Raw genomic sequence first — 72,089 nt, forward strand, 5'->3', positions numbered from 1 at the left:
CACTCTGGATTTTGGGGTCCAAATAATATAATTTGACCCGTATCGGCTAATTTATGAAAACTAGTTTCATAAGCCGAACCGTGCGCGCAATAGGCGAAACGGTTAACCGTGAGAGTCCTACGCTTGTTTTCTAAGTCAATATGCCTTAAAGAGGTTGTGGCATCAGTAGGATACCTTCCGTGATGCCCGTAACGAGTTTTAGTTAATATATCGCCCCGTAGGGGTTTTTCGGTCATTTTAAAGACTTTTAAAGAGCTTTTCGAGTTCTACAGGAAATCTGAGTTTCCCGAACAGTTTATAAAGTTTAAAATACTTTATTTATCATTTAAAATCAGTAGCAACTGGAATCGGGTCAAAAGACCTTGTAGAACTCAAGTTTTGGCCGAAAAGGGCATATTCGGTATTTACCGAACCGTAGCCATAACCGCAGGTTATGAGCAAGCTAAAAATAATTAAAAATCTTTAAAAATCCCAAAATATTATTTTATAACAGTGGGTAAAAGTTTTGGTGACGAAATCTCAGTTTAGATAGGCGTTATGCTAATTGCGCCGTTTATTACAAAAGTTTACTTTAATTGCGCTATTTAGCATAACTACCATTCTAGACCTCGGATTGACGTGAAACTTTAAGGACATGCTTATAATTTAGTAAGCAAGGTTATGGTCCGTTCACATGTCCGAAATACTCGTTTTATTTTAAAAAGGGCGTTACGGTCAACTTTTAGGCGATTAACGGAAATGCGTAAAAGACTCGGACAAATCATGAACCGGTCACAGAGGGTTATACCATCATGTAACCTGGTCCTAAGAGAGTCCTAAGGCATATCTATACCTCACTAAAACGGGTCAGAACTGAAGTCAAAGCAAAAGTCAAACTTTTGCGACATTCGGCTCCGAACCGGTTCAATATGGCAAATGGTCGATTCAAACGAGCGTAAACAAGTTTATATACTTAATATCATGTTTTATGAGTGTCTAAACAGGTTGCATATCATTTATATCACAGATTATGCAAGAATCGCAAAAATAGCTTTCTGTTGACTTTTTAAGCATTCGTTTGACTCGACATTTGAGCTAGTTAGAGTGGTGATCAGAGGGAACCCTTTTAGGGGTTTATTACCCACATAATTACCAACTCATAACTACTTTTGATCCGTCATAAGACTGAGCCATTACAGATTTATTTTGAAGTCAAACCGTAGTTACGACGGTTTGGTTTTTAGCTATATAATTAAATAAAATTGAACCACAAAGGAATTAAACGACTTACAGAAGCTTAGGCTTGCTTAGAGAACAAAGAAGAACACTTGAGAGCTCTTAGAATGATCAGAGAAGGTGTGTTTGAGTTATGTTTAAGTTGTGAACAAAGAAGGCCTATTTATAGTGCAAGAATGCTCCTAAGATCATCACACATTGGCCTATAACTGATCATGGATGATGGGCAGGTGTCCCATGGTGCTATGGGTCGAGTAGGGGGCGCCCATGACTCTGGAAGACCCATCATTTATTGTTTTGCCGCTTATAACAGCCAACAGCCAATTTTCTGTCGCTGGGCGTTGCTTACGGACCGTATGGTTTAGGCCTTGCGGTCCGTAAGCCATAGGCGGATCGAAATCAATCATTCCCCTCCTTACGGTTCGTAAGGCATACCCTTTACGGTCCGTAAGGGGTTAAAATTGTATCTTTTTGAAATGATTACTAAATCTTGTAATTAATATCGAATCTTTGGTAATTAATAACCTGACCTTTCGGGTTTGAAGGGGTAACTTTGCGATATGGCCCTTGATTAATTACAGTTAAGGACCTCGCGTTATTTACCCGCATCGTTAAGCCCCCGGTTAATTTATTTATTATCCGGAAAACCTTAAATTATATTATTGACGCTTTTAACCCTTCTCCTACGAATTTGATCATAACTTTCTCGTTTTAAAACGGAACTTCGCGGAATTTATACAGTATATTCTAGTGAGCGTATAATACTGTTACAAAGCCTCGGGAGCGTTAAAGGGTCACTCAGAGGTATAATTAAACATGTTGACACAGTTAACCCCTGTAGCTTGTAATCTCTCACTTTCTTCCGCGTTTCGCTTCCGTACGATCCATGATTTATTCGTTTGAAGGTACAAGCACCACTTAGGGTTACTATACAGTATATTTACCCTTGTTTGACATTTATAACCCTCGAATTTATATACTTTCAAGGTTTGTCAATATTAGTCCTTTATTTAATATAAATGCCACGTGTAAACAAATGACACGTGTTAACACATCATTGGACACAAAAATTCGAGGTGTTACAGAGAAACTCACTTATTTTGATTGAAAACAAGCCCTATGTGATAGAATCACTTATTGATGAGGAACTTGATTTTCGATGCATGAGGGCACAGGAGCAAGTCCGTGAACAGGTCAGTACTTTCGTACAGCAGAGAGATGAACTTGACTCCCGGATAAATGTGATATATTATCACTTATTTGTTTGGACATGTGATTGTTGATCACTTATTGAGGTCGTATGCAATATGTACACGTATGTATAGTATCATGGAAGATCTAGACTTGCGTCCCCGTTTTTTTTCGGTAAAAGATACAACCATGATACCCAGATGATAAGCAGCATAAAGACCGAATATCTCAGAACCTCGGCAATCTCTCAAACGAAATTTCGGTACTAAAACCATATGCCAATGAATGGTTCCCACCTGGTCTTCAGTCGATTAAGGTTTATATCACCCTGCACACTTTAAAATGATTGTGAGCCTACCGATACATCTTATATAGAGCTGCTTATCGTTTTTCATTTTGCATTCAGTTCGAAGAGGTTTAGACAGACCACTGTCATATTCTATTTTTCTCGCCAGAAAACTCATTTTTGATTTTCTATTGTTTTTGTGTTTTCAAATTTTTCGATGTTTTGGATTTTTCAAATTTGGATTTACTCCCCCTAAAATCAACAAACTAAGATAAAATAAAAAACACAAAGATTATTTACAAAAATGATTTTCCGATGTCGGTTAACTCATGTTTTACCTCAATTCCGTTTACCAAAATTAAGTTTTAATCAGAAAAGATTTATCGAATTTTGGAAAAATCAGTTGGCACATCGGTAAGCGGTATGGACCATGACAACATTGACGAGTTTCATAGTGAAACAATCACGTGTAAGGTGATATTCGAGATCAACGTGTCAGGCCAAAGAGTGGTATACGAGATGATAATAATTCATAAATCAGCTTAAATATCGACAAGCATAGGAGAGATTAGAAATTCAAAACCGTATTCTGCAACTGCTTCATGCATTGCAAGGAATCTGAGCACTCTCCCAAACTCGATATCCACCCGGTGTGGATTTCAAGGTCGTTTTTTGTAGGTACTTCACTTAATCCGAGATAGCTCTACACAGCAACAAGATCAGAAACCTCCAGGTCCGGCTGGTCTTCCATATTGCACCAGCGAAGGTCTTTGTCTTTCTCTTTGAAAAGTAGTGTGCGATTGTTCAATCCACGCCAAGGCATCCGCACACCCGGTTGGTTTGTTCAACAAACACATTTTCTTCAATCACACCGCGAAGAAATGTACACTGCACGTTCATTTTGTCGATTGTGAACTTCAGACGTGCTGCACGTGCGTACATTTTGATTTGAATCTATCCTGGGGACCCGATCAAGGCCTTAACAATCACACTTTGAAATGATTTGCATTTTGTCGAAGCTATCAATTTCTTTCAACAGACAATTTTTGTCTTCTTTTTCTCTCCATCAAAGGCAACAATTTCTTCTGTCGCCTATTTTGTGCAAGGACATTCCACTATCAATAATCCTATGACTATCGATAGTTCCTCCTGGAACTTCCTGCACACTCACTCAGAGATTAGTTGGAGAGGGGGACCCAAGCCTTCATAGACTTGGGTTGCCCCTGAGAATCAAGAAATGTAATTTCAATTTCCTGATGATTTTTAAACACAGCACCTCCCCCTGAACTTTCACCCGTTTTAGGTTTCCAAGTTTGTTTTTGTTTACCAATTTGATTCTTATAAACAGATTTTGAGACTTCTGGTTTTAATGGTTGTGAAGAACTTGGTTCCCTGTTAACAAATTTGACTTCAGATTTTAAAACTTTTTCAACTGCTTTGACGTTTTGACGTCGTTGTTTTGTTTCTTGTTCTTTAACAGTTCTTTTGTCATGTTTTGGTGAAACAGGACGACGTTGTGAGTGACCTTGTTCAGAAGGGGTTCTTTCAACAAAGTTTGGTTTGGGCGAGTTTGTGCAGTCTTTAATGATATGCCCAAACTTCCCACATTTGAAACAAGTTCTCCTTTCAACAAACTTAGGAGAATCTGATCGACGACCTGACGTAGAAGTTGTAGACCCAGAGGTACCAGCTTCACACCCGTTTGTGTATTGGGTGTAATTGTTATCACTATTACGTTTCAAAATGTTGACTTTTTGTACAAAATTGGTATTTGATTTATTTTCAAAAGTCTCCACTTTATCAGTACCTTTGGTGGCCACAAACTTAACGTCTTTTGCTTTCTTCTTGTAACGAGCTCCTTTTGAATCAACCTTAGCCTTTGGCTTTGGAGCTCGTTGTTTTTGTTTACCCTTAAGAGCAATTGGTTGTTGCTTTGTCGGTGATTTCTGTTTTCCAAATTGTTTTCTGATTTCAGATTTTGGAATTGGGTCACATTGAGTTACAATGACTCCTGGAATTGTCTTTCCCAAAAACTGGTTTGTAGTATCTTCAAACACTTTGTCAATCAAAGATTCATTGACGTTTTTTATTGGAAAATCTTTGTCTGAATAAATTTTACTATCACCGACTAAAGTATACAACAAGTTATTGCTCTTAACAGCAGACACACATTCCTTGTCATCTTTGACATCCTTGACAGGATCTATCACTTGCTTGGCAACAGGTTGCACGGCAGGAGTAGGAGGATCACAAAGAATATGATTCTCAATTGGAATTTCTACTCCTTTGTTCTCATCAAGTGATTCATCCTGGTCACTTACATCTGATTCATCATCTGACGAATCATAGTCCTCAATGGTTGGAGGACTTTGATTAGAAGCACATGATGACTTTTCTTTGCTATCAGATGAGCCCTCCGATGAATTGTCCGTTTTGAAACCTAAACCAGTTGTAACATCCTCATAATCGAGAGGTACAGATGGTTCAAAACGAGGCATATCCTCTTCATCGGGCATTCTGGTATAGTTGTGTCTCAAAGGGGGTGGACACGCCTTATACCCAATGCCTTTTCTTTTCCCTTTTTGCTGTTGAACATCAATGATGTGATCAAGCACAAATCGGGAGTTAGAATAACTCTCCAATTTTTGCTTGATAGCATCATGCTCGCATTTGGCAATGGCTAGTTCCTTTTTGGTTTCCTCAACGATGTTAATGTAATCGTTAATACTAACTTGTTTATGATAAACAACTTTGTTCACTTCGGAAACACTTTTCTTTAAGGTTTCAATTACAGATTTAGATTCCTTTTCGTTTCTAACTAAAGCCATATTTGCCTCTTTGCACTTTGACAATTCAATAACCAAACTCTGATTGTGACTATGAACCGTTTCAGATTCACGTTTCAATTTAGCACATTCAAGTTTCATATCAGCACAATCACTACATATGCTAGGAGTTTCAGATTTTACCTGACTTGTAGAAACTGTGACATTAGCCATAAAGGCAGTCTGAGAAGAGAAAGATCCATCTTCGGTGAGAATCTTCTCCATTTCTTCTGATGTAGCATCAACTTTCTTGATTAAGTCAGATTTTTGACATTTCATCTCCTTGACATCATTCGACAAACTATCAGCTTCAGAATCAGTTCTTTCATTCAAATTCGATTCTTCATCCGAACTGCCACTGTATCCCGAACTATCATCTTTTCCTGAAGATTCCCCATCATTGACATTCTTGACAATCTCAGCGTAAAACGCAGTTCTTGTTTGATCACCGTTTCCCAACTGTATGGCCGGACCACAATCGACACTTGGATCGAATTGAGGTTGTGTTGTAGAAACTTGAGGTTGAGGTTGGGGTTTAGATTGCGAGAGATAAGCACTTTGATTGAACTGTGGAAACGGAGATGAGCTTGTATTTGATACAAACGCCGTTTGAAGCTTCGGTTGCTGAATGGAACTAGAACTAGCTGAAAGACCAAAACCCGGTAAATACATTTCTGTGTTTTGAGTAGGTGCAATCCTTTTAGTTTTCCGAATTTCCTCTTCGTTCTTGTGCTCCAACTTCTGAATGAATTGATAGATATTAACATTGACAGCATCTAGAACGCTCGTATGCTTTAAAAGCTCAATGAACGGGCTCCACTTTGGAGGTAGAGCATCAGCAAACCGTGCTACCATTTCCTGTTGAGATGCAAGAACACCAAAATAATGCATTTCACTCATCAACTGATAATAACGTGTAGTTATATCATTTAGGGTTTCATTCTCTAAGAAATGAAATGATTCGAATTTCTTCTTCAACAGATCATGACGTGTCTTTCTAGTAGCTGCATATCCTTCTCCTCTCGCTACCAAAAGATTCTGTATGTTTTGATTTTGATTCGACACCAAAGCCCATTGACTTGCACTTATGGATGGTTGAGGAATCATATTTCTTACCCACGCGGCTGCGGAAGTTTGATCTTGACCTGGTTGTGGGTCCATACTCCAATCCCACGGACTTGTGCAACTCATGATTGGTGTATAGAAGTGAAAAATCTGGTCACACACTTGAAACAGACAGTTAAATTAGTTTTGCAACACTTCTGTGAAAATTATGACAAATGACACCACGAAAAATATGTTTTTGGCGAAAAACCAAATTAGGCGAAAAATGGTTTTTCGTCACAAACACTTGTTATGATTTCTTTGGAGAATTTATATAATGAAACAGACAGATGGACCTAGTATTCCTAGTCTTTCGAGAGAACATGCTCAAGTATTAAATCCCACTAAACAAACTGGTGGGTATTTAGTGAAAGAACAAATTTTTTTTTTAATAATACAGAATGATTTGCCCACTTAACTGAAGTCCACTAAAATAACTTAATAGGTTTAAAACATGAAATCACGTGGACTTCTTTGCTAAATCCACTAAGAATGAAAGGTGAAAGCCCACCAAGAATTTGTTCCACAGCCCACAAAATGCAACAATTAATTGAATAAGCTCAATAAATTAAGCCAACCCACTAGGCAGATCAGTCGATTGATTTTTTTTTTTTTAAGACAAAAGGCCACTTTCTCACGTGATGATGAAACTTGAATTTAATTAATGATAACGTGACTAAAACTTCTGATGAACTGAACGACGAAACTGTTTTTTTTTTTTTTTATTAATTGGAACTTGACGAAACCTCTAGTGAATATATGATGGGCGACGAAACACAATAGTGAATAAGATCGAAACAGAATTCTTGAGTGGATAAGGTTTGGTCGACGAAACTGATTGAGTAGATAAGATTTGGTCGACGAAACTGAATTAAATTTTATGCTTGACTATGTGCGACAAAACCCTCTTTGTTGACCAAAAAAAAAAACAAATTAAAGTGGGTGGGATATTTTTAAAAGAAACCTTAGTCAAATACCCATACTCACCATGCTTTCAACCATATTTTCAAACCATCATTGTTTTAGTACAGTTTTCAAAGTATTATTATAATAATAATCACACTTCAACAGTGACCCAAAACAAAGATCAAAACTCAAATACTTTTGAAGAACAACATGAATATATGAAGAACACTATGAAGGTTTGTTGAAGATATGAAGTTTCCGGCGAAATTATGATGATTCCGATCACCGAACACTTTTTCGAAACACTATTTTGCTTAAAACTTTCAACAAAAACCAAATGCTAATATGTAAACACTCAAACAAACAAGGTTTTTGAACAAACTTTTAGCAAAACAACAAGATAAACACTTATTTTCGAACCTTTTTCAGAAAAATATATAAACTTTTTCAAGAACGAAATCTGAAAAATCACAAACAAACTTGATAAAAATCACAACAATGTTTGGTTTTAAACAAGGAAAAGAGCCACAACTCTGAAACCAATTGTAGGTCCCGTTTTTCTGGTGGATCGATAACGTAAACCTATCCTTGTTTATCACAAACACGGTAACGGGTGCGGAATCCCCGTGACGGTGCAAACCAAACAAAGTGTAAATGTAACAACTCTCACTAAAATTAATACTTAGTGTATTAATTATCTATTAAGGAAACCCTAATTGAGAAACCCAAATAATTCTGCATAAACCCTAAAATTTTCATAACAATCGGAATCAGGATCAGGGCCCCTAAAACTCAGGGGGGTAAACCCTAGCTGATAATTATCTTCAATTCTTGCTGTAGAAGTTAAATTTCGTTTAACTATGACTCATCTAGGCTATATTGGACACGAAGCAACCTAGGCTAGGAAGTAGACCCGTCGCGCCACGCGACGGGTACACATGTTTCTTTCGCGTGGCGCGAGGGAGGCAATTTCTGGGTATAAATAGTCGGGTCTGGGACTTGATTTTGGGCACTGAAACGACGATAAAACTCCAAATACACACGGAGATATCGCCTGTATACTATTAAAACACACACGGATCACGAAGTGCTGCCGCAATCAGGGTAATAACTCGATCGCTATTACGATTCAACGTCCGATCGATTGTAACTATCCAACGATTGTTCGAGTGCTGCTCAAATTGAGTTTATACTTTGTTATTCATCGTGATTTCGACTTGAATGTTTAAGTGCTGCTCAAATTAGAGCTATACTCTGTCATTTGTTGTGAATCCGCTGAATTGTTAAGTATTGCACTTGTAAATCATTGTGAGGGTTTAATCTCGTGAATTGTCGTAACTGCTGTCTTAGTTACTCACCCGTTGTGTGTGCATTGTTATTTCAGTTAAGTTAGTCAAGGCTAATCAGTAGGCTTATACACTGCTCGTAAAATCTGCAAAGTGAGTCCATTCTCTTTTCTCACAGTTTGTGAGTCATTCTCTTTTTATCAATTGTTTTACAATACTCCAAATTATTTTCAAAAGTTATAATTACAGGGACTAAGTCGTGGATATCTTGAATCACTGGTTAGTGGAGTATTGTGCACATTACTAATTTTCTCCCAGTTAGGTTCATTGACCTACTAGGGATAATCATCACTATTTAGGTTCATTGATCTAATAGTGGTATGACCATCGTCACCATTGTGACTTGTCACCATTGTGACAGAGCGCCAGATAAAAATAAGATATAAACCATCGTAATCGCTCTTATGCTGTAATTTTATAACTAAGGTTCATTTCATAAAAATGAATGAACTCACTCAGTATTTCCCGCTGATAAAACCTTTTTCAAACATGTTTCAGGTGATCTGTTGTGATCCAAGAAAAGTGTCGTGAAGCACTTCAAGCTTAGAAAAGTGGCTCAATGTAAATAAATAAAGAAACATGTTTTGAGAAATAAAGATTTCCCAGTGAAATCACCTTATTGTAAATTACCGGGATTTTATCCCTAATATTATGTAAACGGGCAGTTTTACATAATGAAAGATCCTGTTTTAAAAAGACTTCCGCCGTCGCCTAAATTAAATACCACGGGATTTCTGTCCCGCGGCTCCTGAAACGGGTCAAACCGGGTCTGGGGCCGTGACAGAAAAAGGTGGTATCAGAGCCACTGATTTAAGCTTACTATTGATTTTAGCCTATTAAAGTAATTGAGAAATACTTAGGAAATTCTAATTGCTATTATGTGTTTTATTATCTGACTAGTTGTTTACAGTGTGGACAGATCTTTAAATGCTAGCCCATATAGCAAATCCTTAAATAATTTGACCCCAAAGTTTTAGTGCCTTTATTATCTACAGTCTAGAAGCCTTATTCAGTAAATAAATAAATTTACAAATAAAACCTAGTGTGTTTTAAAATTTACATTGTTTTGATAGTTACCCAGTATAAAATAATAATTAAAAGTTTTTCTGCAAAATTTTGTTATGAATTTTAACTTAGTAATTGTATAACAGCATGAATGACTTATCTGACGCCCTTCAGAATTTAAATCTCTATCCAGTAAGAATAGAGGTTTCCAGAGATTTCAATAGGTATATACCAGACATAGAAGAACCTATAGAATTCAACACTTTACCTCTTGAGAAACCCAAGCCTAAGAAAATGGAAATTGGGGAAAGCTCTAGGCAAATTGAAAGGTTACCATCTCAGGAAGAGCTAGATTTTATATTAGCAAGCTATAATACTATTAAGCCTAATAATGAAAATGTTTTTATTCACTCTTTTGAAACACAACTACCAATGAACTTAGAACCAGCTATTCCAAACCCTTCAATCCACTCGCAACCTTTCGGAATAGACGAATGGTTGACTAATGAAATACAGTTACAAAACAATCCCTATAAGCTTTTTCCTCAGTTCAATCTAGAACCTTTACCAAATCCACCAATGAGTAACGAGAATACGGCTGAACTTCGCTTCGGTGAAGAACTAATGGATACTGGGAATAGGATCCAAGAGATTGGGGGACAGATCTCCTGGAACTACGATGAGAGGGAACGCCGTTACTAGAATATCATCTGACAAAGGATAGGGGATTTATGAAACTGTTGTTGTGTAATAGTAATAGTAAAATCAGTATTTGTAAGATATAATAAAACGGTTGTATATAGAAGCATGAAATTTTAGAAAATTTACAAATTTTGTTCGTATACGTGATTATGTGCAATTAAGTGTAATATTGGATTATTTCTTGTATACTAATTATTTATCTATAAATTAGTTATCAAATGGAAAACGCTAATAATGAACCAGTTAACGAGGTTAATCAATCTGAGCAACAATCAGGGGATCAATATATGACTAGACAGGAGATAGAAAATATCGTTGCTCAAGGGATAGCCAACACTATTCCAGCAATAGTTGCTCAAGGGATAGCCAACGCTATTCCAGCAATCGTTGCTGTTGTTAAAAATCCAATAGAACCGCAACAAATCGTTCCTAGCAAACGTGTTTCTGAAGATAACTTCAGTAATAGCGTAAACGGAGGCAATAATCATGTTAATCATGATAAGGAACCACGACAAGCTCCGCTCCCTAAGAAAATGAAAGCTGCAACGCCCAGTTGCACTTACAAAGAATTTCTTGCTTGTAAACCCACTGAGTTTGCAGGCAATGAAGGAGCGACTGCGGCACTGCGTTGGTTAGAGAAAACCGAGGCAGTAATTGCCATAAGTAAATGTGCTCAGGATGATCAGGTCATGTACGCGTCAAACCTTTTCAAAGAAGGGGCGCTAGAATGGTGGAATACGGTGTTACAAGCAAAAGGAAGAAGGATGGCGCATGCTATGAACTGGGAAGAATTTAAGAGCTTTGTAGAAAGAAAATTATGTCCCGAGTATGAAAAGGAACAAATGACAAATAATTTTTTAACCCACAGGATGGTGGATGTAGATTGTCGAGGGTATACTTCGACATTCTTCGAGTATGCTCGAATAGTACCAACCCTGGCTTCGCCAGAGCCGGTACTTATTTCTCGTTATATTTGGGGACTGATTTCCGAAATCCGTAATGTCGTCAAGGCTGCGAAACCTCGCACAATTGATGATGCAGTGGATTTAGCCAATACTCTGACTGACGAACTAGTACGGACAAGAGAAGAAAATAGAAGGAAGGAAGTAGCCCAAAAGATTACCCAAGGATTCCGTCCGGGTAACCATAACAATTTCAAGAAAAGAGTGAATGAGAAATCTTCCACTAGCCCATTTTGCAATTTTTGCAAAAGAAAGCATTTTGGAAAATGCAAAGGATATTGCAATTTTTGCAAAATTCCAGGGCATCAAGAAGAAGACTGCAGGAAGAAGAGATTTTCAGTCTGCTACAACTGTGGAGAAGCTGGACATCTTAGGCCAGATTGTCCAAAACTGAACAAACTATCTAACAATAAAACTAAACCTGCAGAAGAAGCAAAAAGGAATGTAAGAGCCTTCCAACTGACTGCTCAGGAAGCAGAGCTCATTCCAGATGTGATAGCCGGTACGTTCTTCGTTCACAACGTTTACACAAAAGTATTATTGGACTCTGGTGCAAACCCAAGGTTTTATAAATATTTCATTCTGCCAAACTCTTAACTTACCTTTAACCAGCATTAGGTAAATTTCTACAGTAGAAACGGCAGATGGGAATTCAGTTAAATAAGGTTCTGCAAAACATAGAAATAGAACTTTTAGGTCATAAGTTTTTTTTACAAACCTATTACCTATGAAATTAGCTGAATTTAATGTTGTGTTAGGAATGGATTGGTTAGTAACCAACCATGCTCGAATTCTCTGTGATAAGAAATTTATAGAAATTCAGGCACCCGCCGGAAAAGTAATTGTGATTACAGGAAACAAACCACGTAAAGTCACGAAGTTCATATCAGTAATGAAAGTTGCTAGTTATGAATAGTATAAATGATTTCAGTAAATCATTAATACCAAAGATAAAGAATCTAAGGGAATTTCTGTAGTTTCAGAATATTCAGATGTATTCCCAGAAGAATTACCGGGATTACCACTAGACAGGAAGGTAGAATTTAAGGATTCATCTAATTCCAGAAACTATACCAATAGCCGAGGCACCTTATCGGTTAGCACCCACGGAAATATTAAAACTGAAAAGTCAATTAGATGCATTATTAAGTAAAGATTTCATACAACCTAGTTATCCCCGTGGGAGGGGGCACCAGTGTTGTTTATTAAGAAAAAGGATGGTCCGATGTGAACGTGTATTGATTATAGAGAATTGAATAGGGTTACAATTAAGAATCGATACCCATTACCTAGGATTGATGATCTTTTCGATCAACTTCAAGGAGCTAGATATTTTTCTAAGATATACCTACGTTCCGGATATCATCAATTGAAAGTACAAGTGGAAGACATACCTAAAATTGCTAGGTATGGTCATTACAAGTTTACAGTTATGCTCTTCAGATTAACAAATGCATTTGCAACATTCATGGACAAAATGAATAGGAGCTGTAAACCATATTTGGATAAATTTGTAATTGTCTTCATCGACGATATACGTATTTATTCCAAAAGTCAGAAAGACCATTGTAAACACCTACATACACTCTTAACTTTGTTAAGAAAAGAGAAGCTTTTCGCCAAATTCTCAAAGTGTGAATTTTGACTGCCAGAAGTACAATTTCTAGGTCATATGGTGAATTATGAAGGTATTCACATAAGATCCTGATAAGATAACAGTAATTATCAAATGGAAGATTCCGTAATCCGCAATGGAAATTAGGAATTTTGTAGGTTTAGCCGAATACTATAGACGGTTTATCAAGGATTTTTCCAAGATAGCTATATCATTAACTAAGCTAACCTGTAAAACAGTTAAGTTTGAAAAGGTCCTAAACAAGAAGAAGCCTTTAGGATCTTAAAGCATAAATTAACAAATGCCCTAATCCTAGCCTTACCAGAAAGAACAGAAGATTTTAAAGTATATAGTGATACTCCAAAGCTAGGATTTAGATGTATGTTAATGCAACGCAAAAAGGTAATTGAGTATGCATCAAGGCAATTGAAAAAGCACGAAGAAAACTATACCACTCATGACTCAGAAATAGGAACCATAATTTTGCCCTTAAAGATTTGGAGACATTAGCTGTATGGAAGTAAGTTTACGAATCATAAGAATTTAAGATATATTTGAGCAAAAAGAATTAAACATGACGCAAAGAAGATGGATGAAAATTCTAAAGTAACTACAATTGTGATATTCAGTATCACGAAGGAAAGGCTGAAGACGGTTAGAGATCACCAGAAGAGTTATACAGATAATAGACAAAAGCCATTGGAGTTTCAAGTTGGAGACAAAATGCTATTGAAAGTATCTCCTTGGAAAGGAGTAGTACGATTCGGTAAGAAAGGAAAACTAAGTCCAAGATACGTAGGACCATTTCCAGTAATGCAACGAATAGGACCAGTTGCTTATCATTTACAACTACCAGAAGAATTAGCTGGAGTACATGATGTGTTTCATGTATCCAATCTCAAGAAATGTTTATCTGACGAATCGCTGGTAGTACCTCTTCAAGATGTGGAGGTAAATGAAAAGTTAAAATTTGTAGAGAAACCACTACAGATAGAAGATAGAAAAGTCAAATTTCTCAAACACAAGCGACTAGTGATAGTCAAAATCAAATAGGATTCAAAGAGAGGACCAGAATACACTTGGGAGCTGGAATTAGAAATGAAGCAGAAATATCCTCATTTATTCCAGTAAATCTCGAGGACGAGATTTTCTTAAGGTGGGGAGGATGTAACAACTCTCACTAAAATTAATACTTAGTGTATTAATTATCTATTAAGGAAACCCTAATTGAGAAACCCAAATAATTCTGCATAAACCCTAAAATTTTCATAACAATCGGAATCAGGATCAGGGCCCCTAAAACTCAGGGGGGGTAAACCCTAGCTGATAATTATCTTCAATTCTTGCTGTAGAAGTTAAATTTCGTTTAACTATGACTCATCTAGGCTATATTGGACACGAAGCAACCTAGGCTAGGAAGTAGACCCGTCGCGCCACGCGACGGGTACACATGTTTCTTTCGCGTGGCGCGAGGGAGGCAATTTCTGGGTATAAATAGTCGGGTCTGGGACTTGATTTTGGGCACTGAAACGACGATAAAACTCCAAATACACACGGAGATATCGCCTGTATACTATTAAAACACACACGGATCACGAAATGCTGCCGCAATCAGGGTAATAACTCGATCGCTATTACGATTCAACGTCCGATCGATTGTAACTATCCAACGATTGTTCGAGTGCTGCTCAAATTGAGTTTATACTTTGTTATTCATCGTGATTTCGACTTGAATGTTTAAGTGCTGCTCAAATTAGAGCTATACTCTGTCATTCGTTGTGAATCCGCTGAATTGTTAAGTATTGCACTTGTAAATCGTTGTGAGGGTTTAATCTCGCGAATTGTCGTAACTGCTGTCTTAGTTACTCACCCGTTGTGTGTGCATTGTTATTTCACTTAGGTTAATCAAGGCTAATCAGTAGGCTTATACACTGCTCGTAAAATCTGCAAAGTGAGTCCATTCTCTTTTCTCACAGTTTGTGAGTCATTCTCTTTTTATCAACTATTTTACAATACTCCAAATTATTTTCAAAAGTTATAATTACAGGGACTAAGTCGTGGATATCTTGAATCACTGGTTAGTGGGGTATTGTGCACATTACTAATTTTCTCCCAGTTAGGTTCATTGACCTACTAGGGATAATCATCACTATTTAGGTTCATTGATCTAATAGTGGTATGACCATCGTCACCATTGTGACTTGTCACCATTGTGACTTGTCACCATTGTGACAGAGCGCCAGATAAAAATAAGATATAAACCATCTTAATCGCTCTTATGTTGTAATTTTATAACTAAGGTTCATTTCATAAAAATGAATGAACTCACTCAGTATTTCCCGCTGATAAAACCTTTTTCAAACATGTTTCAGGTGATCTGTTGTGATCCAAGAAAAGTGCCGTGAAGCACTTCAAGCTTAGAAAAGTGGCTCAATGTAAATAAATAAAGAAACATGTTTTGAGAAATAAAAATTTCCCAGTGAAATCACCTTATTGTAATTTACCGGGATTTTATCCCTAATATTATGTAAACGGGCAGTTTTAAATAATGAAAGATCCTGTTTTAAAAAGACTTCCGCTGTCGCCTAAATTAAATACCACGGGATTTCTGTCCCGCGGCTCCTGAAACGGGTCAAACCGGGTCTGGGGCCGTGACAGTAAAACACACGCGTAACCAAAAGATTCGATATCTATTGATTAGGGATGAGTACAACCAGAAACATATACAAACAATGTTTAAAGACTCTCTCTCAAAGTCTCGGCTCTCGTCACTTGTCTAAGTTTCACACAGAAACTATAAGAGCTATTTATACTAAACTGACACATACTATGACGAAACACAAACATAACTCGGCGAAACAAACTTGGGCCAAACATTGGGCCTGAAGAAGCCCAACAGGCGACGATACTTCAAATTTGTGTTTCGTCATTTTTTTTCAAAGAATTCACAAAGTCAACATTTTCAACTACATGACATCATCATGACATCACAGTGATGATGTCATGGTGATGTGTCACCTAGTCTTGGTTCGCGGCGCTCCGTGCTTCGCGTGTCGAACTCTGGGGCGCACGACGGAGGAATGTCGTGACGTCGGGCTTGAGCCGAACCTAACCGAGTCGAAACCAAGTCGAACCGAGCCGAGTCGAACCGAGCCAAGTCGCGTCCACACAAAGTGTATCAACAAACTCCCCCTTGGACGCTACTCGTGATGGTTTGTCTTCTGTGATTGTTCGTCTTCCGTGTCTTTCATGTCGGAGGATCTTCAAAGTCTTCACGCGTCGTAAGAAGAAAGTGTATCAACAAACTTCCCATTTAATTTAGGAAGTGTGTTAACAAACTCCCCCTTAGAATGAACTCTCCTTTGAGCCATGCTCGTGAATCTTTTGATCTTCAATTCTTCAGATCCTTGTGGTGTTGATGAAGGGTCAGCGGCAACTCGCTCATCTTTATCCTTTGAGTGCCTTCACGTCGTGTCTTCATTCCGAAGCTTGTCATCGAACATGTTCTCCTCGCCTTTAGCATCTGCACATGCAAGAAATCTAAACGCATAATGAGAACAACCGCTTGGAATATAGTTAACATTTAAACAAATGACACATGTGTGACCATTTCTCAATCAAACACCGACCGACAACAGTTTGAAAGTTTAAAAAATGATCAATTTTAATCCTTTAACTTTCAAACCTTGTCAACTTCGACCGTTTATGAATATGTAATTGTTTTCCGGCTTACGATCAGGATTTTGGGTAGGATAGACTCGAGTTCCAATATCGGTCAATCAAAAATAAACTAGAAGCAAAATCTTTTTGGATTTTATAAAGTTTATATTAAAACACACCTAAAATCTTTTTGGAATTTATCATTTGTCAAATGTAAAGACGGAAAACAATAAATAAATATATACAAACAATCTTTTTGCGAGTTTCGAGGGTAAGAGAATCATATCAGTGTATGGTCATGCCAAAACGCTCTTTTTGTTCAATTAGTTAACATTTAAATATGCATCCTATAACAATTATCGGTATTGTTATCCACATAAGCTCAACTTATCATATGTAATCATGGCGAGGGGATACGTTAAGTTATGATTTATACTTACCGACCGGTGTTCATCCACACACGACACATTCCCGTATCAAGGTATGCACGAGAGTTCATCTTACCGGTGAGTATACTATTTATCATCCGTTTGACCATATATGATGTGAGAAACTCACTTATTTTGATTGAAAACAAGCCCTATGTGATAGAATCACTTATTGATGAGGAACTTGATTTTCGATGCATGAGGGCACAGGAGCAAGTCCGTGAACAGGTCAGTACTTTCGTACAGCAGAGAGATGAACTTGACTCCCGGATAAATGTGATATATTATCACTTATTTGTTTGGACATGTGATTGTTGATCACTTATTGAGGTCGTATGCAATATGTACACGTATGTATAGTATCATGGAAGATCTAGACTTGCGTCCCCGTTTTTTTTTTCGGTAAAAGATACAACCATGATACCCAGATGATAAGCAGCATAAAGACCGAATATCTCAGAACCTCGGCAATCTCTCAAACGAAATTTCGGTACTAAAACCATATGCCAATGAATGGTTCCCACCTGGTCTTCAGTCGATTAAGGTTTATATCACCCTGCACACTTTAAAATGATTGTGAGCCTACCGATACATCTTATATAGAGCTGCTTATCGTTTTTCATTTTGCATTCAGTTCGAAGAGGTTTAGACAGACCACTGATGTACTATCATATTCTATTTTTCTCGCCAGAAAACTCATTTTTGATTTTCTATTGTTTTTGTGTTTTCAAATTTTTCGATGTTTTTGGATTTTTCAAATTTGGATTTACTCCCCCTAAAATGAACAAACTAAGATAAAATAAAAAACACAAAGATTATTTACAAAAATGATTTTCCGATGTCGGTTAACTCATGTTTTACCTCAATTCCGTTTACCAAAATTAAGTTTTAATCAGAAAAGATTTATCGAATTTTGGAAAAATCAGTTGGCACGTCGGTAAGCGGTGTGGACCATGACAACATTGACGAGTTTCATAGTGAAACAATCACGTGTAAGGTGATATTCGAGATCAACGTGTCAGGCCAAAGAGTGCTATACGAGATGATAATAATTCATAAAGCAGCTTAAATATCGACAAGCATAGGAGAGATTAGAAATTCAAAACCGTATTCTGCAACTGCTTCATGCATTGCAAGGAATCTGAGCACTCTCCCAAACTCGATATCCACCCGGTGTGGATTTCAAGGTCGTTTTTTGTAGGTACTTCACTTAATCCGAGATAGCTCTACACAGCAACAAGATCAGAAACCTCCAGGTCCGGCTGGTCTTCCATATTGCACCAACGAAGGTCTTTGTCTTTCTCTTTGAAAAGTAGTGTGCGATTGTTCAATCCACGCCAAGGCATCCGCACACCCGGTTGGTTTGTTCAACAAACACATTTTCTTCAATCACACCGCGAAGAAATGTACACTGCACGTTCATTTTGTCGATTGTGAACTTCAGACGTGCTGCAGGTGCGTACATTTTGATTTGAATCTATCCTGGGGACCCGATCAAGGCCTTAACAATCACACTTTGAAATGATTTGCATTTTGTCGAAGCTATCAATTTCTTTCAACAGACAATTTTTGTCTTCTTTTTCTCTCCATCAAAGGCAACAATTTCTTCTGTCGCCTATTTTGTGCAAGGACATTCCACTATCAATAATCCTATGACTATCGATAGTTCCTCCTGGAACTTCCTGCACACTCACTCAGAGATTAGTTGGAGAGGGGGACCCAAGCCTTCATAGACTTGGGTTGCCCCTGAGAATGAAGAAATGTAATTTCAATTTCCTGACGATTTTTAAATACAGCACCTCCCCCTGAACTTTCACCCGTTTTAGGTTTCCTGATGATCAACCAAGTAGAAGCAGAAGCGAAAAGTCTCCATACTCGACAAAATAAAAAGTTTAACGCTCCGAGTCCCTAACCGCTCATTTTATAACGATTTGAGTCCCTGTGTTTTAGTGGTTTTAACCGCTTCAGTCCAAAATCAAAAGTACAAGTGTTAAAAATTGGACTCAAAACGTTATAAAATGAGTAGTTAGGGACTCAGTGCGTTAATTTCTTTTATTTTTTATTCAAATGGTTAAAATCACTAAAACATAGGCGCTAAAAATGTAATTTACTCTTATATCAATATGGTCAAAGTCATAGTACCCTAATCATGTTTATTTAGTTAAACATAAACATAAATATAAAATTAGAGATATTTACTTTTGATGACGATTATGAAACGATAGTGATTCCCATTTAGATGCTTTTGAGTGATGGAGATTGAGAGAGAATACTTGATTGGTGTTCTTAAGTTTTATTATTTTCACAACTAAAAATCATGATGATCATCCATTATTATTAGTTACCAGAAACTTTTTGTATTCTTCATATTGAAAACATCTAAAGGGAAATTATAATAGTCCCATAACTAATCAATATTCATAATTACTTCCACTAAGTAATTGTTAGGGGGGTTATTGGATTTTAATAATCCTAAGTTTCACCAGCTGGCCGGTAATAATCCCAACTTTAAAAATTCCCTCCAATAATCCCAACTTGTAAAAGTTTGGCCGCCATTGATCGTTTTCTAACATAGGTGCACTTAAATCAATTAAGGAGTCTCTAGGTGTAATTGAATCTATTGAGGAGACCAAATTCTTATATGTTTGAAAAGGATCAATGGCGGCCAAACTTTTACAAGTTGGGATTATTGGAGGGAATTTTTAAAGTTGTGATTATTATCGGCCAACTGGTGAAACTTAGGATTATTAAAATCCAATAACCCTTGTTAGGGACGAGTTATGTCATATTGAAAAAGTTAATTCAGACGATCCAAAAGCCACATTACGGATATTTCTAATAATTTTGTATTATTTATGAAGTAGGAGCGAAACGTCTATGATCAACCAAGTAGAAGCAGAAGCGAAAAGTCTCCATACTCGACAAAGTAAGAAGCGAAACGTATTTGTCCTTATAACTTGTGGCTCATGTAACTTGTAGTTTAGTTCCCTAAAAACTTGCTTGTTTGCCTCAAGCTAGCTGGCTCATATAAACATTCTACATGAGATAGTTTGATTGAATCGATTTCCATCATTAATTTTCAATGTATATTAGTAAGTGTGTGCTCTATTGTTCATTTACTTATATAATTTGAAATAATTTATATCGACTTGTTATTTGTGACTCCACAAGCTAGCTTGAGTTGAAGACGAACTTAGAATCTAACTTCGTCAACGATTACAAATCGATACACAATAAACCCTGAAATGGAACCGAACAAAACCAAACCAATCACTTCCCTCTTAAAAATTCAGTTACATGCCTGACCGGTCCACTAGAACCGTTTTGGCTAATTTCTCCACAACAAATACAAGATGCCCTCCCTCTAAAACTAAAAAACTAAAAATCTAAAGATCTTTCCATGTCTAACTATCCAGTTAAAGTCCTTATAACTAATAAAGAAGAAGCGAAAAGTCTATGTATTTATAACTTGTGAGTTGTGACTCATGTAGCTCTTAACTAGCTTGTAATTCAGTTTAGTAAAAATTTGCTTGTTTGACTCGAGCTAGTTGGCTCTTGTAAACATTGCAGATGAGTTTTGCTTGAATATCTTTTCATCATTGATTCTAGTTGTATATTGGTAATTTTTTACTTTATTATTCATTTGTTTAAAGATTGTATAATTTGAAATATTTATATTGAATTGTTTCAAAAACATCAATTTAAAAAACAAGTTGTTGGGTGCATCGCTCATAGCAAACGATCTTATATAACTCGGATGCTTACATAACTGTTGTAAACAATCTTATTAACAATGTTACATTGAAAGTTTTAGTAATCAATATCACCTTCAAGATGAATTGACATAACATACAACAAAACCAACCTAGCTTTTGAACAACTATCAAAGAACTAGATAGATAGAAACATTCTACAATTTCCATTTTCAAATGAATTTAAACTCAACTAGTTAAATAACGCTAACACAGACTTATTTAAGCACAAAAACCAAAATACAGAAGTATAGAAGAAACTACCAGGGTGGCAGTATGATGACTAAGTAGATGTAACAGAGAAAGGGAACGGGCATGGAGGTTTGTTTACTTCAACAACGCCTTCGAGCATCTGGATAACCTTCCTCATGGTTGGCCGCATCGAAGGGTTTTCTTGTACGCACCAAAGTCCAACCTTAACAAACGTCATTAGCCTCTTGTAGTCATCTAAGGCCTCCAAATCATTCTCAAGAAACACGTCTAGTTTACCTTCTTGATAGCAATCCCATGCCCAATCAGTTAAAACCGCCACCACATCTTTAGAATCACTCTCATTAATAACCACACTCTTTCTGCATGAAATCATCTCTAGTAGCAACACACCAAAGCTATAGACATCAACCATTACCGTAACCGGGGCATTCCTAAACCACTCAGGAGCAACATATCCTTTTGTTCCTCGTATTCCAGTACTCGTTCGACTTTGATCCATCATCAAAAGCTTTGCCAATCCAAAGTCAGAAATTTTAGCATTGTAGCTATCATCAAGAAGTATGTTTTGAGGCTTTATGTCACAGTGGATGACTTGGGTGCTACATTCTTCATGGAGGTATGCAAGTCCCTTTGCGATGCCTACAATAACATCACTCCTCAATTTCCAACTCGGTTTCATGTCTCCAAAAAGAAAGCCTGCCAACGTGCCATTGCTCATGTACTCATAAACCAATAGCCGATGATCACCATCATCACAATAACCAAGAAGTTGGACCAAGTTTTTGTGATGAGTCTTTGCAATAGCATTGACCTCGCTCTTGAATTCCTTATCACCATCTTCGAACACCCTATCTAACTTCTTCACTGCCACAGTTTTTACCCCTATTACGCCTTTATAAACCGTCCCAAAAGCCCCTTTTCCCAGTTCATCCTTGAACCCGCTGGTAGCTTCAACCAACTCTTGATATGTGAAACGGGGAAGATTGGTATCAACCAATTTACTACTTGGGTAATGATTTATTGTGGTCTTCTTGTGTATGAGAAAGAAACCCACACAAATCACACCACACAATAAGAAAATTACAAACACACATGTACTTAAGATCACAACTATCAAGCTTCTCTGATTGTTCTTTTCCTTTGAAGATACATAAGGGGTTTCATTAGGAAGGTCACCTATCCGATATTTCAGGAAGGCCTTCACAACTAGTGAAGGATCCTTCTTTCCATTAGAGAGTGGAAGCTTCTTCTTCCAGCATCTCTGGTCTCGGTAAATCGCAACAGCACATAAACAATCTTGTAAGCAGAAAGTTTTGCAAGTTTCTTCATTAGTTGGCTCCACACGCACATAATCAGATCCTGGCCAATCAATGTTGGTGAGTTCGATGAAATCAAACTGGTTTCCATCATAACCTTCATCGCAGGTTGGAGCGGAAACAGGCTTGCAATCACCAATTGGATCATTGGGATCAAGCAAAGAAAACCCCTTCGGGCACTCACAGTTTACGCGGTTACCATCAAGGCTGCAAACACTGTTAAACCCACAAGCTCCGGTACCATCGGTCCCATCGATCCAGTCACATATGTAGTCTGGCAGGGGCCGTAAAACTGTCCAGTCTGTATTGCCAGTAGGATTCTTGGGGTAATAATATTGAGTGAAAACCCCATTAGATTCTAGAGTTGCTCTTTGGTAATAAAGTCTAGAATCAATTGCATCTTTCCGATTAAGATCAACTATTTGGCCACTTCCTTTCAATACATACATGTATCCTGTCTCGTCATAGATCAACTGTTTACCAGCAATCGACCTATTGGAGTCACGGGTGCCACTTCTATAGTACGTGTTATATAAAACACCAGATCGTATATCGCGCTTCCTAAGAATAAGATTTCCATCTTGAAGCAAAGTCAACTGAAATCTTCCCAAAGTGAAGTTTGTTTCGCTTATCTTTGATATTAGCTCTCCAGATCTCTCCATAACCTGAGTAGGAAGTATTGTATCTGTTGGAAAGCGAAAGCTCTCCCACACCTTGCGGGAAATGCCATCAACAATCACAAAGTTACCAGTATCGTTCATAAAACCATATGCACGATCCGAAATATTGGACTCTGAAGTCCATACCACTTTGCCTTGAGGATCACTTAGTACGAGCCCACGCCCATCACGTAGCTCAACTTTTGATCCTCTAGGCACCATAGGACCACCTTCTGGATACCAAACGACGGTCTTATTAGGTATTTTGTCATACCATATGGATAACAGAAAGCTCTCTTTTTGCTGAATTTGTTGGAACCCAAAGGCAAAATCACCCAAAGGTGAGAGCCATGGCATGCCATTTTCTGTTGCTGTGAGCGATGTACCCACCGGTACAGAACCAGTTCCATTTATTTGTTGTGCTACAATCGAAAAGGGTAGAAAGATGGTTGAAAGAATGAGATATAGGACTCTAGCCATTGCTAAAATGATACACACTACTACGATACGTTAACCGTAGCAGCTATAAAGACAAAGATTTTAAGCAGTCAACAAAGTTTTTCTTGACATGCAAATAATTGAGGTTTCAATAATAAAGAAGTTGAACAAGTCTTGAGTTCGAATGTGGCTGTAAAGGATTGATCTTGACATTTCAATTCCATAAGAAGAAAGTAACATGGAACACAGGCCCACATTAGAATTTCCACATTGAAACTGTGGACCATTTCTGGACAACATATATATAAGACAAAATGTCCCCCTAATACAAAATGAGGTGTCTTAAGAATGCTTACGGTGACAAGGAAATAAGTTGAAGAAGTCTTTCTTTACTTGTCTAATTATCCTGTCAAAGTCCGTATTATTAACGAAGTAGGAGCGAAAAGTCTAGATCAACGAAGTAGAAACAGAAGCGAAAGTCTCTATACCTAGACTACACGCTATGGAATCATGATGATTGCCGTAAGGGACATGCAAAAATCTAATTAAACTACGTAGATAGCATAAGTAGGGTGTATCCACGGGGAATTTGTGGTCAGTGTAGAAGATTTTAACTAAAACTAAAATTACCTAGATTTGGGATTTAATTAATTGGTTTTAAAAATAAGAAACTGATTAAGGAAGTTGTGATCAACATGAGAAAAAACAACCCCCACCCGGAATCCTGATTGTTGGTTTTAACACAAAAACCCGTTTATAGATTCAAAACACCACATAGACTTGACCTTGGATTAATGAATTTGATCAATTATTAGAGATAGTTTTTAAGATTCACCATACAATCTAATAATCCGTTTGATTATATCAATTACCCACCAATTTACCAACCCGCTAACAACACAAAAGGAAGTTGTCAATACGCTTGATAAACGACAAATAATTCAAATATAAGAAACATTTCACAAATCCAACACAAGTAGTTAAGATTTAACGGTTAAAAAGAATCCACAAACAAAGTTCAATGCAAAACGACACAATCGTTCATCCGGGCGGGAGCGACAAGCGTTTTAGCCGCTCATGGTTTTCATCGTAGCTTCAACAGTCATTGGAGATAGATTAATCATGAGAAACGGCTTTAAAGACAAGAGAATAATGATGACTTCGTCCTCTGGTTCGTATATCAACGGCTGGGCCGCGCGTCGCCTGAGTATGCAAGGTTGATTTTTTACGTTTCTTATCTTGTATTAGCCCGTTAAACTTGTTTTTCACTTCGTTCTCTCTCGTTTACTTGTTTTAATACCTGTTAAGCACACGAACACCACTACACGATAAATATATAACACATACGAATTGATATATTTAATACACTAATAACCGACACTAACTAATATAAAATCCTATCATCAAATCACGCCCCATCCATGTGGCCACCTCGCGCGGCGTGAGGCAGCATGAAACACCGCCAGAGGCTCAATAAAAACCGGCGTGAGGAGGGGAGGCGTTTAGGGAAGCACGGCTGAAGGATGGGTTGGTGGGTGGGGCCCTTGCCCATCAACCAGTCACTTGATTTCGTTTTATTTTTCTTTTTTTTATTCAACTTTTTAGATTTTAATATTTTTTTAATAGGGCGTGAAAACTTGTGAAACGAAAAAATGGTGGAGTGAAAAAGATGAATGGAAGTAGTGTAGTGAAGTTGCAGATACTTTATGAAGTGGAATGACAAATGTGAAATGATAGTGGATAGCCTTAACGAAGTAGAAGCGAAAAGTCTTTGTCCTTATAACATGTGGCTCATGTTGATTATATCAATATACTACATGGGTTAAAGTCATAGTACCCTAATCATGTTTATTTAGTTAAACATAAACATGAATATAAAATTAGAGATATTTACTTTTGATGACGATGATGAAACGATAGTGATTCCCATTTAGATGCTTTTGAGTGATGGAGATTGAGAGAGAATACTTGATTGGTGTTCTTAAGTTTTATTATTTTCACAACTAAAGATCATGATGATCATCCATTATTATTAGTTACCAGAAACTCCTTGTATTCTTCGTATTAAAAGCATCTAAAGGGAAATCATAATAGTCCCTTAACTAATCAATATTCACAATTACTTCCATTAAGTAATTGTTAGGGACCAGTTATGTCATATCGACAAAGTTAATTCAGATGATCCAAAGGCCATGTTACGGATATTTCTAATAATTCCGTATTATTAATGAAGTAGGAGCGAATCGTCTATGATCAACGAAGTAGAAGCAGAAGCGAAAAGTCTCCATACTCAACAAAGTAGAAGCGAAAGGTCTTTGTCCTTATAACTTGTGGCTCATCTCGTAATTTAGTTCTGTAAAAACTTGCTTGTTTGACTCAAGCTAGCTGGCTCATATAAACATTCTACATGAGATAGTTTGATTGAATCAATTCCCATCATTAATTTTCAATGTATATTAGTATATGTGTGCTCTATTGTTCATTTATTTAAGACTTGTATAATTTGAAATTTATATCGACTTGTTATTTGTGAATCCACAGGCTAGCTTGAGTTGAAGACGAACTTAGAATCTAACTTCGTCAACGATTACAAATCGATACACAATAAACCCTGAAATGGAACCGAACCAAACCAAACCAATCATTTCCCTCTTAAAAATTCAGTTACATACCTGACCGGTCCACTAGAACCGTTTTGGAACCAGAACCAGTTTTCAGAGAATACACGGTTTTGTGCAACTCTAATGACTAATGCCTATGGCGGACCTAATAGTTTCATATTTAATTTCACAGTATTCACAAATTTAATTTATACTGAACCTTTTTTTCAAAGAATATAAATTCAATTTTGCATCATTACAGTTACCAGTTGTCACATTACAATTTCAAAAAGGGGTAGCGGCGCAGCTTGTTGCTCGCTTACCTGCGAGATTGATGTAACTCGGCCAGTTCTTATAATATAATTCTAAAAGGTTTGTTAAAAAAAAGAGAAAAAAACCATTTTAACACGTACTTAAAAGTATTTATAAAAGAGTTGAGTTATCTTACCAAGACTTTGGGTTCGTTTTATTATTGAATCTCATATAAAGTTGATTTGTTCTACACAAATTCCATATTTGTAAATGTAAAATATGTTTGCAATAATTATTATCACTCGTAACATATTCATGTGTGTTGTCAGTGATCTTGCAAATGATATCTGGTCAATTGACTTTGTCAATTTTGTGTATTTTCAATCCAGTGTGAACCTTTATATCTCGTAAGTTATATTTATGAAGACTTGTTAAAAAGAGTGTTTAATATCTAAATGACAATGATAACATTTAGTAATCAATATCACCTGCAGATGATATCACACGCAACATAGCCTTTGAACAACTAATTAACAAGGAATTAGATAGATAGAAGCACTCTACAACTATATTATTTGCCAAATGGATCTAAACGCAACCAGTTGAATGTCGCGAACGCATTATTTTTTAACCATAAATACCAAAATATAGAACAAACTACCAGGTCGGCAAATAGCATGGCATGGAAATTTGATGATTAATTATAGGTAACAGAGAAAGGGAATGGACATTGAGGTTCGTTTACTTCAACAACGCCTTCAAGCATCTGGATAACCTTCCTCATGGTTGGCCGCATTGAAGGATTTTCTTGTACGCACCAAAGCCCAACCTTAACAAACATCGTTAGCCTCTTGTAGTCATCCAAGGCCTCCAAATCATTCTCAAGAAACACTTCCAGTCTACCTTCTTGGTAGCAATCCCATGCCCAATCAGTTAAAACCACCACCACATCCTTAGAATCACTCTCGTTAATAACCACACTCTTTCTGCATGAAATCATCTCTAGTAGCAACACACCAAAGCTATAGACATCAACTTTTACTGTGATCGGGGTGCTCCTAAACCATTCAGGAGCAACATATCCTTTTGTTCCTCGTATTCCAGTACTCGTTCGACTTTGATCCATCATCAAAAGCTTTGCCAATCCAAAGTCAGAAATTTTAGCATTGTAGCAATCATCAAGAAGTATGTTTTGCGGCTTTATGTCACAGTGGATGACTTGGGTGCTACATTCTTCATGGAGGTATGCAAGTCCCTTTGCGATGCCTACAATAACATCACTCCTCAATTTCCAACTCGGTTTCATGTCTCCAAAAAGAAAGCCCGCCAACGTGCCATTGCTCATGTACTCATAAACCAATAGTCTATGATCACCATCATCACAATAACCAAGAAGTTGGACCAAATTTTTGTGATGAGTGTTTGATATAGCATTGACCTCGCTCTTGAATTCCTTTTCACCGTCTTCAAGCACCCTATCTAACTTCTTCACTGCCACAGTTTTTACCCCTACTACGCCTTTATAAACCGTCCCAAAAGCCCCCTTTCCCAGTTCATCCTTGAACTCGCTGGTAGCTTCGACCAACTCTTGATATGTGAATCGAGGAAGATTGGTATCAACCAATTTACTACTTGGGTAATGACTTATTGTGGTCTTCTTGTGTATCAGAAGAAACCCACACAAATCACACCACACAATAAGAAAATTACAAACACACATGTACTTAAGATCACAACTATCAAGCTTCTCTGATTGTTCTTTTCCTTTGAAGATACATAAGGGGTTTCATTAGGAAGGTCACCTATCCGATATTTCAGGAAGGCCTTCACAACTAGTGAAGGATCCTTCTTTCCATTAGAGAGTGGAAGCTTCTTCTTCCAGCATCTCTGGTCTCGGTAAATCGCAACAGCACATAAACAATCTTGTAAGCAGAAAGTTTTGCAAGTTTCTTCATTAGTTGGCTCCACACGCACATAATCAGATCCTGGCCAATCAATGTTGGTGAGTTCGATGAAATCAAACTGGTTTCCATCATAACCTTCATCGCAGGTTGGAGCGGAAACAGGCTTGCAATCACCAATTGGATCATTGGGATCAAGCAAAGAAAACCCCTTCGGGCACTCACAGTTTACGCGGTTACCATCAAGGCTGCAAACACTGTTAAACCCACAAGCTCCGGTACCATCGGTCCCATCGATCCAGTCACATATGTAGTCTGGCAGGGGCCGTAAAACTGTCCAGTCTGTATTGCCAGTAGGATTCTTGGGGTAATAATATTGAGTGAAAACCCCATTAGATTCTAGAGTTGCTCTTTGGTAATAAAGTCTAGAATTAATTGCATCTTTCCGATTAAGATCTACTATTTGGCCACTTCCTTTCAATACATACATGTATCCTGTCTCGTCATAGATCAACTGTTTACCAGCAATCGACCTATTGGAGTCACGGGTGCCACTTCTATAGTACGTGTTATATAAAACACCAGATCGTATATCGCGCTTCCTAAGAATAAGATTTCCATCTTGAAGCAAAGTCAACTGAAATCTTCCCAAAGTGAAGTTTGTTTCGCTTATCTTTGATATTAGCTCTCCAGATCTCTCCATAACCTGAGTAGGAAGTATTGTATCTGTTGGAAAGCGAAAGCTCTCCCACACCTTGCGGGAAATGCCATCAACAATCACAAAGTTACCAGTATCGTTCATAAAACCATATGCACGATCCGAAATATTGGACTCTGAAGTCCATACCTCTTTGCCTTGAGGATCACTTAGTACGAGCCCACGCCCATCACGTAGCTCAACTTTTGATCCTCTGGGCACCATAGGACCACCTTTTGGATACCAAACGACGGTCTTATTAGGTATTTTGTCATACCATATGGATAACATGTAGGTCCCTTTTCTCGGAGGATCGAGAACAAACCTAAACCTTGTTATACTAACCCACTAGCGAGTGCGGAATCCAAGCTAGTAGGCAAACCGGGATGAAGCAAGAACAAACACAAGAACACACAAAGTTCACCGATTAACACCACTGTATTAATACGTATGAAGGTTTACGATTACAAGCACAAGGTTTACAATCTGTTTGCAAACTCTCTAAAGTATGTGTGTGTGTGTTTTCCAGCAGAGTTTCTCTAACTCTCTATGTGTGCATCTGTCTAACACTAACACACTGCATGGGTATTTATACCCATACCAGCAGGTCTTGGTCGAAGGATCGATAGATGGTCCGAAGGATCATCTATCGATGACAGGGAGCTCGAACGATCAGCGTGGACATCGAAGGATCATCCTTCGATGTCTAATGGTTGAACCATGGTCGAACCATATCTTTCGAGCACCTCGAAGGATCAGTTGTATCCTTCGAGGCTATCCTTCGATCCAGACAACATCATGTTGTCCAAGTCAAACTAGGAGGATAGTTAACTTGGTCAACTTACAGACTGATTTAGGACATCGTTTATATACAGACCGAATACAGACAAAGTACAGACACAAGTGCACCAACAAACTCCCCCTTGGCTGTAGCTTTGTCTTTATCTTCTATAGTTGCAGACACGTCTTGAACTTCGACGGTCTTTGGTCTTCGAGTTACCAAAACTCTGATGTCCTTTCAAGTCTTCAATGTCGGAGGATCTTCAAAGTCTTCACGTCTTGAAGGCAGAGAGTGTATCAACAAACTACCCGTATCATGTAGGAAGTGTGTTGACAAACTCCCCCTTAACATAAGCTCCCCCTTGAGTTATGCTCGTGAAATACTTTAACTTTATGAAGTGAGATCCTTGTGGTGTTGATGATGGCCAGCGGCAACTCGATCATCTTCATCTTTTGAGCGCCTTCTCGTCGTGTCTTCATTCCAAAGCTTGTCATCGACCATGTTCTCCTAGCCTTTAGAATCTGCACATGCAAGAAATCTAAACGCGTAATGAGAACAACTGCTTGGAACATGGTATACACAAATGACACACGAATGACCATGTCACAATCAAACACTGTCCGACAGTTTGAAAGTTTAATAAATTTTTCAATTTTAGTCTTTAACTTTCAAAACATGCAAATTTCGACCGTTTATGAAGATTTAGTCAGTTCGGTTTTCGTTCAGGTTTCAGGTAACGAAGACTTCGAGCTCCAACATCGTACGATCGAAAATAAAGTAGAAAGAAAATCTTTTTGGCTTTTATAAAGTTTATATTAAAACACACCTAAACTCTTTTTGGTATTTTTGAAAGTAAAAGACAACAATTTAAAATCCTTTGAGTGTTATCAAACGACATCACCGCTAATGTCGTGCTGATATGCACCAAACGACGAAACTGTTTAAAAGAAAAACAATAAAGGTTAAGCAGTAAATAAATATATACAGACATTCTTTTTGCGAGTTTCGAGGGTAAGAGAATCATATCAGTGTACGGTCATGCCAAAACACTCTTGTTGTTCAGTTAGTTAACATTAAGATAAGCATCCTATAACAATTATCGGTATTGTTGTCCACTTAAGCTCAACTTATCAGATGTAATCATGGCGAGAGGATACGTTAAGGTATGATTTATACTTACCGACCGGTGTTCATCCACATCACGACACATTCCCGTATCAAGGTATGCACGAGAGTTCATCTTACCGGTGAGTATACCGATTATCATCTGTTTGACCGTATAAAATTGTGAGATACTCACTTATTTTGATTTGAAAACAAGCCCTATGTGATATAATCACTTATTGATGAGGAACTTGATTTTCGTATGCATGAGGGCACAGGTGCAAGTCCGTGAACAGGTCAGTACTTCCGTACAGCAGAGAGACGAACTTGACACCCGGATAAATGTGATATTTTTATCACTTATTTGATTTGGACATGTGATTGTTTATCACTTATTGAGGTCGAATGCAGTATGCAATATGTACACGTATGTATAGTATCATGGAAGATCTAGACTTGCGTCCCCGTTATTTTTCGGTAAAAGATACAACCATGATACCCAGATGATAAGCAGCATAAAGACCGAATATCTCAGAACCTCGGCAATCTAGCAAACGAAATTTCGGTACTAAGACCATATGCCAATGAATGGTTCCCACCTGGTCTTCAGTCAATTAAGATTTATATCACCCTGCACACTTTAAAATGATTGTGAGCCTACCGATACATCTTATATAGGGCTGCTTATCGTTTTGCATTTAAGGTTTAAAGAGGTTAGGATAGACCACTGATGTACTATCATTTTCTCTTTTGCTCGCCAGGAAACTCATTTTTGATTTTCTATTGTTTTTGTGTTTTTGAAATTTTTCGATGTTTTTGTATTTTCTGAGTTTTGGATTTACTCCCCCTAAAATCAACAAACTAAGATAAATTTAAAAACACACAAAGATATTTACAAAAATGATTTTCCGATGTTGGTTTACTCTTGCTTGACCTTAATGCCATTTACCAATAATAAGAAGTCAAATCTAGATTTGTCAAAAGCTTTGGTAAATAAGTCGGCACGTTGGTCATCGGTGTGGACCTTAACAACATCGATTAGCCTTTTCTCAAAGCAATCACGTATGAAGTGATATTTGATTTCGATGTGTTTGGTCTTTGAATGCTGCACAGGATTTTTAGTGATATCTAAAGCAGCAGAATTATCAACGTATATAGGAGTAGTTAGGAATTCAAAACCGTAGTCCCGCAATTGTTGTTGGATCCAAAGAACTTGTGAACAACAACTTGAGGCAGCAATGTATTCGGCTTCGCATGTTGATGTAGCGACACACGTCTGCTTCTTGCACTGCCAGGTGACTAGGCGATTTCCTAAAAACTGACATCCAGCCGTTGTGGATTTACCGTCGATTTTACATCCGCCAAAATCAGAATCACTGAATGCGACCAAGTCAAAGTTATTATCCCTAGGATACCACAGACCGGTGTCTGGATAAGCCTTCAAATAACGAAAAATCCTTTTGACAGCAGCAAGATGTGAGGCCTTCGGGTTGACTTGATATCTGGCAAGCAGGCACGTTGGGTACATTATATCTGGCCTTGATGCTGTGAGGTACATAAGGGATCCGATCATCGCGCGATAGTATGAAGGGCTAACAGGTTCACCCTTCAAGTCAGGAGTTATTCCGTGATTAGTTGGCAGTGGGGTACCAATGGGCGTTGCATCGGACATCTGGAACCGGCTCAAGATGTCTCCAACATATTTAGTCTGATGGATGAATATCCCAGACTCCGTTTGTTTCACTTGTAGGCCCAAAAAGAAATTCATTTCCCCCATAGCACTCATCTCGAACTTATCCTGCATGATGCGCTCGAAATTCCTACACAAAACATCATTAGTAGAACCAAAAATAATATCATCAACATATACCTGTACCAGAAGAAGATCTCCATCTTGTTCTTTGATGAAGAGAGTACAATCGATAAGACCTCTTCGAAAACCGTTCTCCAGCAGATATGTAGATAAGGTTGCATACCAAGCTCGTGGTGCTTGATGAAGACCATAGAGAGCTTTGTTGAGCAACCAAACCCGATCGGGATGAACAGGATCTTCAAAACCTGGAGGCTGTTCGACATATACCTCTTCTTCAACCACACCATGTAGAAATGCACTTTTGACGTCCATCTGGTAAACCTTGAATCCTTTGAATGAGGCAAAAGCCAGAAAGATCCGAATAGCTTCCAGACGTGCAACTGGTGCATAGACTTCGTTGTAGTCGATACCCTCTATCTGACGAAAACCTTGAACGACTAAACGAGCTTTGTTTCGAATTACCACTCCACGGTCGTCTTTCTTGCACTTGAAGACCCATCGAGTGCCAATCTTCTTGTAATTCTCAGGCTTTTCAACAAGCTTCCAAACACCCAGCTTGTGAAATTGCTGTAATTCTTCCTGCATGGCTTCAACCCAAGCACTGTCTTTCAATGCTTCTTTCCACGACTTTGGTTCTTCTTGTGACACGTAACACGCGAAGGACCAGTCATTCTGTTGGCCAGATTCTCTTATAGCTGAATACAAACCAGCATTCCGGTTGTTTCTCAGTTGATTACGCGTCTGCACACCGCGATGGACATCTCCTATGATATTCTGCTGTGGATGGGTATCGTGAATCCTCATTTCAGGATTATCCGGTACACGAGCATTGATACCCAAATTATTCAGATTAAGATCAACAACCAACTCCACACCAGGAATGTGGTTAGAGGTGGATGCATTTCCTTCAGCAGTATCGATATTCTGCGTATGAGGTGTATCACCAGAGGCACCTTGAACAGGAGCAGCTGGAGCTGAAGATCCTTCGGCTGCATCATGATATTCATCATCTTCAGAAGAGTCATTATAGTCAGCAGCATCTTCATAAACCTCATTTTGAACCATATTATTGACTGACGTAGAAGCTTGAGGGTCAACAACAATAGGTCTAACCAATGGCGAGACAGCAGCGTTGTCACTCTCCAACAGCATCCGAGCAGCTGCTGATTCTTCGTCAAAGGTTGGCAGATTAAAGGAGTCAAATAGCCCATCATAATCGAACATCCACGGATCACCCGGAGCCCTAACAGGACTCGTGTACCTTTGAACCCTAACTTCGCTCCAAAGCTCAATCTTTTTAGTAGCTAGATTCCAAACACGAAAATTCGGAGTAGCATATCCAAGGAAGAAACCCTCGATAGCTCGTGCACCAAACTTTCCATCCGGCTCAATCATAGTACAAGGAGCACCAAACGGTTCAAGGTAAGAAAGATCCGGTTTCCTTCTCTGAAGGAGTTCGAAGCAAGTCTTGCCATGTCTCTTAACTGTAAGAACTCTGTTCAACGTGTAGCAAGCAGCCGATACAGCCTCTCCCCAGAATTGAATAGGGAGTTCCGACTCTACTAACATTGTTCTTGCAGTTTCAATAATAGTTCGATTCTTCCTCTCAGCGACACCATTTTGTTGTGGAGTATAACGAGAACTGTACTCATGAAGAATGCCTTTAGAAGTACAAAACTCATCCATAACTTGATTCTTGAATTCAGTTCCATTGTCGCTTCGGATCCTTTTTACTTTCAACGTATAGAGATTTTCCAACATTGTAAGAAGATCCTTGAGGATGCCAGGAGTTTCACTCTTGTGTGCCATAAAAGATACCCAAGAAAATCTAGAATAGTCATCAGTAACTACTAAACAATAAGCATCACCAAACGTTGTCTTGTGCTTCATAGGTCCAAATAGGTCCATATGAAGACGTTCGAGAGGCATGCTAACAGTGTTGATTTTCTTCAAAGGGTGAGACTTCTTTGTTTGCTTCCCCTTTTGGCACGAGACACAGATATCTTGTAGATGAAAACTTCTCACAGGCACACCATTCACAAGATTATTTTTCACCAAATGGTTCATTTTTCTCAAGTGAATGTGTCCCATTCTTCTGTGCCAAGATATAGACTCCTTTTCTGTGGCTTTTGAGACAAAACAAGTAACTTGTGCAGATGTTGTAATCGCCTGGCTCATGTCGAGAATATAAAGATCATTAACTCTCGGAGCCGATAAGAGAATCCATTCTTGTGGAATTTTGAAGCCAGGCTTCAGCACATAGCAGCCAGCATCATCAAAAATCACTGAGAACTTTTTATCGCAGATTTGCGACACACTGAGAAGATTGTGATCAATTTGCTTCACATAATTGATCTTGTCAAAGCACACGATACCATTGGAGATACTTCCTTCTCCAGTGATGTACCCTCCTTTATCACCCGCAAAAGCAACATACCCTCCTCTGATATTTCTCACGTCATACAGGAGCCGTAAGTCGCCAGTCATGTGCCTGGATGCTCCACTATCAACAATCCAATGACTATTAATAGTTCCTCCTAGAACATCCTGCACATGTCAGATAAACACATCAGTTGAGAATGGGGACCCAAGCCTTAGTGGTCTTGGGTCGTCCCTTGGCATCACGATACGTAAGCTCTATCTCTTGATGGTTTTCAAGAACAACTGCTCCCCCTGAATTGTCACCCGACTTAGGTAACCAAGTTTGTCTTTGCCTACCAGTTTTTGAAGATTCTGGTTTTACAGGTTGTGACACTCTTGGTTCCTTTTGAACTGTTTTAACTTCAGATTTTAAAGCTTTTTCAACAGTTTTTATGTTCTTACGTCGTAGTTTAGTTTCTTGTTCTTTTACAGTTTGTTTATCTTGTTTAGGTGAAACTGACCGACGTTGAGGGTGAACTGCTTCAGGTGGAGCCTTTTCAACTAATTTCTTCTTTGGAGCATTTGGGCAATTTCTGATAATGTGCCCAATTTCTCCACATTTGAAACAAGTTCTCCTTTCAACAGACTTAGGAGAACTTGATCGACTGCCAGATGTTGAGCTTGTAGAACCTGAGGTACTAGCTTTTTCATCACACCCGTTTGTGTGTTGGGTGTAATTGTTATCACTGTTTCGTTTCAAAATCTTGACTTGTTGTACAAAATCAGTGTTTGATTTGTTTTCAAAAGTCTCAATTTTATCTGTACCTTTTGATGCTACAAACTTAACATCTTTTCCCTTCTTCATGTAACGAGCTCCTTTTGATTCAACTTTAGCCTTTGGCTTTGGAGCTCATTGTGGTTGTTTACCCTTAGAAGCAGTCGGTTGTTGAGTGGTTGGAGATTTTTGATTGCCAAACTGTTTCCTAATCTCAGCCTTAGGAATTGGATCACATTGTGTTACCACAATTCCCGGCAGTGTTTTTCCCAAAAATTTGTTTGTATTGTCTTCAAAGACTTTGTCAATCAAAGATTTATTTACATTTTTAATTGGAAAAACATGATCTGAATAGATTTTATTATCTCCAACCAAGGTGTACAACACATTACTGCTTTTGACAGTAGACACACCTGTCTTATCAACCTTGACAGGATCAATCACTTGCTTCTCAACAGATGGAAGCTCAGGAGTATCAGGATCACAAAGGATGTGATTCTCTCGAGGAATATCTACTCCTTTCATCTTGCTAAGTGATTTATCCTGATCACTTACAGCCACATCTGATTCATCATCCGATGTCTCATAGTCCTCGATAATTGGAGGACTTTGTTTCATGGATGGTGAACTTTCTTGTTCCTTAGGGGCTGTGTTTGAAGAACTGTCCGATTTGAACCCTAGGCCAGTAGAAAATTCCTCAAAGTTCAAAGGCACACTGGGTTCATACCGAGGCATTTCCTCTTCATCGGGCATCTTGGTATAGTTGTCCATCAAAGGGGGTGGACACGCCTTATACCCTACACCTTTCACGTTACCTTTCAGTTGTTGAACGTCTATGATGTGATCAAGCACAAATCGGGAGTTAGAATAACTATCCAATTTCTGTTTGATCGCATCATGTTTGCATTGGGCAATGGCTAATTGCTTCTTAGTTTCTTCCACAAGGTTAATGTATTCATTTATACTTACTTGTTTGTGGTAAACTACTTTGTTAACCTCGGACACATTTTTCTTTAATGTTTCTATTACAGATTTAAATTCTTTTTCATTCCGGGTTAAAGCCATGTTTGCCTCTTGGCATTTTGACAGTTCAATAACCAAATTCTGATTATGACTATGAAGCTTTTCTGATTCAAGCTTCATTTCTGCACATGATTTACAAATACTAGGAGCAGGAGGTTCAGAAGTTACCTGACTAGTAGAGGCTGAACCATTTGCCATAAAGGCAGTTTGAAAAGAAAAAGCTCCATCTTCAGAGAATAGCTTTTCCATTTCCATTGATGTAGCAGCAGCCTTCCTAATCAGAATTGATTTCTGACATTTAAGCTCATCAGCTTCATTCAGTAGCTCCTGTATATCATCATCTCCTTCTTCATTCACATCCGGCTCTGAGTGATTATCCCCAGAAACAGAGCCTTCTTCATCCGAACTGCCCGAATAACCAGAACTGTCATCGCTCCCAGAAGATTCTTCTTTATGAACCTGCTCGATGACCTTAGCATACAATGCAGTTCCACTTCCCTGATCACCATCACCAAACTGAACTGACCAGTCACATCCTTCATCAGCTTGAACAGCCAAAGCCCGATTGTGATTGGTAGCTCCAGGCTGTCCCTGATTGTTATTCACTGCCACCATCCTCCGTTCACGGTTTTCTTGTTGGGCATTCACATTAGTCTGGTTTCTGAACGGGTTGTGATTGCCGTGTTTTGTTGGTCGAGTGCACTCACGTTTAAAGTGCCCTTTCTCGCCACAGTTAAAGCACGTGACGGCATTAATATCAAACCCATACTTCGTGTTTTTCTTTCCCTCCAACGAAGTTCTTCCAGTTCGTGCCATGAAATCTTTTGCCCTTCTAACCGCACTAGCAAAAGCCCATTTAATATCCATCAACTCCATTTCTTCCTTGTCGATCTGATCATAATCTTCATTGGTCATGTTGATGTTCCCAAGCTGACCAGCTACCAAACCACAGTAAGCACTGACCATGGTGTTGATAATTTCCATATGTTCCTTAGCAACTTCAATACTAAGGTGTGAAAGATTTGAGTTGTCGACTCGGATTGTGTGATGACTTTGAGGCTGAGGTTGAGGATTGCTTGTATAGTGAGCTTGCTGTTGTTGTTGTTGAGGTTGTGGTTGTGGCTGTGTTGGAACAGGAATGTAAGACCTCGGATCGAATTGAGGTTGTGGTGGAGCAGCTGTTGATTGAGAAAATGGAAAGGAACTCGTATTGGACACAAAAGCAGTTTGAAGCTTCGGTTGCTGAACAGAACTAGCTGAAGGACCAAAACCAGGCAAATACATTTCTGTATTCTCAGGAGCTGGAGCACGCCTTGCTTTCCTAATTTCTTCATCATTTTTATGTTCCAGCTTCTGAATGAACTCATAGATGTTAATCTCATCTAGAGCTTTAGTATGCTTCAACAGCTCAATAAACGAACTCCATTTTGGGGGTAGGGCGTCAGCAAACCTGTTCACCATGTCTTGTTGAGTAGCTGCCACCCCATAAGCACACATTTCACTAATCAAATGATAGAAACGTGTGGTCATATCATTCAGACTCTCGTTTTCCAAAAACTGGAAAGATTCAAATTCTTTCTTCAACAAATCATGCCTAGACTTTCGAGCAGCTGCATTGCCTTCTCCTCTAGCAACTAAGGCATCCCACAATGCTTTCGTGGTCTTGCAATATGAAAACTGATGGTAGATGTCTTTGTTGAGTGCTTGAGTAAGTATGGCATAGGCCTTTTTCTCCAATTCATAAGCCTTCTTGTCATTTTCAAGCATGTTGGCGTAACCTTCTGAAGTGGATGCTCTGCTTTCAAGACTTTCATTGAATGCATTGACAAAACACATCCAAAGGTCGGTGCTTTGTCCTTGAACATATGTGTGAAAGCGGCCTTTCCATGACGGAAAATCGTTCATGTGGTTCAGCTTTGGTGGACGATTGTTACTGCCTGTTTCACTTTCACTAATCAGAAGATTCTGAAGACTTTGACTTTGATTGGATACCAAAGCCCATTGACACGAACTTATTGATTGTTGTTGTTTTGGAATGGCACTCGTCATATATTCAGCCATCGACATCTGTTTCAGATCTGGTTGTGGATCCGTACTCCAATCCCAAGGACTTGTGCAACTCATTGTGATCAAAAATTAACAAATAACCTACACACCACAAACTGTTAACAACAAACAGACAACAATTGAAAAATACAATCTGATCGAAAGATCAAGACTTGTTCGAAGGATCAACAGTGATCGAAAGATTACTGTTGAGTTTCGAGCAATAGTCTTCGAAAGATTCTCAATGAAAGATCCTTATCTTTCGACTGATTATCACGAAAGATTCAATGTTCGAAAGATTTATATCTTTCGAATACTGATCTCGAAGGATTCACAATGAAAGATCCTTATCTTTCGAGATGTATCCTTATCTTTCGGACAACCTACTTTCGAAAAGATTTCAACTGCGAAGGATAACCCTTAGACTTCGAAAGACTACTCGAAGGATGCTAATCTTTCGAGCTGTCTCCAATCGAAAGATGTCGAAGGATATCTTTCGATGTCGAAGGATATCTTTCGAATCCTCTGACACACCTGACACGAAAGGACAGGTTGGTGGAAAAGGTGATGTGTTGATGTACCAACTTTCGGCAGAAAGGATGGTTCTGCAACAACTTTTCACCAAACAATTGACTTTCAAAAATTTTTGCCAAAATAAGCAACCTTATCTTCAAGAACTGGTCACCGGAAACACACCGGAGATATGGCCGGAAAAATCAAAGTTTCACAAAAACGATTTTTATGTTACCCAAACCGACCCCGAACACTCCCGATAGGTTTAGTACGCGTTTTTATGCAGAAAACTACCAAAAACGGGTGCTAAACCAAGTGTCCAAACACACCAAGAACTTGAACAAACCGGTTTTAAACAAGGTAAAGAGCGAGGCTCTGATACCACTTGTAGGTCCCTTTTCTCGGAGGATCGAGAACAAACCTAAACCTTGTTATACTAACCCACTAGCGAGTGCGGAATCCAAGCTAGTAGGCAAACCGGGATGAAGCAAGAACAAACACAAGAACACACAAAGTTCACCGATTAACACCACTGTATTAATACGTATGAAGGTTTACGATTACAAGCACAAGGTTTACAATCTGTTTGCAAACTCTCTAAAGTATGTGTGTGTGTGTTTTCCAGCAGAGTTTCTCTAACTCTCTATGTGTGCATCTGTCTAACACTAACACACTGCATGGGTATTTATACCCATACCAGCAGGTCTTGGTCGAAGGATCGATAGATGGTCCGAAGGATCATCTATCGATGACAGGGAGCTCGAACGATCAGCGTGGACATCGAAGGATCATCCTTCGATGTCTAATGGTTGAACCATGGTCGAACCATATCTTTCGAGCACCTCGAAGGATCAGTTGTATCCTTCGAGGCTATCCTTCGATCCAGACAACATCATGTTGTCCAAGTCAAACTAGGAGGATAGTTAACTTGGTCAACTTACAGACTGATTTAGGACATCGTTTATATACAGACCGAATACAGACAAAGTACAGACACAAGTGCACCAACATAACAGAAAGCTCTCTTTTTGCTGAATTCGTTGGAACCCAAAGGCAAAATCACCCGAAGGTGAGAGCCATGGTCTGCCATTTTCTGTTGCTGTGAGCGATGTACCCACCGGTACATAACCAGTTCCATTTATTTGTTGTGCTACAATCGAAAAGGGTAGAAAGATGGTTGAAAGAATGAGATATAGGACTCTAGCCATAGCTGAAATGATGTGCACTACTACGATATGAAAACCGTACCAGCTATAAAGACAAAGATTTTAAGTAGTTAACAAAGTTTTTCTTGACATGCAAATAACTGAAGTTTCAATAATAAAGAAGTTGAACAAGTCTTGAGTTCGAATGTGGCTGTAAAGGATTGATCTTGACACTTCAATTCCATAAGAAGAAAGTAACATGGAACACAGGCCCACATTAGAATTTCCACATTGAAACTGTGGACCGTTTCTGGACAGCATATATATATGACAAAATGTCCCCCTAAAACAAAATGAGGTGTCTTAAGAATGCTTACGGTGACAAGGAAATAAGTTGAAGAAGTCTTTCTTTACTTGTCTAATTATCCTGTCAAAGTCCGTATTATTAACGAAGTAGGAGCGAAAAGTCTAGATCAACGAAGTAGAAACAGAAGCGAAAGCCTCTATACCTAGACTATACGCTATGGAATCACCGGTGGACCTACCCACAATGGTGGGTGGACGGCCGCACCCCTTGAAAAAAAAGTTTTTAGTGCTAATTTTCGTCGAAAATCCCAACCGCACCCCTTGGATTTTTTCAACCGCACCCCTTGAAAATTTTCAACTGCCTTCCTTAAAAAAATATTATGAATTTATAAAAAAATAAATTAAACATTGATTACAAATATGTAAGTATATAACAGTCCATGGCCTTATTCCCACAAGGGAGTTTTCACAGATTAATTGATTTATTGGGTTTCCTCCTGAATTGGTGTTTAGACATTATAGCCTAGTGGAGATGGATATGAATGGTTCTGCTGGTAGCACGATGATACTCGGTGCTCCGTCAGTGACCAAATTTGTCGTTCAAAAATTTTTCTGCACCCCAAGGAAAAGTTTCTTGGGTTCGCCACTCACGCCCCCTCCACGTGGTCACCTAGCGCAGCGTGAGGTGGCATGAAACACCGCCTCAAATAAACCGGCATGAAGAGGGGAGGCATTTAGGGAAGCACGGCTAAAGGAGGGGTTGGTGGGTGGGGCCCTTTCCCATCAAACAATCACTTGATTTCGTTTTTTTTTCTTTTCTTATTGAACTTTTTAGATTTTAATATTGTTTTAATAGGGCGTGAAAACCTGTGAAACGGAAAAATGGAGTGAAAAAAGGTGAATGGAAGTAGTGCAGTGAGGTTGCAGATACTTTATGACATGGAATGAACAAATATGAAATGATAGTGGATAGCCTTAACTAAGTAGAAGCGAAAAGTCTTTGTCCTTATAACTTGTGACTCATGTTGATTATATCAATATACACGGGTCAAAGACAAAGTCATAGTACCCTAATCATATGTTTATTTAGTTAAACATAAACATGAATATATAATTAGAGCTATTTATTTTTGATGACGATGATGAAACGATAGTGATTCCCATTTAGATGCTTTTGAGTGATGGAGATTGAGAGAGAATACTTGATTGGTGTTCTTAAGTTTTATTATTTTCACAACTAAAGATCATGATGATCATCCATTATTATTAGTTACTAGAAACTCCTTGTATTCTTCATATTAAAGCATCTAAAGGGAAATCATAATAGTTCCTTAACTACTCGGACTACTCGGCCTGTACTCGGACTACTCGGCCTTGGACTCAGACTAGTCGGACTTGTATTCAGAATACTTCGGACTTGTACTCGGCCTACTTAGCCTTGTACTCGGACTACTCGGCCTACTTGGCCTTCTACTCGGACTACTCGGCCTTATACTCAATGAGATTTGAACTTCAAACATGTTTCATTTTAAATTATACTCATTTGACATGAATTATGCTTCTTTTAACATATATATAATATATACACCAATTAATTTTCTTTATATTTATCATGTCCGCGTACTCCCCGAGTACTCTCCGAGTACTCCGATTACTCCCAACTCCCCAGTCGGCCGACTAGGGACCGCCTAGCGACTTTTGCAACACTGGTTATGTCATATTGAAAAAGTTAATTCAGATGATCCAAAGGTCACGTTAAGGATATTTCTAATAATTCCGTATTATTAATGAAGTAGGAGCGAAACGTCTATGAACAGCGAAGTAGAAGCAGAAGCGAAAAGTCTCCATACTCGACAAAGTAGAAGCGGTCCTTTTAACTTGTGGCTCATGTAACTCGTAATTTAGTTCCGTAAAAACTTGCTAGTTTAACTCAAGCTACCTGGCTCATATAACCATTCTACATGAGATAGTTTGATTGAATCAATTTCCATCATTAATTTTCAATGTATATTAGTAAGTGTGTGCTCTATTGTTCATTTATTTAATACTTGTATAATTTGAATTTTATATTGACTCTTTATTTGTGACTCCACAAGCTAGCTTGAGTTGAAGACAACGATTACAAATAGATACACAATAAACCCTGAAAAAGAACCGAACCAAACCAAACCAAACCAATCAATTCCCTCCTAAAAATACCTGACCGGTTCACTAGAACCGTTTTAGAACCAGAACCAGTTTTCAGAGAATACCCGGTTTTGTGCAACTGCCAACTCTAATGCCTATGGCGGACCTAATAGTTTCATATTTAATTTCACAGTATTTACAAATTTAATTTATACTGAACCTTTTTTTCAAAGAATATAAATTCAATTTTGCATCATTGTACAGTTACCAGTTGTCACATTACAATTTACAAAAGCAAATACCTGGGTTTTTAAGGTTTTACCAAATATTTTTCCAACCATTTTAACACGTACTTAAAAGTATTTATAAAAGAGTTGAGTTATCTTACCAAGACTTTGGGTTCGTTTTATTATTGAATCTCAAATAAAGTGGATTTGTTCTATACAAATTCCATATTTATAAATGTAAAATATGTTTGCAATAATTATTATCACTCTTAACATATTCATGTGTGTTGTCAGTGATCTTGCAAATGATATCTAGTCAATTGACTTTGTCAATTTTGTGAATTTTCAATCCAGAGTGAACCTTTATATCTCTTTAAGTTATATTTATGGAGACTTATTAAAAAGAGTGTTTAATATCTAAATGACAATGATAACTTTTAGTAATCAATATCACCTGCAGATGATATCACACGCAACATAGCCTTTGAACAACTAATTAACAAGGAATTAGATAGATAGAAGCACTCTATGTTGGTGCACTTGTGTCTGTACTTTGTCTGTATTCGGTCTGTATGTAAACGATGTCCTTGTCAGTCCTGTAAGTTGACAAAGTCAACCGTCCTCCTGGTTTGACTTAGTCAACAGTTGAAAGATGTACTGTGTCGAAGGATAAGAGGTCGAAGGATAATGTGGATCCTTCGACCTCATCGAAAGATATGGTTCGAATCATAGACCTCGAAAGGTAATCTTTCGAGGTCCTTGATGATCTTTCGAATACTTGGTCTTCGATAGATGATCCTTCGGACCATCTATCAGATCCTTCGATCAGACATGCTAGGCTGGGTATATATATACCCATGCAGTGTTGAGTTTAAGACAGATGCACACAGAAAAGTCACACAGAGAGACACACAGCAGAGAGCATCCTGTCCGAAACACTCACACACTTTGAGAGTTTATAGAACATTTCTGTAAACATTGAGCTTGTAACCGAACCCTCATTGCATTAATACAAGTTGTGTTAATCGGTGAACTTGTGTGTTTGTTTCTCTACTTGCTACTAACTCGGTTTGCTTGCTAGCTGGGATTCCGCACTCGCTAGTAGGTTTGTATAACAAGGTTTAGGTTCGTTATCCTCCGTGAAAAAGGGACCTACAAGTGGTATCAGAGCCTTGGCTCTTTACCTTGTTTAAAACCGGGTTTTTTACAAGTTTTGGTGTGTTGAAACACTTGGTTTTGCACCTGTTTTTTTTTACTTAGTTTCTTGCATTTTCTTTGAGTAAAAACGTGTCTAAACTAACCGGGAGTGTTTAAAGTGGGGTTGGGTAACTTAAAAACTTGTTTTTGAGTGTTTTGGTGATTTCCGGCATACTCCGGTAACTATTCCGGTCACCGGACTGTGTGGATAAGATTGTCCATATTTGGTAAATTTTCAGGTCATTTCAAGTTGGTAGAAATCTGTGTCAGACCTTACCTCCTTTTGCCGAAAGTTGACTTACCAACCTGTCACCTTTTCACCAACCCATCACTTTGTGCCAGTGTGTCAGAACCTCTCGAAAGATATCCTTCGACCTCGAAAGACTATCTTTCGATCAAAGAAGGCTCGAAAGATTATTATCCTTCGACCCATCCTTCGAAGTCCGAAGCATATCTTTCGATAAAGGAATCTTTTCGAAAGACAGGTGTCCGAAAGATAAGGATTTAACTCGAAAGATAAGGATCTTTCAAAGGGGAATCCTTCGAGTTCTTGAATCTTTCGAAATCATTGTTCGAGATTCAACAGTGATCTTTCGAGCACTGTTGATCCTTCGAACAAGATTTGATCTTTCGAAGTGTGGTCTGTTTATTGCTAACAAGTTTCTGTTTTCTTTTAAGATCTTTCGAACTAGGGTCCTTCGACTGTGTGTGATCTTTCGGGTGCTCATCATCTTTCGTGACTTGGACATAGAATTTATTTTTCTTGTCAAAGATGAATCCGAGTTGGTGGGGAAATCCGGCTCCAGACAGTGGAAAATACATGAATACCAGTCAATCTCCATCATGGGCCGAATCTCCGGTATCTACATCCTCACAAACAAATGCCACTCCAGCTGGTCAATGGGCGTTTGTTTCAAATCAAACTCCGAGTATTCAAAGTCTTCTACTAAGCGAAAGTGAAACCGGAAGTTTGAACAGGCCTCCAAAGTTGATGCATCTTAATGAATATCCGGGATGGGTTGATCGTTTCCATACATACATTCTTGGTCAAAATACAGAGTTGTGGTTGCGGTTCACTACGGAATTCGATCAATCTATCGAGGTTGCTGCTTCTTCGACAGCTACATTTGCCGATCTTCCTGATGATCAAAAGAAGACGTATGACTTAGAAAAGAAAGCATACGCTATTCTCACTCAAGCACTGAGCAAGGATATTTATCATCAGTTCGTCAGTTTCAAGACTACGAAGAAGCTGTGGGATGCATTGAAGACAAGAGGAGTAGGTAATGAAGCCACACGTCAACTACGACGAGATCTACTGAAGAAAGAATTCGATGGCTTCACATGTATGGATAAGGAGTCCTTGGGAGATATGACAAGCCGTTTCTATCACCTACTTACTGAGCTGACCAACTTTGAAGTCACAACGACTCCAACAGAGGTGGTAAAGAAGTTTGCCGATGCATTGCCTCCTCAATGGAATAACTTCCTGGAAATCTTGAAGTACAACGGAACGTTGAAAACTACAAATATCAACGATTTCGTGCAGCTTCTGGAGAACAAGGATCAGGAAGAAACGTTGAAGGCAAAGAGAGTTGCAGTGCCACAGAATCCAGAGATGTATTATGGCACCTCCACTTCTTCATCTGCAAAAGCCGGTTCACATGCTCCACTTCAAACGGCGTTTGTCACAAGCACGGATATGTATGGCAATCCAGTGCAAGTTCCTGTAAAGCCGCCTCCAACCACAGATCTGTATGGAAATCCAATACAACCACCTCCTCCTCCTCCTGCTCAACAACCACAATATGCGTGTTATGGAGGAACATCATCTGCTGCAGGTCAACAATCAAAGCCAAATACAGTACAGCTTGACACTTCAAGCTTCTCTAAAGTCAGTGTAGAAGTAGCTAAGGAACACATGGAGCTACTTAACACTGTAGTGAGCGCGTACTGTGGGTTGATAGAAGGTCAGATTGGAAACATTAATCTGACACAAGAAGATTACAGGCAGATTGATAAGGAAGAGATGGACTTGATGGATATCAAGTGGGCCTTTGCGAGTGCTGTGAGAAGAGCAAAGGATTGGATGGAAAGTACTGGCAGAACCAGCTTGGAAAGTAAGCGAGACACCAAGTATGGGTTCGATAAGCAGGCTGTTAAGTGCTTCAACTGTGGTGAACGGGGCCACTTTAAAAGGGAATGTACAAAGCCAGCACAGCACGGGAATCAAAATCCCTTCAGAAACCGAGGCAACCAGCAGAATCAGAACAGAAACACTGAGCGTTCATTGGTGCCTGCAAATAACCAAACCAACCGAGCACTTGCAGTTCAGGTGGATGAAGGTTGTGACTGGTCAATCCAGTTGGGTGGTGATGCTCCTGATGGAACAGCATGTTTTGCTCAAATTGTGAAAGAGTTAGTTCACACCAGTGGTAGAGAATCTTCTGCCAGTGGTGGTGAATCGTCTGAAGATGAAGACTCTTCTGGTTATAGCAGGAGTGCTGATGAAGAATCATCCAATTCTGGTGATGATCATATGGGTGAGACATCAAATGCAGCAATCGATGCAGATATTGATGAACTTTTGGAGGAAGCTGCAGCAGAAACTCAAAGAAGATCTATTCTGGTGGATCAAGCTGCTTATACTTCATCTTCTCTCCATTCAGCCTTTATGGCTAATGTCGAAGGTTCATCAAGTCAGGTATGTGTCGATGAACCCACTGCTGTTAATTGTGATGAATGTGCTAGGTTGCATGCTAGATGTGCTGATCTGGAGAAAAGTATGTCTGAGTTGCAAGGCAAACATGATGCTTTACAAGCTAGTTTGTTTGACTTGCAAGACAAACATACTACTGTGAATGAGAATTTGAGTGACTTGCAAAGTAAGCATGACGCTTTGCAAGAAAAATATGATGTGACCTTTCTCCACAATCAGAAATTGACTGTGGATCTCTCAAAATGCACAGAAGCCAACATGTTTCATGAAAACCATGAAAAAGAATTTAAGTCAATGATTGAAACATTAAAGAAAGATAAAACTGAATTGACAAAAATGGTTTCAAGAAAACAGACGGACATTAATTTGTATATCTCTCGTCTTGAAACAATGCAAAAAGAGATGGCTTGTGTGAAAACCGAAAGTGATGCGATCCAACTCAAGCTAGACAGTTATTTGAGCTCTAGCTATGTGTTAGATCACATCATTGATGTTCAGAAGGAAAAGAGAGATGTCACATGCATAGGCTACAAGAAGTGTCCACCACCAGTGAGACATAATTATGACGCCATGCCTGATGAAGAGGACAGTGTATTCTTTGAACCTTCTGTGCCTCTAGATGTTAAGGAGTTTGCTGCAGGACTCGGATACCAAAAGGAAGTATCCTCAGATTCAGATGTGTCAGCAGATACATTTGTGAGTGCTGAACAGAATCAAGATCCTCCAGTTGTGATTGAGGATGCTGATTCGTCTGATGATGAATCTGATGATACTGTCCCAGCAAAGTCTGATGCGGTAGTCAAAAATGAGGACATACCTCTTGAGAATCACATTCTATGTGATCCTCCTGTACAACCCGCTAAGACTATTGCAACTGAGTCCTCATCTGCAGAAGAGCCGGAGAGTGTGAATTTGCTGTACACTCTAGTTGGTGATGATAAAATTTACTCAGACAAAGATTTTCCCATTAAGAATGTTAATCAATCCTTAATCTGCAAAGTCTTTGAGAATTCGACGAGTAAGTTCTTGGGAAAGGCAGGACCTAAAGTTACAGTTACACAGTGTCCTCCTATTCCAAAGGCTGAAATTCGAAAACAATTTGGTAACAAGAAATTACCAACAGTGCCAACACAGCAAAATCACACCAAACCCAAAGGTAAAACACCGGCTCAAGCTAACAAGAAGCCGAACCAAAAGAAGAAGAAAAAGGTCAACTTTGTGAAATCGACGGGAACGGACAAAATTGAAAAGTTTGAAAATCAATCTAACTTAGATTTTGTCAAGAAAGCTATTGTCGAGAAAAGAAATGAACCAAGCAGTTCAAAACCTAGTACCTCGGGTTCACAAAGTTCAACATCATCGGCTAGACGATCACATGATTCTTCGGGGTTTGTAGAACGAAGATCATGTTTTGAATGTGGAACCATTGGACATATTATTCGTAATTGTCCATATCTTCATAAACAAAAAGGAAAGGTTGATGATCCCCGTGGCAAAACTGACCATAAGCCAACTGTTTCCATAAAACAAGATCCCCGACTTGTAAAAGAAAGGGAAAAGAAACAGAAAAGGCAACAGGTCAAGAAAATTGAAAAAGCAATTAAAACTGATGTGGTTCAAAAACAATCTGTTGCTGTAAAACCAGAAACTTCTACAATTTCAAACAATCAAGAAGTTAAAATTTTAAAGAAAGATACTGGTAAAACAAAACAGACATGGAAACCTAAATCGGTTACTGAATCAGGGGGACCATCACAATTCACCAACCATCAAAGACAAGAAGTTATTGTCATTGATGAAAATGGAAGACCCAAGACCACAATGGCTTGGGTCCCCATCTCCAACTAATTCATTTGAGTTCATGTGCAGGGTGCTTCAGGAGGAACTATCAGTAGTCACTGGATTGTTGATAGTGGGGCATCCAGGCACATGACAGGCGACATAAAGCTTCTCTACGACGTTAAATCTATTAGAGGAGGTTATGTTGCTTTTGCTGGAGATAAGGGTGGATATATAACGGGTGAAGGAATGATATCTAACGGGATTGTCAGCTTTGACAAGATCAATTTTGTGCAACAACTTGATCACAATCTTCTTAGTGTTTCTCAAATTTGTGACAAGAAATTTTCAGTACACTTTGATGCTAATGGATGTTATGTGCTGAAACCCGGCTTCAAAATTCCAAAAGAATGGATTCTCTTGTCGGCTCCAAGGATAAATGATTTGTACGTCCTTGACATGAGCCAAGCTATTACTACGTCTGCACAAGCAACTTGTTTCGTTTCCAAAGCCACAGAAAAAGACACTATCTCTTGGCACAGACGAATGGGTCACATTCACTTACGCAAAATGAATCATTTGGTTTCAAATGAATTGGTGAATGGTGTTCCCCTCAAAAATTTCCATCTTCAAGACGTCTGTGTTTCGTGCCAGAAAGGAAAGCAAACAAAGAAGAAGCACCCTACAAAGAAGATCAACACGGTGGCAGTTCCTCTTGAACGCTTGCACATGGATTTGTTCGGTCCTGTCAAGCACAAGAGTATTCGGGGTGATCAATACTGCCTCGTGGTTACTGATGATTATTCAAGATTTTCTTGGGTTGCGTTCATGGCACACAAGAATGAAACCTTTGGCATCATCAAAAACTTGATCATTCAGATTGAGAATTTGTATAAGTTGAAGGTTAGGCAGATACGTAGCGACAATGGTACTGAATTTAAGAATCATTCCATGGCGGAGTTCTGCACTTCAAAGGGTATTCTTCATGAGTTTAGTGCAGCTTATACTCCTCAACAGAATGGTGTCGCTGAACGTAAGAACCGCACATTGATCGAGACTGCTAGGACAATGTTGGTAGAATCACAGTTGCCCATTCCATTCTGGACTGAAGCTGTGGCCTCTGCATGTTACACATTGAACAGAGTCCTTACAGTCAAAAGACACAACAAGACCTGCTTTGAGCTTCTTCAAAAACGGAAACCAGATTTGTCTTATCTAGAACCGTTTGGAGCTCCATGCACAATCATCGATCCTAATGGAAAGTTTGGGGCAAGAGCAATTGATGGATACTTTCTTGGGTATGCCACCCCTAACTTACGAGTCTGGAATCTAGAGACTAAAAGGGTCGAGGAATGGTCTGAGGTCAGAGTACAAAGGCACACCTTGCCAGTCAAAAATCCGGGTCAACCTTGGATGTTTGAGTACGATGACTTTTTCAATTCGATCAATGCTGAAGCCGTTGAAGAAAATGCTGCGGCTAGGATGTTTTTCGAGAGTGACAATGCAACAGTTTCACCGGTGGTTCGTCCAATTCTTGTGAATCAAGAACCATCTTCTTCGGTGAACAACAATACTCTCAACAATGAGGATTTTCATGATGCAAACGAATTGAACGAATCTTCAGAGGATGATGAATTTCTAGATGCAGATCAGGAAGCTCCTACAACAGCAGTTCATGGTACTTCAGAGGGTACTCCTCCGGTGGATGCCCATAGGACAGCTGAGGCTACTGCATCATCCTCTTCGTCAATTCCGGGTCTTGATTTGGTTGTTGATCTTAATCTCAACAATCTGGGTATAAATGTTCCAGTTCCAGATAATCCAGAAACAAGGATTCATAATACCCATCCTCAACAAAACATCATTGGAAATGTGCAAAGTGGCGTTCAAACAAGAAACATGTTGCGAAACAACAACAATGCAGGCTTGTATGCAGCTATTCGAGAATCCGGGCAACAAAACGATTGGTCCTTCGCGTGTTATGTCTCACAAGAAGAACCAAGAACGTGGAAAGAAGCCTTGAAAGATAACGCTTGGGTTGAAGCAATGCAGGAAGAACTGCAACAGTTCCAGAAGCTGGGTGTCTGGAAACTCGTAGAGAAACCTGCTGGATACAAGAAGATTGGTACCCGTTGGGTTTTCAAATGCAAAAAGGATGACCGCGGAGTTGTTATCCGAAACAAAGCACGTTTAGTCGTTCAGGGTTTTCGTCAGATTGAAGGGATCGACTACAACGAAGTCTATGCACCAGTGGCACGTCTCGAAGCAATTCGAATCTTTCTAGCCTATGCGTCCTTCAAAGGATTCAAGGTTTATCAGATGGACGTGAAAAGTGCATTTTTACATGGTGTGGTTGAAGAAGAGGTGTACGTCGAACAGCCTCCAGGTTTTGAAGATCCTATCCATCCCGATCGGGTTTGGTTGCTAAACAAAGCTCTTTATGGTCTTCATCAAGCACCGCGAGCTTGGTATGCAACCTTATCTCACTATCTGTTGGAGAACGGTTTTCGTAGAGGTCTTATCGACTGTACTCTTTTCATCAAGGAACAAGATGGAGATCTTCTTCTGGTACAGGTATACGTTGATGACATTATTTTTGGTTCTACTAATGATGTCTTGTGTAGGGAATTCGAGCGCATTATGCAGGATAAATTCGAGATGAGTGCTATAGGGGAAATGACTTTCTTCTTGGGCCTACAAGTACAACAAACGGAGTCTGGGATATTCATCCATCAGACTAAATATGTTGGTGACATCTTGAGCCGGTTCCAGATGTCTGATGCAACGCCCATTGGTACCCCATTGCCAACTAATCACGGAATTACTCCAGATTTGAAGGGAGAAGCTGTTAGTCCCTCAAACTATCGCGCTATGATCGGATCTCTTATGTACCTCACAGCATCAAGGCCAGACATAATGTACCCAACATGCCTGCTTGCCAGATATCAAGTTAACCCGAAGGCCTCACATCTTGCTGCTGTTAAAAGGATTTTTCGTTATTTGAAGGCGTACCCTGACACCGGTCTGTGGTACCCTAGGGATAATAACTTTGAATTGGTAGCTTTCAGTGATTCTGATTTTGGCGGATGCAAAATCGACGGTAAATCCACAACGGCTGGATGTCAGTTCTTAGGAAATCGCCTAGTCACATGGTAGTGCAAGAAGCAGACGTGTGTAGCTACATCAACATGCGAAGCTGAATACATTGCTGCCTCAAGTTGTTGCTCCCAAGTTCTTTGGATTCAACAACAAATGCGGGACTACGGTTTTGAATTCCTAACTACTCCTATTTACGTTGATAATTCTGCTGCTTTAGATATCACTAAAAATCCTGTGCAGCATTCAAAGACCAAACACATCGAAATCAAATATCACTTCATACGTGATTGCTTTGAGAAAAGGCTAATCGATGTTGTTAAGGTCCACACCGATGACCAACGTGCCGACTTATTTACCAAAGCTTTTGACAAATCTAGATTTGATTTCTTATTATTGGTAAACGGCATTAAGGTCAAGCAAGAGTAAAACCAACATCGGAAAATCATTTTTGTAAATACCTTTGTGTTTTAAATTTGTCTTAGTTTATTGATTTTAGGGGGAGTAAATCCAAAAATCTGAAAATCCAAAAACATCGAAAAATTTCAAAAACACAAAAACAATAGAAAAACAAAAATGAGTTTCCTGGCGAGCAAAAGAGAAAATGATAGTACATCAGTGGTCTATCCATACCTCTTTAAACATTAAATGAAAAACGATAAGCAGCTCTATATAAGATGTATCGGTAGGCTCACAATCATTTTAAAGTGTGCAGGGTGATATAAATCTTAATGGACTGAAGACCAGGTGGGAACCATTCATTGGCATATGGTCTTAGTACCGAAATTTCGTTTGATAGATTGCCGAGGTTCTGAGATATTCGGTCTTTATGCTGCTTATCATCTGGGTATCATGGTTGTATCTTTTACCGAAAAATAACGGGGACGCAAGTCTAGATCTTCCATGATACTATACATACGTGTACATAATACATACTGCATTCGACCTCAATAAGTGATAAACAATCACATGTCCATATCAAATAAGTGATAAAATATCACATTTATCCGGGTGTCAAGTTCGTCTCTCTGCTGTACGGAAGTACTGACCTGTTCACGGACTTGCACCTGTGCCCTCATGCATACGAAAATCAAGTTCCTCATCAATAAGTGATTATATCACATAGGACTTGTTTTCAAATCAAAATAAGTGAGTATCTCACAATTTATACGGTCAAACAGATGATAATCGGTATACTCACCGGTAAGATGAACTCTCGTGCATACCTTGATACGGGAATGTGTCGTGATGTGGATGAACACCGGTCGGTAAGTATAAATCATACCTTAACGTATCCCCTCGCCATGATTACATCTGATAAGTTGAGCTTAAGTGGACAACAATACCGATAATTGTTATAGGATGCTTATCTTAATGTTAACTAACTGAACAACAAGAGTGTTTTGGCATGACCGTACACTGATATGATTCTCTTACCCTCGAAACTCGCAAAAAGAATGTCTGTAAATATTTATGTACTGCTTAACTGTTATTAACTGTTATTATTTCTTTTAAACAGTTTCGTCGTTTGGTGCATATCAGCACGACATTAGCGGTGATGTCGTTTGATAACACTCAAAGGATTTTAAATTGTTGGCTTTTAATTTCAAAAATACCAAAAAGATTTTAGGCTTGTTTTAATATAAACTTTATAAAAGCCAAAAAGATTTTCTTTCTACTTTATTTTCGATCGTACGATGTTGGAGCTCAAGTCTTCGTTACCTGAAACCTGACTGAAAACCGAACTGACTAAATCTTCATAAACGGTCAAAATTTGCATGTTTTGAAAGTTAAAATCTGAAATTGATAAATTTGAAAAACTTTCAGACTGTCGGACGGTGTTTGATTGTGACATGGTCATCCGTGTGTCATTTGTTTATGCTAACTATATTCCAAGCAGTTGTTCTCATTACGCGTTTAGATTTCTTGCATGTGCAGATTCTAAAGGCTAGGAGAACATGGTCGATGACAAGCTCTGGAATCAAGACATGACGTGAAGGCACTCAACTGATGAAGATGATCGAGTTGCCGCTGGCCATCATCAACACCACAAGGATCTCACTTCGTAAAGATCAAGTCATTCACGAGCATAACTCAAGGGGGAGCTTATGTTAAGGGGGAGTTTGTCAACACACTTCCTATATGATACGGGTAGTTTGTTGATACACTCTCTGCTTTCAAGACGTGAAGACTTTGAAGATCCTCCGACAATGAAGACTTGAAGGGACATCAGTTTTTGAGAACTCGAAGACCAAAGACCGTCGAAATTCGAGACGAGTCTACAACTATAGAAGATAAAGACAAAGCTACAGCCAAGGGGGAGTTTGTTGGTGCACTTGTGTCTGTACTTTGTCTGTATGTAAACGATGTCCTTGTCAGTCCTGTAAGTTGACAAAGTCAACCGTCCTCCTGGTTTGACTTAGTCAACAGTTGAAAGATGTACTGTGTCGAAGGATAAGAGGTCGAAGGATAATGTGGATCCTCCGACCTCATCGAAAGATATGGTTCGAATCATAGACCTCGAAAGGTAATCTTTCGAGGTCCTTGATGATCTTTCGAATACTTGGTCTTCGATAGATGATCCTTCGGACCATCTATCAGATCCTTCGATCAGACATGCTAGGCTGGGTATATATATACCCATGCAGTGTTGAGTTTAAGACAGATGCACACAGAAAAGTCACACAGAGAGACACACAGCAGAGAGCATCCTGTCCGAAACACTCACACACTTTGAGAGTTTATAGAACATTTCTGTAAACATTGAGCTTGTAACCGAACCCTCATTGCATTAATACAAGTTGTGTTAATCGGTGAACTTGTGTGTTTGTTTCTCTACTTGCTACTAACTCGGTTTGCTTGCTAGCTGGGATTCCGCACTCGCTAGTAGGTTTGTATAACAAGGTTTAGGTTCGTTATCCTCCGTGAAAAAGGGACCTACACTCTACAACTATATTATTTGCCAAATGGATCTAAACGCAACCAGTTGAATGTCGCGAACGCATTATTTTTTAACCATAAATACCAAAATAAAGAACAAACTACCAGGTCGGCAAATAGCATGGCATGGAAATTTGATGATTAATTATAGGTAACAGAGAAAGGGAATGGACATTGAGGTTCGTTTACTTCAACAACGCCTTCAAGCATCTGGATAACCTTCCTCATGGTTGGCCGCATTGAAGGGTTTTCTTGTACGCACCAAAGCCCAACCTTAACAAACATCGTTAGCCTCTTGTAGTCATCTAAGGCCTCCAAATCATTCTCAAGAAACACTTCCAGTCTACCTTCTTGGTAGCAATCCCATGCCCAATCAGTTAAAACCACCACCACATCCTTAGAATCACTCTCGTTAATAACCACACTCTTTCTGCATGAAATCATCTCTAGTAGCAACACACCAAAGCTATAGACATCAACTTTTACTGTGATCGGGGTGCTCCTAAACCATTCAGGAGCAACATATCCTTTTGTTCCTCGTATTCCAGTACTCGTTCGACTTTGATCCATCATCAAAAGCTTTGCCAATCCAAAGTCAGAAATTTTAGCATTGTAGCAATCATCAAGAAGTATGTTTTGAGGCTTTATGTCACAGTGGATGACTTGGGTACTACATTCTTCATGGAGGTATGCAAGTCCCTTTGCGATGCCAACAATAACATCACTTCTTAGTTTCCAACTCGGTCTCATGTCTCCAAAAAGAAAGCCTGCCAATGTGCCATTACTCATGTACTCATAAACCAATAGCCGTTGATCACCATCATCACAAAAACCAAGAAGTTGGACCAAATTTTTGTGATGAGTCTTTGCAATAGCATTGACCTCGGTCTAGAATTCCTTTTCACCATCTTTCAAAACCCTGTCTAACTTCTTCACTGCCACGGTTGTTTCCCCTATTACGCCTTTATAGACTATCCCGAAAGCACCCTTTCCTAGTTCATCCTTGAACCCGTTAGTAGCTTCAACCAATTCTTGATAGGTGAAACAAGGCAGATTGGTATCAACAGATTTGTTACTTGGGTAATGATTTTTGGTGGTCCTCTTGTATATCCGAAAGAAGACCATGCAAATCACACCATTGGATAAGAAAATTACAAGCACACATGCACTTAAGATCATAACTATCAAGCTTCTCTGACTTTTATGTTTTGGTGAAAATACAGAAGGGGGTGGTTGGTAAAAGTCACCTTTTCGAGATTTCAGGAAGGCCTTCACAACTAGTGAAGGATCCTTCTTTCCATTTGAGAGTGGAAGCTTCTTCTTCCAACATTGTTTGTCCCTATAAATTGCAACAGCACAAAAACAATCTTGTAGGCAGAAAGTTTTGCAATTTTCTTCTGTAGTCGGCTGCACACGAACATAGTCAGATTCTGGCCAATCAATGTTAGTGAGCTCGATGAAACCAAATCGCTCTCTATCATAGCCTTCATCGCAGGTTGGAGTGAAATCAGGCTTGCAATCTCCATTTGGATCATTGGGATCAAGCAAAGAGAATCCTTGTGGGCACTCACAGTTTGCAAGATTAACATCAAGGCTGCAAACATTGTTAAGACCACAAGCTCCGCTACCGTCAGTTCCATCGATCCGGTTACATATGTTTTTTGGCAGGGACCATAAAACTTCCCAACTTGTATTGCCAGTAGGATTCTTGAGGTGGAAATATTGAGTGAAAACCCCATCAGAATCTAGAGTTGCTCTTTGATAATAAAGTTTAGAAGGGAGTGCATCTTTTTGATTAAGTTCAAAAATTTGGCCACTTCTTCTCAATATATACATGTATCCGGTCTCATCAAAGATCACTTGTAAACCTGAATTCGTCGCATTGGAGTCATCACGAGTGCCACTTCTATAGTACACATTATATAAAATTCCAGATGGTATATCGCGTTTTCTAAGAATAAGATTGCCATCTTTAAGCAAACGCAACTGGAATCTTCCGGTAGAGAAGTTTGTTTCGCTTATCTTTGAATTGATCTCTTCAGCTCTCTCCATAACCTGAGTAGGCAGTATGGTATCTGTTGGAAAGCGAAAGCTCTCCCAGATCTTGCGAGAAATGCTATCAACAATTACAAAATTACCAGTATCGTTCATAAAACCATATGCAAGCTCAGAGTTATTGGACCCAGAAGTCCATATCTCTTTACCTTGAGGATCACTCAGTACGAGCCCACGCCCATTTGTTAGCTCAACTTTTGATCCTCTAGGCACCATAGGACCATCTTTTGGATACCAGACTTCGGTATTCTCAGGTATCTTGTCGTACCATATGGATAATAGAAAGCTATCTTTTTGCTGAATTTGTTTGAACCCAAAGGCAAAATCACCCGAAGGTGAGAGCCATGGTGTGCCATTGTATGTTGCTATGAGGGATGCACCCACTGGTATAGAACCGTTTCCATTTATTTGTTGTGCTACAATCGAAAAGGGTAGAAAGATGGTTGAAAGAATGAGATATAGGACTCTAGCCATAGCTGAAATGATGTGCACTACTACGATATGAAAACCGTACCAGCTATAAAGACAAAGATTTTAACTAGTCAACAAAGTTTTTCTTGCCATGCAAATAATTGAAGTTTCAATAATAAAGAAGTTGAACAAGTCTTGAGTTCGAATGTGGTTGTAAAGGATTGATCTTGACATTTCAATTCCATAAGAAGAAAGTAACATGGAACACAGGCCCACATTAGAATTTCCACATATAAACTGTGGACCATTTCTGGACAGCATATATATAAGACAGAATGTCCCCCTAAAACAAAATGAGGTGTCTTAAGAATGCTTACGGTGACAAGGAAATAAGTTGAAGAAGTCTTTCTTTACTTGTCTAATTATCCTGTCATAGTCCGTATTATTAACGAAGTAGGAGCGAAAGTCTAGATCAACGAAGTAGAAATAGAAGCGAAAGTCTCTATGCCTAGATTACACACTATGGAATCATGATAAATGTCGTAAGGGTCATGCAAAAACCTAATTAAACTACGTAGATAGCGTAAGTAGGGTGTATCCACGCAAAAACCTAATTAAACTAGATTACACACTATGGAATCATGATAAATGTCGTAATGGTCTTCTCAGGTATTTTGTCATACCATATGGATAACAAAAAGCTATCTTGCTGAATTCGTTGGAACCCAAAGGCAAAATCACCCGAAGGTGAGAGCCATGGCATGCCATTGTCTGTTGCTGTGAGCGATGCACCCACCGGTACAGAACCAGTTCCATTTATTTGTTGTGCTACAATCGAAAAGGGTAGAAAGATGGTTGAAAGAATGAGATATAGGACTCTAGCCATTACTGGAATGATATGTGATACAAAACCATACAAATTATAAAGATAAAAATCATTTCTTTCAAGTGTACTTAAGGAACTTTGGAGCCAAACAAGTCTTTCTTGACCGGCAAATAAGAAAGAAGTTGAACAAGTCTTTAGTTTGAATATGTGGGTGTAAAAGATCGATCTTGACACTTCAACAATTCCCTAAGAGTGAAGTAACAAGGAACACCGAACTGCATTAAACTTCTTTTGTGGACTAATTTCTTGACAGCAAATACAAGATGCCCTCCTTCTCAAACTAAAAATCTAAAGAATGTTCACAATGTCAAGGAAATAAGTTGAAAAATCTTTCCATGTCTGTAGGTCCCTTTTCTCGGAGGATCGAGAACAAACCTAAACCTTGTTATACTAACTCACTAGCGAGTGCGGAATCCAAGCTAGTGGGCAAACCGAGATGAAGCAAGTATAGAAACAAACACACAAGATTTCACCGATTAACACCACTGTATTAATACGTATGAAGGTTCCGGTTACAAGCACAATGTTTACAATCAGTTTGCAAACTCTCAAAGTGTGTGTGTGTGAGTTTCGGACAGAATGCTCTCAACTCTCAAAGTTTCTGTCTGTGTGCATCTAACTTTCACACTACACTGCATGGGTATATATATACCCAGCACAGGTTGTCTATCCCGAAGGATCCGATAGATGGTCCGAAGGATCATCTATCGAGGACAAGACATTCGAAGGATGAGCAGGGACCTCGAAGGATGATCCTTCGAGGTCTAACAGTCGAACCATATCTATCGACCATCTCGAAGGATCAACAGTATCCTTCGAGTCTATCCTTCGAGCCTATCCTTCGAGACAGACTAACATATTACGGCTTATTGGCCAAGTCAAACTAGGAGGATAGTTGACTTGGTCAACTTACAAACTAACTTAGGACATCGTTTACATACAGACCGAATACAGACAAAGTACAGACACAAGTGCACCAACAAACTCCCCCTTGGCTGTAGCTTTGTCTTTATCTTCTATAGTTGCAGACTCGTCTTGAACTTCGACGGTCTTTGGTCTTCGAGTTACCAAAACTCTGATGTCCTTTCAAGTCTTCAATGTCGGAGGATCTTCAAAGTCTTCACGTCTTGAAAGCAGAGAGTGTATCAACAAACTACCCGTATCATGTAGGAAGTGTGTTGACAAACTCCCCCTTAACATAAGCTCCCCTTTGAGTTATGCTCGTGAATGACTTGATCTTTATGAAGTGAGATCCTTGTGGTGTTGATGATGGACAGCGGCTACTCGATCATCTTCATCTTTTGAGCGCCTTCTCGTCGTGTCTTCATTCCAAAGCTTGTCATCGACCATGTTCTCCTAGCCTTTAGAATCTGCACATGCAAGAAATCTAAACGCGTAATGAGAACAACTGCTTGGAACATAGTATAAGCAAATGACACACGAATGACCATGTCACAATCAAACACCATCCGACAGTTTGAAAGTTTAATAAATTTTTCAATTTTAGTTTTTAACTTTCAAAACATGCAAATTTCGACCGTTTATGAAGATTTAGTCAGTTCGGTTTTCAGTCAGGTTTCAGGTAACGAAGATTCGAGCTCCAACATCGTACGATCGAAAATAAAGCAGAAATAAAATCTTTTTGGCTTTTATAAAGTTTATATTAAAACACACCTAAAATCTTTTTGGTATTTTTGAAAGTAAAAGACAACAATTTAAAATCCTTTGAGTGTTATCAAACGACATCACCGCTAATGTCGTGCTGATATGCACCAAACGACGAAACTGTTTAAAAAAAAGCAATAAAAGTTAAGCAGTAAATAAATAAATATATACAAACATTCTTTTTGCGAGTTTCGAGGGTAAGAGAATCATATCAGTGTACGGTCATGCCAAAACACTCTTGTTGTTCAGTTAGTTAACATTAAGATAAGCATCCTATAACAATTATCGGTATTGTTGTCCACTTAAACTCAACTTATCAGATGTAATCATGGCGAGGGGATACGTTAAGGTATGATTTATACTTACCGACCGGTGTTCATCCACATCACGACACATTCCCGTATCAAGGTATGCACGAGAGTTCATCTTACCGGTGAGTATACCGATTATCATCTGTTTGACCGTATAAGCTGTGAGATACTCACTTATTTTGATTTGAAAACAAGCCCTTTGTGATGTAATCACTTATTGATGAGGAACTTGATTTTCGTATGCATGAGGGCACAGGTGCAAATCCGTGAACAGGTCAGTACTTTCGTACAGCAGAGAGACGAACTTGACACCCGGATAAATGTGATATATTATCACTTATTTGATTTGGACATGTGATTGTTTATCACTTATTGAGGTCGAATGCAGTATGTAATATGTACACGTATGTATAGTATCATGGAAGATCTAGACTTGCGTCCCCGTTATTTTTCGGTAAAAGATACAACCATGATACCCAGATGATAAGCAGCATAAAGACCGAATATCTCAGAACCTCGGCAATCTATCAAACGAAATTTCGGTACTAAGACCATATGCCAATGAATGGTTCCCACCTGATCTTCAGTCGATTAAGATTTATATCACCCTGCACACTTTAAAATGATTGTGAGCCTACCGATACATCTTATATAGAGCTGCTTATCGTTTTGCATTTAAGGTTTAAAGAGGTTTGGATAGACCACTGATGTACTATCATTTTCTCTTTTGCTCGCCAGGAAACTCATTTTTGTTTTTCTATTGTTTTTGTGGTTTTTGAATTTTTCGATGTTTTTGGATTTTCAGATTTTTGGATTTACTCCCCCTAAAATCAATAAACTAAGACAAATTTAAAAACACACAAAGGTATTTACAAAAATGATTTTCCGATGTTGGTTTACTCTTGCTTGACCTTAATGTCGTTTACCAATAATAAGAAGTCAAATCTAGATTTGTCAAAAGCTTTGGTAAATAAGTCGGCACGTTGGTCATCGGTGTGGACCTTAACAACATCGATTAGCCTTTTCTCAAAGCAATCACGTATGAAGTGATATTTGATTTCGATGTGTTTGGTCTTTGAATGCTGCACAAGATTTTTAGTGATATCTAAAGCAGCAGAGTTATCAACGTATATAGGAGTAGTTAGGAATTCAAGACCGTAGTCCCGCAATTGTTGTTGAATCCAAAGAACTTGGGAGCAGCAACTTGAGGCAGCAATGTATTCAGTTTCGCATGTTGATGTAGCGACGCATGTCTGCTTCTTGCACTGCCATGTGACTAGGCGATTTCCTAAAAACTGACATCCAGCCGTTGTGGATTTGCCGTCGATTTTGCATCCGCCAAAATCAGAATCACTGAATGCGATCAAGTCAAAGTTATTATCCCTAGGATACCACAGACCGGTGTCGGGGTAAGCCTTCAAATAACGAAAAATCCTTTTGACAGCTGCAAGATGTGAAGCCTTCGGATTAACTTGATATCTGGCAAGTAGGCATGTTGGGTACATTATATCTGGCCTTGATGCTGTGAGGTACATAAGGGATCCGATCATCGCGCGATAGTATGAAGGGCTAACAGGTTCACCCTTCAAGTCAGGAGTTATTCCGTGATTAGTTGGCAGTGGGGTACCAATGGGCGTTGCATCGGACATCTGGAACCGGCTCAAGATGTCTCCAACATATTTAGTCTGATGGATGAATATCCCAGACTCCGTTTGTTGCACTTGTAGGCCCAAAAAGAAATTCATTTCCCCCATAGCACTCATCTCGAACTTATCCTGCATGATGCGCTCGAAATCCCTACACAAAACATCATTAGTAGAACCAAAAATAATATCATCAACATATACCTGAACCAGAAGAAGATCTCCATCTTGTTCTTTGATGAAGAGAGTACAATCGATAAGACCTCTTCGAAAACCGTTCTCCAGCAGATATGTAGATAAGGTTGCATACCAAGCTCGCGGTGCTTGATGAAGACCATAAAGAGCTTTGTTGAGCAACCAAACCCGATCGGGATGGATAGGATCTTCAAAACCTGGAGGCTGTTCGACATACACCTCTTCTTCAACCACACCATGTAGAAATGCACTTTTGACGTCCATCTGGTAAACCTTGAATCCTTTGAATGAGGCATAAGCCAGAAAGATCCGAATAGCTTCCAGACGTGCAACTGGTGCATAGACTTCGTTGTAGTCGATCCCCTCTATCTGACGAAAACCTTGAACGACTAAACGAGCTTTGTTCCGAATAACCACTCCACGGTCGTCTTTCTTGCATTTGAAGACCCATCGAGTGCCAATCTTCTTGTAATTCTCAGGCTTTTCAACAAGCTTCCAAACACCAAGCTTGTGAAATTGCTGTAATTCTTCTTGCATGGCCTCAACCCAGGCACTATCTTTCAATGCTTCTTTCCACGACTTTGGTTCTTCTTGTGACACGTAACACGCGAAGGACCAGTCATTTTGTTGACCAGATTCTCTTATAGCTGAATACAAACCAGCATTCCGGTTGTTTCTCAGCTGATTACGCGTCTGCACACCGCGATGGACATCTCCTATGATATTCTGCTGGGGATGGGTATCGTGAATCCTCATTTCAGGATTATCTGGCACACGTGCATTGATACCCAAATTGGTAAGATTAAGATCAACAACCAACTCCACACCAGGAATGTGGTTAGAAGTGGATGCATTCCCTTCAGCAGTGTCTACATTCTGCGTATGAGGTGTATCACCAGAGACACCTTGAACAGGAGCAGCTGGAGCTGAAGACCCTTCGGCTGCATCATGATATTCATCATCTTCAGAAGAGTCATTATAATCAGCAGCATCTTCATAAACCTCATTTTGAACCATATTGTTGACAGACGTAGAAGCTTGAGGGTCAACAACAATAGGTCTAACCAATGGCGAGACAGCTGCGTTGTCACTTTCCAACAACATCCGAGCCGCTGCTGATTCTTCGTCAAAGGTTGGCAGATTGAAGGAGTCAAATAGCCCATCATAATCGAACATCCACGGATCACCCGGAGCCCTAACAGGACTCGTGTACCTTTGAACCCTAACTTCGCTCCATAGCTCAATCTTTTTGGTAGCTAGATTCCAAACACGAAAATTCGGAGTTGCATATCCAAGGAAGAAACCCTCGATAGCTCTTGCACCAAACTTTCCATCTGGCTCAATCATAGTACAAGGAGCACCAAACGGTTCAAGGTAAGAAAGATCCGGTTTCCTTCTCTGAAGGAGTTCGAAGCAAGTCTTGCCATGTCTCTTAACTGTAAGAACTCTGTTCAACGTGTAGCAAGCAGCCGATACAGCCTCTCCCCAGAATTGAATAGGGAGTTCCGACTCTACTAACATTGTTCTTGCAGTTTCAATAATAGTTCGATTCTTCCTCTCAGCGACACCATTTTGTTGTGGAGTATAACGAGAACTGTACTCATGAAGAATGCCTTTAGAAGTACAAAACTCATCCATAACTTGATTCTTGTATTCGGTTCCATTGTCGCTTCGGATCCTTTTTACTTTCAACGTATAGAGATTCTCCAACATTGTAAGAAGATCCTTGAGGATGCCAGGAGTTTCACTCTTGTGTGCCATAAAAGATACCCAAGAAAATCTAGAGTAGTCATCAGTAACTACTAAACAATAAGCATCACCAAACGTTGTCTTGTGCTTCATAGGTCCAAAAAGGTCCATATGAAGACGTTCGAGAGGCATGCTGACAGTGTTGATTTTCTTCAAAGGGTGAGACTTCTTCGTTTGCTTCCCTTTTTGGCACGAGACACAGATATCTTGCAAATGAAAACTTCTTACAGGCACACCATTCACAAGATTATTTTTCACCAAATGGTTCATCTTTCTCAAGTGAATGTGTCCCATTCTTCTGTGCCAAGATATAGACTCCTTTTCTGTGGCTTTTGAGACAAAGCAAGTGACTTGTGCAGATGTAGTAATCGCCTGGCTCATGTCGAGAATATAAAGATCATTAACTCTCGGAGCCGATAAGAGAATCCATTCTTGTGGAATTTTGAATCCAGGTTTCAGCACATAGCAGCCAGCGTCATCAAAAATCACTGGGAACTTTTTATCGCAGATTTGCGACACACTTAGAAGATTGTGATCAATTTGCTTCACATAATTGATCTTATCAAAACACACGATACCATTGGAGATACTTCCTTCTCCAGTGATGTACCCTCCTTTATCACCCGCAAAAGCAACATACCCTCCTCTAATATTTCTCACGTCGTATAGGAGCCGTAAGTCGCCAGTCATGTGCCTGGATGCTCCACTATCAACAATCCAATGACTATTAATAGTTCCTCCTAGAACATCCTGCACATGTCAATTAAACACATCAGTTGAGAATGGGGACCCAAGCCTTAGTGGTCTTGGGTCGTCCCTTGGCATCACGATACGTAAGCTCTATCTCTTGATGGTTTTCAAGAACAACTGCTCCCTCTGAATTGTCACCCGACTTAGGCAACCAAGTTTGTCTGTGCCTACCAGTTTTTGAAGATTCTGGTTTTACAGGTTGTGACACACTTGGTTCCTTTTGTACTGTTTTAACTTCAGATTTTAAAGCTTTTTCAACAGTTTTTATGTTCTTACGTCGTTGTTTAGTTTCTTGTTCTTTTACAGTTCGTTTATCTTGTTTAGGTGAAACTGACAGACGTTGAGGGTGAACTGTTTCAGGTGGAGTTTTCTCAACAAATTTCTTCTTTGGAGCATTTGGGCAATTTCTGATAATGTGCCCAATTTCTCCACATTTGAAACAAGTTCTCCTTTCAACAGACTTAGGAGAACTTGATCGACTACCAGATGTTGAACTTGTAGATCCTGAGGTACTTGCTCTTTCATCACACCCGTTTGTGTGTTGGGTGTAATTGTTATCACTGTTACGTTTCAAAATTTTGACTTGTTGTACAAAATCAGTGTTTGATTTGTTTTCAAAAGTCTCAATTTTATCTGTACCTCTTGATGCTACAAATTTAACATCTTTTCCTTTCTTCACGTAACGAGCTCCTTTTGATTCAACCTTAGCCTTTGGTTTTGGAGCTCGTTGGTGTTGTTTACCCTTAGAAGCAGTCGGTTGTTGAGTGGTTGGAGATTTTTGATTACCAAACTGTTTTCTAATCTCAGCCTTAGGAATTGGATCACATTGTGTTACCACAATTCCCGGAAGTGTTTTTCCCAAAAATTTGTTTGTATTGTCTTCAAAGACTTTGTCAATCAAAGATTTATTTACATTTTTAATTGGAAAAACATGATCTGAGTAGATTTTATTATCTCCAACCAAAGTGTACAACACATTACTGCTTTTAACAGTAGACACATCTGTCTTATCAACCTTGACAGGATCAATCACTTCCTTCTTAACAGATGGAACCTCAGGAGTATCAGGATCACAAAGGATGTGATTCTCTCGTGGAATATCTACTCCTTTCATCTTGCTAAGTGATTTATCCTGATCACTTACAGCCACATCTGATTCATCATCCGATGTCTCATAGTCCTCGATAATTGGAGGACTTTGCTTCATGGATGGTGAGGTTTCTTGTTCCTTAGAGGCTGTGTTTGAAGAATTGTCCGGTTTGAACCCAAGGCCAGTAGTAAACTCCTCAACATCAAGAGGCACACTGGGTTCATACCGAGGCATTTCTTCCTCATCAGGCATCTTGGTATAGTTGTTCATCAAAGGGGGCGGACATTTGTTATACCCTATGCCTTTTTGATTTCCTTTTAGTTGTTGAACATCGATGATGTGATCAAGCACAAATCGGGAGTTAGAATAGCTATCCAATTTCTGTTTGATCGCATCATGTTCGCATTGGGCAATGGCTAATTGCTTTTTAGTTTCTTCCACAGTGTTAATATATTCATTTATACTCACTTGTTTGTGGTAAACTACTTTGTTAACCTCGGAAACATTTTTCTTTAAAGTTTCTATTACAGATTTAAATTCTTTTTCATTCCGGGTTAAAGCCATGTTTGCCTCTTTGCATTTCGACAGTTCAATAACCAAATTCTGGTTATGACTATGAAGCTTTTCTGATTCAAGCTTCATCTCTGCACATGATTTACAAATACTAGGAGCAGGGGGTTCAGAAGTTACCTGACTAGTAGAGGCTGAGCCGTTTGCCATAAAGGCAGTTTGAAAAGAAAAAGCTCCATCTTCAGAGAATAGCTTTTCCATTTCCTTTGATGCAGTAGCAGCCTTCCTAATCAGAATTGATTTCTGACATTTAAGCTCATCAGCTTCATTTAGTAGCTCCTGAATATCATCATCTCCTTCTTCATTCACATCAGGCTCTGAGTGATTATCCCCAGAAACAGAGCCTTCTTCATCCGAGCTTCCAGAATAACCAAAACTGTCATCACTCCCAGAAGATTCTTCTTTATGAACCTGCTCGATGACCTTAGCATACAAAGCAGTTCCACTTCCCTGGTCACCTTCACCAAACTGCACTGACCAGTCACAGCCTTCATCTGCTTGAACAGCCAAAGCACGATTGTGATTGGTAGTTCCAGGCTGTCCCTGATTGTTATTCACTGCCACCATCCTCCGTTCACGGTTTTCTTGTTGGGCATTCACATTCGTCTGGTTTCTGAAGGGGTTGTGATTGCCGTGTTTTGTTGGTCGAGTGCACTCACGTTTAAAGTGCCCTTTCTCGCCACAGTTAAAGCACGTGACGGCATTAATATCAAACCCATACTTCGTGTTTTTCTTTCCTTCCAACGAAGTTCTTCCAGTTCGTGCCATGAAATCTTTTGCCCTTCTAACCGCACTAGCAAAAGCCCATTTAATATCCATCAACTCCATTTCTTCCTTGTCGATCTGATCATAATCTTCATTGGTCATGTTGATGTTTCCAAGCTGACCTGCTACCAAACCACAGTATGCACTGACCATGGTGTTGATAATCTCCATATGTTCCTTAGCAACTTCAATACTAAGGTGTGAAAGATTTGAGTTGTCGACTCGGATTGTGTGATGACTTTGGGGTTGAGGTTGAGGATTGCTTGTATAGTGAGCTTGCTGTTGTTGTTGTTGAGGTTGTGGTTGTGGCTGTGTTGGAACAGGAATGTAGGACCTCGGATCAAATTGAGGTTGTGGTGGAGCAGCTGTTGACTGAGGAAACGGAAAGGAACTTGAACTTGTATTGGACACAAATGCAGTCTGCAGCTTAGGTTGCTGTTGCTGAGCTGCAGCAGATCTTGCCAAAACATCGAATCCTGGAAGATACATTTCCGTATTCTGAGGAGCTGGAGCACGCCTTGCTTTCCTAATTTCTTCATCATTTTTATGTTCCAGCTTTTGAATGAACTCATAGATGTTGACTTGATCTAGAGTTCCAGTATGCTTCAACAGTTCAATGAAAGAACTCCACTTTGGAGGTAAGGCGTCAGCAAATCTACTCACCATTTCTTGTTGAGTAGCGACAACTCCATAAGCACACATCTCACTAATCAGATGATAGAAACGTGTGATCATATCATTCAGAGTCTCGTTTTCCAAAAACTGAAAGGATTCAAACTCTTTCTTCAACAAATCATGCCGAGATTTTCGAGCAGCTGCATTTCCTTCTCCTCTAGCAACTAAGGCATCCCACAATGCTTTCGTGGTCTTGCAATATGAGAACTGATGGTAGATGTCTTTGTTGAGTGCTTGAGTAAGTGTGGCAAAGGCCTTTTTCTCCAATTCATAAGCCTTCTTGTCATTTTCAAGCATATTTGCATAACCCTCTGAAGTTGACGCAGCAGTTTCAAGATTAGTATTGAACGCATTGATGAAACACGTCCAAAGATCAGTGCTTTGCCCTTGAACATATGTGTGAAAACGGTTTTTCCATGATGGAAAATCATTCATATGGTTCAACTTAGGTGGACGATTGTTGCTGCCAGTTTCACTTTCACTAATCAGAAGGTTCTGAAGACTTTGACTTTGATTGGATACCAAAGCCCATTGACTTGGACTGATTGATGGCTGTGGAACCATACTCTTTGCCCAATCTGCAGCAGTCACTAACTCTTGATTGTTTCGTGTGTCCAAACTCCAATCCCATGGACTTGTACAGCTCATTTTGATCAAATATAAGTACCAAACCTACACACCACAAACTGTTAAGAAATACAAGCAACTAAGAATCGAAAGATACTGACTTGTTCGAAAGATCAATGCTTGTTCGAACGATCAACAAGGTTCGAAAGATCCCTGTTGAGTTTCGAACAAAGACTTCGAAGGATCCTTATCTTTCGAATGATGATTTCGAAAGATTCTCCTTATGTTTCGAACACTGGTCTTGAAAGATCTTTATCTTTCGAACAATTATCACGAAAGATTCACGGTTCGAAAGATCTTTATCTTTCGAATACTGATCTCGAAAGATTCACAATGAAAGATCCTTATCTTTCGAGATGAATCCTTATCTTTCGGACTACTATCTTTCGAAAAGATTCCAGAAACGAAGGATGATCCTTAGACTTCGAAAGACTACTCGAAAGATGCTAATCTTTCGAGCTGTCCCTAATCGAAAGATGAACTTTCGATATCGAAGGATATCTTTCGGAAGATTCTGACACAACTGACACAAAGTTGACGGGTAGGTGGGAAAGGTGATGGGTAGGGGTGTGCATGGGTCGGTTTGGGTCGGTTTTGACCAAAAACCATAACCATAACCGTGATATCGGTTATTGGATAACCATAACCATAACCGATCGGTTATGGTGGTTATGGTTATTCGGTTTTGATGGTTACAGCGGGTCGGTTATGGGTGGTTAACCGTGTATTTAGCTTAGCTAAAGTAGCTTAATTTTTTTAACATGGAATAAATTGTTATTGCATATTTGTATATATTAATATATTACATAGTATTAAAAAATACATATAATCTATAATATTAAAACCTTTATTATCGAATATTCAAATAAGTGATACGATAAATTCCATAAATTCAAATAAACATTCAACCAAAACCACAAATGATATGAAAAAACCCATAAGTACTAAAAATCTTCACTCAAAAATATCAAATATTAAAAATATGGTGAAAAGTCCTAAATCTTACAAAGATTTATTACATGTCGGTTCGGCTCGGTTATGGTGGGTATGGAAAAAATGATAACCATAACCGACCCGCTACTTTCGGTTTTCAAAAAAACCATTAACCGACCCACCGGTTTTTTATTCGGTTCGGTTTTTTTGGTTCGGTTTTGTCGGTTAATTCGGTTATGGTTCGGTTAATTCGGTTTTTTGCACACCCCTAGTGATGGGTTGGTGCACAACTTTCGGCAGAAGGTATGTGCAGACCTGACTTTTCACCAACTTTTTGGACTTTCAAAAAGTTTACCCAAAATAGATACAATCTTATCCAACCCAGTCATCGGAATATATGATCGGAAAATGACCGGAAAAATCAAAGTCTCTTAAAAACAAGTTTTCAAGTTACCCAACCCAACCTTGAACACTCCCGAAGGTTTAGAAACCGTTTTTCAGTTTAGAAAAGCAAGAAAAACCACCAAAACGGGTGCTAAACCTAGTGTCCAAACACACCAAGAACTCGAACAACTCGGTTTTAAACAAGGTAAAGAGCAAGGCTCTGATACCACTTGTAGGTCCCTTTTCTCGGAGGATCGAGAACAAACCTAAACCTTGTTATACTAACTCACTAGCGAGTGCGGAATCCAAGCGAGTGGGCAAACCGAGATGAAGCAAGTATAGAAACAAACACACAAGATTTCACCGATTAACACCACTGTATTAATACGTATGAAGGTTCCGGTTACAAGCACAATGTTTACAATCAGTTTGCAAACTCTCAAAGTGTGTGTGTGTGAGTTTCGGACAGAATGCTCTCAACTCTCAAAGTTTCTGTCTGTGTGCATCTAACTTTCACACTACACTGCATGGGTATATATATACCCAGCACAGGTTGTCTATCCCGAAGGATCCGATAGATGGTCCGAAGGATCATCTATCGAGGACAAGACATTCGAAGGATGAGCAGGGACCTCGAAGGATGATCCTTCGAGGTCTAACAGTCGAACCATATCTATCGACCATCTCGAAGGATCAACAGTATCCTTCGAGTCTATCCTTCGAGCCTATCCTTCGAGACAGACTAACATATTACGGCTTATTGGCCAAGTCAAACTAGGAGGATAGTTGACTTGGTCAACTTACAAACTAACTTAGGACATCGTTTACATACAGACCGAATACAGACAAAGTACAGACACAAGTGCACCAACAATGTCTAACTATCCAGTAAAAGTCCTTATATCTAACAAAGTAGAAGCGAAAAGTCGATGCACTTATAACTTGTGAGTTGTGACTCATATAGCTCTTAACTAGCTCATAATTCAGTTCAGTAAAAACTTGATTGTTTGACTAGAGCTAGTTGGCTCTTGTAAACATCTCAGATGAGGTAGTTTGCTTGTATAACCTTTCATCATTGATTCTTGTTGTATACTAATAATTTTGTACTTTATTACTCATTTGTTTAAGGATTGCATACTTTGAAATGTATATATTGACTTGCTTCAAAAACACCAAATTAAAAAACAAATCGACTCCACGCTGATTCGAGTTCAATACAAGCTTAGTTTCTAACTTGAACAAATATTACCAGTCGATACGGTCATACTCATACAGCTCAGCTATACAAGTATGAGCTCAAGTCATGTTTAACTTGACTCGCCTTTGTCCGCTTTGATTAGTAGGCAGTTTAGTGTCAGTCACTTTTATTCACACATTGGGTCTAGTGACAAGTAGCGACAGTGGCGGACCAAGAATTTTCTCTCTTGGGGTGCGATCAGGAGATTTAACCATATTTTCAAAGGGTGCGATCGGGATTTTAGCCTAAATCGTACACCAATTTTTTTAAGGGGGCGGCCGCCCCTAAACGACATATATATAGGGCTGTAAACAAACCAAACGTTTGGCGAACGGTACCGTTCGGCTGGAAGTTCGTTTGTGTTCGTTCGTTTATTAAACAAACGAACACGAACAAGAAATTTCGTTCGTTTAGTTAAACGAACAAACATGAACAGAGGCCGCGTTCGTTCGTTTATGTTCATGAACGTTCGCTAACGTATTCGTTTGTGTTCGATAGATCATTAGTGTTTTTAGTTTTTATATTTATTTAAATACTTCAAAATTCCGACAAATTAAATATTTAATAAGTGTCAGTGTATTATATATTTTGTTCATGAACAATTATTTGTGTTCGTTTGTTTCCATTTGTGTTCATGAACATTAGTTTGTGCTCATTTGTGTTCGTCAACGTTTGTTTTTGTCTGTTGCCTAAAATTAACAAATAAACACAAACGAACACGAACACGAACAAGTTCATTTCCTTAACAAACGAACATGAACATAAAATCTCCTTCGATAAGTGTTCGTGAACGGTTCGCGAACACATATATTTTCTAACAAACGAACACGAACAATGTCTTGTTCGTGTTCGTTCGGTTCGTTTGCAGCCCTATATATATACTAACGACCATGCAGGATAGAAATCACTTGTCGAAGGCAAAGAATGTTGGTTATCAGGCCCTAAGGATCAAACACAACTCACCTAATGCAACTCAGATTTACTGCTTGAACTTTCTTAATTGCAATTTTGAAAAGGGTACAAAAATAAGAACCTATCTACTGCCCTTTTTATAAATAAAAGAGTTAAATGCCATTTTAGTCCCTGTAGTTTGGGCTATTTTGTTAGTTTAGTCCAAA

General features: G+C 39.0%; 4 protein-coding genes across 4 annotated transcripts; all 4 read right to left on the reverse strand.

Moving 5' to 3' along the window:
- Positions 1-21,046: 21,046 nt before the first annotated feature.
- On the reverse strand, positions 21,047-23,704 carry LOC110869055 (G-type lectin S-receptor-like serine/threonine-protein kinase LECRK3). The gene has a single exon (XM_022118350.2). The coding sequence runs from the start codon at positions 23,663-23,665 to the stop codon at positions 21,281-21,283; it is 2,385 nt and encodes a 794-aa protein (XP_021974042.1). The 5' UTR covers positions 23,666-23,704; the 3' UTR covers positions 21,047-21,280.
- A 3,468-nt stretch (positions 23,705-27,172) lies between these two features.
- Positions 27,173-29,338, reverse strand: LOC110869056 (G-type lectin S-receptor-like serine/threonine-protein kinase RLK1). The gene has a single exon (XM_022118352.2). It carries the CDS (start codon positions 28,193-28,195, stop codon positions 27,173-27,175), a length of 1,023 nt encoding a protein of 340 aa, XP_021974044.1. The 5' UTR covers positions 28,196-29,338.
- LOC110867127 (G-type lectin S-receptor-like serine/threonine-protein kinase LECRK3) lies at positions 28,331-29,364 on the reverse strand. The gene is made up of 2 exons (XM_022116264.1): positions 28,446-29,364; positions 28,331-28,362 (listed from the first exon to the last, which is right to left on the reverse strand). Exons 1-2 carry the CDS (start codon positions 29,362-29,364, stop codon positions 28,331-28,333), a joined length of 951 nt encoding a protein of 316 aa, XP_021971956.1.
- Positions 29,365-55,159: 25,795 nt separating this feature from the next.
- LOC110869070 (G-type lectin S-receptor-like serine/threonine-protein kinase LECRK3) lies at positions 55,160-57,557 on the reverse strand. Its single transcript, XM_022118364.2, is given in 1 exon segment — positions 55,160-57,557. A coding segment is annotated over 1 exon segment (2,388 nt). The 5' UTR covers positions 57,555-57,557; the 3' UTR covers positions 55,160-55,166.
- Positions 57,558-72,089: the final 14,532 nt, after the last annotated feature.

The sequence above is a fragment of the Helianthus annuus genome, chromosome 7 (genome assembly GCF_002127325.2).
Source record: "Helianthus annuus cultivar XRQ/B chromosome 7, HanXRQr2.0-SUNRISE, whole genome shotgun sequence".
NCBI lineage: Eukaryota > Viridiplantae > Streptophyta > Magnoliopsida > Asterales > Asteraceae > Helianthus > Helianthus annuus.

Coding starts and splice junctions, on each gene's coding strand:
- LOC110869055 (XM_022118350.2), bottom strand. CDS start 23,665: ATGGCTAGAGTCCTATATCTCATTCTTTCAACCATCTTTCTACCCTTT.
- LOC110869056 (XM_022118352.2), bottom strand. CDS start 28,195: ATGTGTGTTTGTAATTTTCTTATTGTGTGGTGTGATTTGTGTGGGTTT.
- LOC110867127 (XM_022116264.1), bottom strand. CDS start 29,364: ATGTTATCCATATGGTATGACAAAATACCTAATAAGACCGTCGTTTGG. Junction 28,363..28,445: donor GCCAGGATCTGATTATGTGC/GTGTGGAGCCAA, acceptor TACCGAGACCAG/AGATGCTGGAAGAAGAAGCT.